At 36.7% G+C, this 59397-nt stretch overlaps 2 protein-coding genes across 2 annotated transcripts; one reads left to right on the top strand and one right to left on the bottom strand.

Moving 5' to 3' along the window:
- Window positions 1–14220: 14220 nt before the first annotated feature.
- On the bottom strand, window positions 14221–28878 carry LOC126971018 (NEDD4 family-interacting protein 1). The gene is made up of 6 exons (XM_050817188.1): window positions 28684–28878; window positions 28507–28603; window positions 26048–26178; window positions 21084–21213; window positions 16161–16346; window positions 14221–15460 (listed from the first exon to the last, which is right to left on the bottom strand). Exons 1-6 carry the CDS (start codon window positions 28684–28686, stop codon window positions 15357–15359), a joined length of 651 nt encoding a protein of 216 aa, XP_050673145.1. The 5' UTR covers window positions 28687–28878; the 3' UTR covers window positions 14221–15356.
- A 6923-nt stretch (window positions 28879–35801) lies between these two features.
- Window positions 35802–59182, top strand: LOC126970972 (DNA topoisomerase 3-beta-1). The gene is made up of 15 exons (XM_050817127.1): window positions 35802–36019; window positions 36090–36379; window positions 36871–37090; window positions 38300–38546; window positions 39840–39957; window positions 41374–41456; window positions 42069–42205; window positions 43504–43691; window positions 43878–43994; window positions 46424–46579; window positions 46734–46988; window positions 49323–49510; window positions 51449–51598; window positions 52225–52405; window positions 58504–59182. The coding sequence occupies exons 1-15, from the start codon at window positions 35929–35931 to the stop codon at window positions 58633–58635; spliced, it is 2553 nt and encodes an 850-aa protein (XP_050673084.1). The 5' UTR covers window positions 35802–35928; the 3' UTR covers window positions 58636–59182.
- Window positions 59183–59397: the final 215 nt, after the last annotated feature.

Genomic DNA, 59397 nt, shown 5'->3' with positions numbered 1-59397 from the left:
TTAAGTACCACATCGGCCCAATTTACTGGCGTGAAGCAGTAATGTGTGAGGATAAAATATGTTTCAGTCTGAAGGGCGCCGTAGCTATTGAAATTACTGGGCAAAGGAGACTTAACATCTTATGTCTCAAGCTGACGCGCGCAATTGTAGTGCTGCTCACAGTTTTTGGGTTATTCAAATACGCAGGGCGTATCAATTACCATCAGCTGAACGTCCTGCTCGTCTTTGGTTGTCATGAAAAAATTATGACAGAAATTGTACCAATTACTATTAGGAGAAACTTACACGTATTAAATTTGTTATGACGAATAGATAAATAAGTAATAATAATTATTATTATGGAGTAACGAGCTTTTTTATGGCATTAAGAGAAAAATATCTCTGACAATAAATCTGATATAAAGTAATCACCACTACTCCTCCAGAGGAATTACAGTAGTGTTACCGGCTATTAAGGTGAGTATCGATCCGGGAATACCGGATATTTATGAACCGTACACTCGTGAACAGGATGCTTATGGTGCCAGGTCGACCTGTTATGATGCACTTACTAATTATGACAGTAATCACGACCATCATAGTCACAAACAATGAATTCAAGCTCTAAAGGTTGATGCATCCAATATACGATAATTTATATTAATACAAATTTATTCTTTATTACTTTTTATGAAATATTTGATAGTATTGAAACATAATTCATATATTGGATACAGCATTTCATAAACTAATTTGTCATGTATATTAATATACAGCCACTACAAAGTACTCTATTTGATTGAAAAGAGTGGCAATGAGTTTTTTGTATGTTCTTCTCACGAGCCTTACTTTTTCCGAACATATAGTAGATTCAATAATTTAAATTACTTAAATTTTACTAATGACTAATCGAATACGCTTAGTTTAAGTCACGTTTAAGGCTTAAATTAAATTTTAAACTAAACTTAATTCTGAATTATGAATAAATGGTGGGCGTTTGACGAGCAGTAGACTCGTGGGCAGTAGGCAGTAACCAGGCAATAGTCGGATGTACCCAGACGGGCGTCTATGAAGTCATGGTATTTTCAGGATATACTGTCAGCAGAAGATTTAGTAAGGGGTATGGTTAATGGCTATCCACCTCTGAGGGAACGTGGGTGATTCAAACAATTGGAATAGACCTTACGTCACTGCGAAATTATGCAATGCCCTGCAGAGTTTGTGGTGCTCCACCTAAGCCATGATCTACCTACCTACTTTAAAGCCTGAATTGACCTAGAATACCGACATTCCACTCTAGTTATACCTAACCATTGTTCTATACATAACTTTTGTTTTATTCTCTAAATTAATATAGGAAGCAGTTTTATGAAAATATTATAGTGTATACAACGTGATTGATGAGTTTTTTATTTTTTTAAATCACACATTGATTGCAACTAAAAATTCATAAATTTATATTGAATATTTTAAATAGTATAAATCTAAACGTTAAGTTACTCCGAATAATATAATTCTTGTTTTCGAAAATCTAAAATAGAAAACTTCATCGGGTGGTAGTAAATTTTTATAAATCATCAATTATTATTAATTTATTTATTGTAAAAGGCTGGTCACCCGCCCTCGTATGAGCAAGGTCACTGGCATGTATTGACGATTTAAAATGCATCAGCACTGAAAATATGCAAAAAGAAGTACTCACATAATATTATATAACTACTAACTGGACAAAACCAGCCCAAAACGAGTTGCAGTGCCAAAATTTAGTTTATTCTTATGACATGTCTGCGACAATCGCGACAATGGTTAAAAATAGTTGTCTATGATCATTTATATCAATACTATGTTCATATCATTGTATATACTTGAACCTACAACAACATAATGTAATAAAATCGTAAGCTAAAGCTAAGAAAAAGCAACGAATACACCTTGTATCTACTTATTTATGTAAAGGAGGCCTATAGGTAGGCCTAGACCTAACTAATACAATAGGAGGGAGAGCTTGGAGAAAAATAATCTTGTGATTTTATATGAAAACTCAAGACTCAAGCACAATTTCTTTTTAAAATTAATTTCCTTTTAATTACAGTAAATATTGTGACATGATCCCACTATTTTGGTATTTTTGATCAATAAAACTCGACCAAAGATAAAACCATTATGGTGATAAAAGACCACACCATTTCTAATCAATAATAATAATAATAAGCCATTTATTCCATAACCCATAATATACAATCAAATGTTAGTAATTTAAAGTTCTTAAAATCTAGTGTTAATTTTATTTAAAGTGACCAGTTTAATTATTTATTCTATATTATTTTGGTTATGGACCCCATTTTGGGTATAGGCCTCCCCCAACTTTTTCCATTTTTCCCTATCCTTGGCCTGATCGATCCAGTTTCTCCCCACCGACTACACGATGTCATCTGCCCATCTCTGCTTTGGTCTACCAGTGCATCTTTTACCTGGTGGTCCTTTCCATTTGGTGCTCTCTATTGTCCACCTTCTGTCTGTGAAGCGTGCAATGTGGCCAGCCCATTGCCATTTCAATGTTTGCGCGTGTCTTAGTGCATCTGTAAGCTTGGTTTTCTTTCTAATGTCTTCACTGCGTACTTTTTGTAGTTTTCTGATCCGCAATATGCTTCTCTTCATTGCTTTTTGTGTCTTCTCTTCTCTTTTCTATTTTTTGTTCTATTTCTTTTGTGAAGGCCCAGGTTTGACAGCCATATAGTAGGCATGGCATAATACAACTGTCCATCACGATTTTTTTCATATGCAGGCTATAGTTGCCTTTTAATATTTCTTTAAGCGACCATAATTTTTTCCACGATAATGTTTTTCTCCTCTTTACTTCTTCTAATTTGCTGTTTGTATTGAATGAGACTTGTTTCCCCAAATAGATGTAACTGTCAACATATTCTATTGTGTGTCCGTTTACTTGTATTGGCCTTCTGTAATGGTTAGTCATTATTTTTGTCTTGTTTGTGTTAATTGCAAGACCAACTTTTTTACTTTCTTGGTCGAGTGTCGTTACCATTTCCTCTAAGTCTTTTGGTGATTCACCCAGTATCGCAATGTCATCTGCAAATCGCAGATGATTGAGGTATTGTGAGGTATTCTGAAAATGTCTTGAAGAACCGCTATAAAGAGCTTAGGTGACAATGGGTCACCTTGTCTTACACCTCGTTCAATTTTGAAAGGTTCTCCGTTGGTCTCCAGTCTAACTTTGCTTGTACTATTTTCATACACGTTTTTTATAAGGTTGATATATTTCTGGTCGATATTTAAAGAGTAAAGTTGAGATGTGACTGATACTATCGAAGGCTTTTCTAAAATCTATAAACGCCACATAGAGTGGTCTGTTAAATTCTTTGTGTTTTTCTATTACTTGTTCAATTGTTTGTATGTGATCAAGAGTGCTGAAACCTGAGCGGAAGCCTGCTTGCTCTGTAGGTTGTGCGTTGTCAATTTCCTGAGTAAGAAGTCTCGTTTCAGTATTATTGAAGCAAAGAGTTTTTATGTGCTTGATAGAAGACTAATTGGCCTATAGTTGTCTATATCTTGCGGATTGCCTTTTAAAAAAAATAATAGTTATGTCTGACGAACACCAACCCTTGGGAACAGTCTCTGTGTTCAGGATCATATTAAATAATAGTAGGACTGGTGCTCCCGTTTTTATAGCTTCATTGCTGATACCATCTGGGCCAGGGATCTTTTCATTTTTTAATTGTATTAGGTGTGCACTTCCTTTTCATCGAATAATTCCACAGTGTTAGATTTTATTTCACAGTAAGCTCGGTTTTCAGTGACATCGTTCACATTTTCATTTTTCATGTACAGATTTTTATAGAAGTTTGTTCAATCACGTTTTTCCTTGTTTTCGTTTCCTCTGATATATGGTTAAGGTTATGTACCCATTTTTTGTGAGTGGTTAATTCTTTTTGGTTATTGGTTTGTACATCTGAATTTTTCTAAATTTTTAGTTATTATGTTGTGTCTGTAGTTGGCGTTATCTTTTTTTATTGATTTATTTGTAGTTTTGTACAGGTTTTGTAATTCTGTTTTCATATCAGTGTTCTTGTTTTTGGTTTTTATTAGTTCTGTTCGTCTGTTGATTAGTGTTTCTGTTACCTTACTGAATATTTTATGTGTTTTGACTTTTGTTACTTTATGTGATTTTAGGCTTTTCAGTATGATGATTTCTAGCTGGTTGTAGTAAATCTGTACGTCGGTCGCTTTGCTTAGATTATTTGACGCTCTCAAAAATTCTGTAATATTATTCAAATACTTGTTGATTTCTTCGCTTGTTTTGGGTGTACTTGTAGTGTTTTCGAAGGTTTTCCTAGACATTTTCGGTAGTTTTGTAGTAAGAGTGTCTCTTACTAGCCTGTGGTCGGAGGAAAATTTCAAGTTGTTAATAAATTCAACATTCGTTACTATTTGTGGAATATTAGTCAATATAAAATCGATTTCATTTAAAGTTTTTCTACCCGGAGATATCCAAGTCCATTTTCTATTTATTTTCTTTTTAATAAAGTATTAAAGTGGCATATTCTATTAGCCGCTCGCCTCTTTTGTTTCTTTCACCGTGACTAATTCGACCTAAGATTTGGTTGTTATCAGATTTTTATTGTCGGCCAATTTTTGCGTTAAAGTCTCCGATTACCAGAACTTTGCCTTCTATTTGGGAGTGAGCTTGATATAGATCTTCGTAAAATTGACAAATCTCGTCGTCGTTTGCTCTCTCTGTTGGCGCATAAGCCTGTATGAGAGAGATTGGAAAGTTATCTAATTCCAGTTATAAGAGTGCTACTCTTTCAGAGATTCCCGTGAATTTAGTTATTTAGTTTTTGTGCTCCTTTTTAACGAGGAATCCTACTCCATGTGTACCTTTTGTTTTCCCTATATAACATAAGACATAGTCCTGGTATTCTTCTATGCTTAGGCCTGCTCGTCTAACTTCTGATAGACCTATTATGTCAAAGTTGATATTTTTGAGAGTTGATATTTACTCTTGGTAAATTCAAAAAATCTTTCGAACGATACTAAAGATTTTACTTTAAAAGTGCAAATTTTTAGTGTATTTTGATTTGTTCTTTTGTTGTTGTTGTATTTGGTTGGAGGGCGGTGGTCATCTTCCCCCACGGTGACCAGCCGGATTGGGGTCTATTCAATAGAATACAAAATATTTATTTACCATAGGGAGTAACAATCACATAACAACACTTGTTGGTAAACGTCATGAAGCTACATCCGTTCGTAAAGTGGCTCCGTTTGATATGGTGAGAAGAACTGATAAAAAACTCACAGACCATCTTTTACATCATAGAATAATAAACTTTCTTAGCCTTCTTAATTATTAATACTACATATTATTAAGGGTATTATTAGTCGATGGCTCGAACTCGTTGTTGGACGCGGCTACAAGGCATGCTACGAGTCTCTCTCTCATCTCATCCAACAGCATGTGTCAACGTGATATACGCTGTAAAGAGCAGTAAGAAATTGGTGCACTCACGTAGGTACATTCACTCCCAAAGTATATATTATCTACTCAAACTAGAGTAGTGAATGAATAAATAAAAACAGTTACAGTTTTGCTATTTTCAAAATCCATAGTACGTTGTTCATTTACCCCCAAAGATGCGTTAAAATTACTGTCGAAAAATGTAATATTCGACGTCTAATATATGACTTTCAACACATTTTTTTTAACTTTTTAGTTTGCATATATGGCTAGATAATACCTAATGAAAATGATAAATATTTCTTTTTAAAACGTTTAGGGTCAATCAGGGTAGTAATCGCCGTACTACGATTGTATGGAAGAATGACCGTACTTTATCTTCTATATTTTCTGCTATACTATTATACTAAGCCTTTTTCTTGAATGCTTTAATAAATGTCTTAATTTAAATAAAAATTAAATATTCTCGCTCAGTGAGTCCCAGTGTACTGTCTGGTATTTTATTGCAAAATTACACTTATTGAGAAGTCCTTAACCTGTTATACTTATTTCATTTCACGAGTATCTGTGACATAAACATTTCTGGATTCAAAACGCTTAAGACAACTTTGTGCTACTGAGACACTGTTTTAGGTCCTTAAACGTCACAATTAATTTTCCGCCTTGGGTTCATTTTTCTTCCTTCACTTTACAGAAGAGGAGAACAAAAGAGCGTACGGGTCACCTAATGTTAAATGATCACCACTCTCTCCTGTAACAACAGAGGAAAAACACGAACATTGCTGGCCTTTAAGGAAGGTGTACGCTCTATTAAAAAAGTACTAATATCGCATCGTCCTGGAAACAACGCATCAGGAAGTTCATTTCACAACTTTGTTGTACGTGTAAGAAAGTTTCTTGAAAACCGCACTGTGGAGGGACGCCCCACATCCAGTTGGTGGGGATGATATTTCAATTTGTGGCGTGTCGTGCGGAGGTGGAATTCGAAGGGCAGGAATCAGGTGAAACAGGTTTTCGGAACACAAAGCATTTTAAAATTTAAATGGAAAAACCTAACAGAGCTGTTCGAATTAAAATAAGCTCGGGTAGCCAGTCTTTGTGTGAAAGGATCGACTTGGTGTTACTTTAGGAGGAGGAGGACAAACGAACGTGCGGGTCACCGTCGTCCACATTCTTTTACAACACCAGTGGAAGGCACCCATGTAGTTGGTGGAGGAACGCCACACATCTAGATGATGAGATGATATCGTAATATGTAGCGTGTCGTTCCGGTGGCAGTAATCAGGTCAAACAGCTCTTCAGAAAACTCCCAATGATAGTTGCGGTAGAAGACACTCAATGAAGCGACGTCTCTACGCAAGGCCAGGTGATGTAGCCGTTCACAGAGCACCGCATTTCCGACAATTCAAGCTGCTCAGCGTTACACGCGGTCAAACGGATCGAGCTGATATGGGGACGCGCCAGACCAGAGATGACAGCAATTAAATACTTCATATGTGGCCGGACCTGCGCTTTGTAGAGCGGTAGAATGTGAGCCGGCTTGAAGTATTGCCGTGCTCTATGAATGACGCGCTGCTTCTTCAGAGTTTCTTGCGCCGCTTCTTCTCTCTCAGAGAGCCATTTGTTTCCGAAGTGGTAGTACATTCATTGCTATGCAGACGACAGCACTGGTGATGCCGTATACATGGGCCATGCAGGTCTCTCTCGGGAAATCGTCGACCAGTACCGGGAGAAACTTGTGTCTTCTATCGAGTGCTCTCTTGAGAAGGTCGCGGAATGGGGTAAATTGAACCTTGTCCAATTTAATCCCCAGAAGACTCAAGTTTGCGCGTTTACCACTAAAATAAACCCATTTGTCGTATCACCGCTCTTCGACAACACTTCCCTTAAAGCCTCGACTAGTATTGGCATAATGGGTTTCGAAATCTCGAGCGATTGTCAATTTCGTGGTCATCTGGAGGGCAAAGCCAAATTGGCATCAAAGAAACTGGGCGTCATTAATAGAGCACGACAATACTTCAAGCCGGCCCACATACTAGCGCTCTACAAAGCGCAGGTCCGGCCACACATGGAGTATATCTGTCATCTCTGGTCTGGCGCACCCCAGTATCAGCTCGATCCATTTGACCGCGTGCAACGCAGAGCAGCTCGAATTGTCGGGGACCCAGTGCTCTGTGAACGGCTGGATCACTTGGCGTTGCGTAGAGACGTCGCTTCATTGTGTGTCTTCTACCGCATTTATCACGGGGAGTGTTCCGAAGAGCTGTTTAACCTGATTCCTGTCGCCGAACTCCACCTTCGCACGATACGCCACAAGTTAGGTTATCATCCTCACCATCTGGATGAGTGGCGGTCCTCCACAGTGCAGTATTCAAGGAGCTTTCTTCCACGTACTACAAAGCTGTGGAATGAACTTCCTTGTGCGGTGTTTCCGGGAGGATACGACATTATACCTTCAAAAAAAGCGCGTACACCTTCCTTAAAGGCCGGCAACGCTCCTGTGATATCTCTGGTGTTGCAAGAGATTGTGGGCGGCGGTGATCACTTAACAACAGGTGACCCGTACGTTTGTTCTCCTATTCCATAAAAAAAATTGTATTTAGTATATTAGAAATGACATCAAAAAGAATTCTAAAGGAATCAATTTTGAGAAAAATAATAGCCTTTCTAAGACTCAATAAGACACAAGTTTCTTTCCGCACTGGTCGACGATTTCCTATATATATATACAGTTGCTCAAAAAGTGGCGTATTGCAGGGACGTATAGCGTTCGGGATGTGGGCTATTACATAATCGTGTTTATCGTAAAAACAAAATTAAAATTCTTAAATGTCTCTTACGATAATGATGGTGAAATGTGAATTGAATGTGAAAAAAAGTGTTTTAATCGAGTTTTACTCCTATGTTGAAATCAGCCCTTAAACTCTCTGATATCAGAAGTACCGGAATCATTGAACTCGTGTTCAACCACTTCAAGAGGTTCAAATTACATGACAATTTGCACAGTTAATATCAAATAACGATGACAATACAATAATATATTTACTTTGTCTTTTAAATACAATAATAAGATACGTATATTGTATTATGTGTATGTATGTATCTGGATCACTGAACACTGAACATGATTATCACCCACTTCAAGACGTCGGATTTACTTGAAAATGTTTACAAGTCCCAAGGACCGATGACTATCATAGCTAACCTGTCCGGATCAGAGCTCTCTTTCCATTAACCTACCTACGCTTATAGCCTGAGTACATCGTCGGATTTGGTACGGCCGGACCATCGGACGACTTAACGTGACTTAACTACCATGGAATATGGTCCGCTAACAGACCGCGTCCGATGGTGCGGCCGTACCAAATCCGATCATGTGTTTAGGTTATAAGGATCGATTTGAGCGCACGCATGGCGTTCACTACACGCATATTATTTTACATATAGCAACAGGATTTTAATTAGAATGATATGAGTTGATTTTCCTTCCTTACAATACAATACCTTCAAGAAAGCGCTCACCTATCACCACTTAAGAGGCCAGCAATTCCGCTGGTTGTAAGGCCATTATCAGTTGTGATAAAATAAGATTTGTTTATCCGTTCGCTAGTAAATTTCACATAATCATCACTGGGCTTATTAAAAAATTGCCTGAAAATGTCATCAAGATCGTTCAAACGTTTTGAAGTCGAAGAGGATCATGACCACATACCCTCAAACATACATCGATTTTTACATTTTGAAAGAGTTCACGACGAACGTACGCGAGAGATAAGGTGCGCCGGGGTTTGACCGCCATAAAAAAAATCGCAATTCATTCTCTAACAGATTTTAAGTACTAAAAAAATGCCAGAGTGTCATAAGAAGTTGTGATTTTCTTCATCACATCATTAGCCTTCTAACGAGCATAGAAAAAAAAATATACAAAACCAGCAAAAGATGTCGCGTGGGTAAGATCGCCAGGATCATATGACGATCTTCCCCTGATCACTTTGTCAGTTGGGCGGATAGCAAAACAAATAGGTGATATAATAAATATTAACTTATTGTTACTTTTAACATTATTAAATTATTAAGTACATAAATTTAAGTAACTTTGGTGTTGTTTGTGTTAGTCTTTTTAACTTATTAATAGGCTTTGGTACTAGGTGATATTCTTTATTTACAAGCCATTACTAAAATACTGTCGTAGTATATCGTCCACCTGAGGATAATAAAACAATTAAGGCTTTCTCTTTCTTCGCAAAAATTTGACCACTGGTTTTCCATCATTATCAATTTTTATTATTTGTCCAGCGAAATGTCTGACTGTCTTTTTAGTACAAAATTTGACTAATACCCAATTTCCTGTAGCTCTTATGGCTGCAGCATTTTCCACCGAAAGAAGTGGATCTTCATCAAAAATTATATTTTCATATTAGTTGTTCACGTTTTGAATTATTTCAGAATTTTCAATCGACAGAGACGAATCTTCACTCTCATTACAAATCATATTTTCGTCATTACTTAAAGCTTGAAATTCTTCAATATTAATATATTTCGATGCATCTGAATTATACAACGACATTGCCGTAGATTCATTGCTTGAGGAAGATGAAGAACGAGTCATGTTCTTCTTCTTAATTATTTTCTTATTTTCCTTTCCCCTTTTTACTTGATTTTTCTTGCCCACTTTTGATTTATTCTTTGGTTTCCTTTGTCTTTTCAAGTTTTTTTTGATCAATCTTTGACTGTCTCGTATCCGTTCTAGAACTTCTTCGTTTGTTATAACTTCTGCTCCGTGAGCAATCCTCTTTCTCTTAATGTTTTCAAGTTTACTTGAATTTGCACATTTCACTCGCGATAGTAGCAAATCTTTAAACGCCATATTATTTTCTTGCAAAGATATAGGAGTTAATACTTCAAATTACCCAAAGCAGGCGAATGGTTGACAATTTCTCTTCTATGTATATTTGTCATCGATATTGTAGACATTCTTGAAATTGATGACTAAGGTGTTGGCGCATATTGCAAAGGAGATTTAGAAAATATATCAACATCATCATAACTTATGCTCGGTATTCAAAGTGTGTTTGTTACTACACTACATTTTGAATTATTGGTGCAGAAATAGTTGATGTCATAGGAGTGGATGGGAAAGGCGATACAAAATCTGTCAATGTTGTAGGAATTGTTGTTGATGGCGAAGAAGTGCCTTCTTGCAACAATAGCAGAGCCAAATCCAAAGGAAAAATTACTTCACTATCTGGAATTGACAACGCTTTCGGCAATTGCGCTATATCAGAGGATAGTCTTAGGCTGGGTATTGGAGAAAGTACGAACATAGACGGGGTTTGTTGTGATAGCGATTTCGAAATCATGTATGGTAGGAATTATCGTTGGTGTAATTGAGATAGAATCCTTATCCCGCGTTACCATATTAATATCTTCATGTCGTTGAGGCTTATCAGTCAAATCTAGTTCATCAATTGTCGACTTCAGTAAAGCAAAATATTTTTTTATAATGAAAGGATCTTTCGCTATGTGCCTTGCCAACTCAACCGACTGGGACTTTTTCAAACAGAGATTATTCGGTCTTGAGAAAGCAGTAAACCTGTCTTCCCCTGGGTTTCCAGATTTAAAAGGCACCTTGATGTGGTTGGATTTTACATATTCACCCACTACTTCCAAACCTCCTTCCTACTTAAGCCAAAACCATGTTTTTCCATTATATGCAAATTATCTGCTAAATTTTTTTCGACAGAAGGAGATATAGCAGTATTTTTTTCCATACTTTGTGAATTATGACCGTGTCTGCCACTAACTTGATTCATCAACGTAGTTCTAGGTATATTGGGGTTCTAGGTATCGTACTGCTGCCTCGTACCCACTATAGACTCCTGATCTTACTTTATTTACTGCTTCCTCCACTTTTCTCTAGTGTACTTCTCCGACTTCCTGACGTAATGTCGTGGCATTTCACCCACAATCCTAAAAATATAGATGCCTTTGTATATAAACCTTTAAAACGGTTCCAGATAACGCTATCCTAATAAATATTAAATCAATAAAACAACTGTTAAAGTATCAAAACTATAAAATTTCTAAAAAACAATTTAGATTTTTTTGTCAAAATCTGATTTGGGCTTATACGGTATGACGTTAACTACACACGTTTCTTTCGACACGACTGGGGGAACATCGACATGCACTGTAAGTTCTTTAAATAACAGTATTAAAATAAATTTAATTAATCACAGTACCAATAATATACTATTCATAAGACTCGCCTGAAAACTCCGTAATTTTTACGTCAAATTTAATTTCCCGCCAATGTTTTGACTATCCCAGGTTGAAAATGTGCGTGAGAGACAAGTGACGCGACCTCTCTCTCTATTCTGTCGGTTTAACAACTGACGAAATTCAAACGGCGGCAACAAATTGTCCAAATGTATGTGTGTCTAAATACAGTGTGCTTGCGCATCTAACTGATGATATTTTAGTTGGAGACTTGGCGAGTTAGAATTCGGCGGCAGGAATCAGGTGAAACAGCTCTTCGGAACACTCCTCGTGATAAATGTGGTAGAAGTCACTCAATGAAGCGATGTCCCTACGCAACGCAAAAAGCGAAATTTTTGTTGTGTTATTAGTATTGTGCAATTAATATTTCTTTCATAAGTTTAAAAAAAATTATAGACATCAGATTATTCTGGAACGGTTACTCCCCACAATAGATTTACCAAAATTTCCTTATTATTAGTTAATATTACGAGGAAATTGTCAAGAACGAAACCCTGATTGATGACATTTTAACTAACGATGTTTAGTTGATTGCAGCTGACCATAACACTGTGATGGTTGTCACGCCCGTGTTACTCGTTAGCGCGACGGTTTGTTGTTTAACAATTATTAAATCTGAAAAAGGTAATTAATATATAGATTCCAACATACCAATAAGCAACTCAAAACTATTATAACATAATTTTTATAATATACTAGCTGACCCAGCAAACGTTGTATTGCTATCATAGTTAACAACTGAAGTTAATCTACCAACTATAGGTAGCTAAAATTAAGTTTGTTTTTACCTCCTGAGAAATTTAGATAGATACAAAGATTCTAATTAGTTATTAATTTTAAACTATTCTTTCAATTTTATTTCTGAATGACGGGGGACACATCAAAGGAAAAACAAAAGGTGTGCGTGTGTTTTTTTTAATTCATATTTACTTATTCACCTTTTAAACCTTCTCTGGACTTCCACAAATAATTCAAGATCAAAATTAGCGAAATCGGTCCAGCCGTTCTCGAGTTTTAGCGAGACTAACGAACAGCAATTCATTTTTATATATATAGATATTTAGAATTAAATGAGAAGGAATATGGAGATACTCTGTGTTGGACTGTTTTGTAGTTGTTGAAGCGATAACTTCTCATGGGAGAGTAAAACGCTTCGTAACGTAACGCGTTACGCTTTTGCCTTTTGGCGAAAGTCTGTCGGGCTTACAAATTATTACTTTTATGGAATTAAATTAATACAACCATTTTTTTTTTTTTTTGCGCCCAAGCAAGGGAATGGGCTACCCTCCGGGATAACGACGGGAGGGAGGTGGTGAATGCTCATGCATACCAACGCAGCCTAAGTCTGCGTTGGTTATGTGGGACTCACGTGAAACCTAGGTGCCTACCCACTAAACACCACCTGCAGTTGGCTTTGGGCAGGTGCCCTCTAAGCCTTCATCGAAGGCGACCTTCTCACGGGGAGAGAGAGGCGCAAGCGGCACTCCCTATGGAGTTTCCGCTGGGATATTGCACAGAGGGTGCTATCTAATTGGGACTAGTCACATCAGAAGGATGATCACAAAATAGAGGTGAGTGCGTCTGATTGTCCCCGGATGCCAAGAGGCGTTCCAGATCAGACGATAGTTTGTTAGGGGGATCGGAGAGGGCGTGTCTGGGCCTCCTGACTTGATGACGTGAAGGAGGGGAGGCGGTATAATCCGCTGCCTCCTTAATCAAGGGATTTGGGTGATTGTCTGAGGACTTAAAGAAAGTTTCAGACAAGCACTTAAGGTGTTGTTGGATGGTGGGGAGCTCTAAGTCCCGGTGAAGGTCTGCGTTTCTAACACACCAGTGGGCATTGACAGCCTTACGGCAGAAAATGGATTGAACTGTTTGTGGGCGTAAGTCAAAACCGGTCGAATGCAAACCAATTCAAGGTTTGCATACAACCATTTAAAAAATAATCGAAATAGGTTATATTACAATAATCTGTGATAGCGTGTTTCAGTGAATCCACAATAAAGTATGGTGCCATCTATGATCACATTTGTTGTAACTTGTATTTCGTATTTTTAAACCACGCCTTGATAAAGACATCACATTTTCCTTGTTGATGTACCATAAAACACTATGTATTACACGGGGTGTTAGGGTTTGTAATCGATTACAGTTTGATATTGTTCATAGATGTCGCCCTAAGCCATCAAGGACGCATTATCTAAGTTTATTATAGAACTGTGACCTTACTTATTATGTAACTGGTGAATATACGATTGGTACGCCCCTATTAAGTGTTTTAATACCTTAGTTAGTGGGATATTTTTGGGAATTGTACACGGGGGAAATGCCGCCATTAATATACAATCACATTTACAAGTATTATAATAATAAACTAGAAAAATAAAATAACTAAATATATGTAAAATAAAAAAAATATATAATAATATATAGTTTTCTAAATCATCAACACACTACCATATTTTTGCTCAAATTAATAACACATATAATATAGGATAATATTTAATTGATTTATTAAATATAAATCTACATTTAAACTAACATAAAAGTTAACACTAATCCCATTAATAATAATATACAGAATACAAATATAACCTAATAGCATTATTTACACAAAATTATACAAGTCTTACATTGATGTCTTTATCAAATTTGTTTAGCGTTTTTTAATTGTTTCATAATGTTCATCAAAAGTGCGCCCATCAAAAGGAGGTTAACATTATTATCACATAAAAAAAACTGGTCCAATTTTGTGGTAATAAGTTAGCTTGAGCGCTTGATTAAATGAATGGTCAGATGAGGGTACTTTATAATTTGTGCGATTCTTAGTTATGTTTTTTGTTTTATATAATGGACCAAAATATGCTTCTTAAATACGAGTTTGCAACATTAAATTATGTTTCACGTTTATTTTATATTTAAAATAATACCCCTTATTTCATCCGCAGTAAGATTAATATTTAATAATGATATTGAACCAAATTTATGGACGATGCAGGTTTCGAATCTGTCTGGAGATTACGAAACGCTCTTTAAAAAACCGGGAAATCAGTAAACTGCCCGATACCGACACCAAACATAAATGTCGGTATGTTTGTTGCACTCTCCAAATGGAATTATACAAGGGAGTGTAATCAATTAAAGATACAAATTGTATAATATAAAAATGTCATAATCTAAACAGTTTGTTATTTTTAAGTGATATTCTTCACATCTGGGATTAAACATAGAAATTGAATTCGTACCAAAATTTATAAACGATGCGGAAATCGAACCGGCACCTCTCGGGTTCCGTCTTAGAGCTCTTACCAACTGAGCCAACCGTCCGAGTGACGCATCGATAGTAAATCTTGGTATGTCGTGTTCAACTCTCAGGTCCATAAATTTTAGTACAAATTAAATTTATATGTCATAATCTCTTTTTAAAATACAATCACTCTCTGATAAGCACATCAATGTAACAAATTTAACAAATATATGCAATAAAAAAATGTCAAAATTGATGTTACTTACAGCTTCGTTCATAAATATGCCACAATTTACATACATATAGAATTAAAAGGCGACCGTCTCGCTCGCAATCTTAACTTTTAAATGAGTGAGTGAAAGAGACAGGTGACACAAGCTAATAGAAGAACAACAGTCGCTCTTGAGCCGTGCCGGAGAGAAGACGCCAGCCGCGTTTAATGTTCAGGTATTGAATGACCGCGCGGACGCAAATCAGGATACCTGGAATTTCATATAATTAGCATTAATTTAATACTACAATAATCCATTTAATCGTTTGTCTAGCTTTAAAAATACCAATAAAAAAAAATTAACACATTCTATCGCTTCGAAAGTAATATAGACCAGTGCCGAAGCCTTTGAAAATGATAAAAATGTGAATTCTTTATGAAATGCCTTTTGTTTGACTTTAATTTTCCGAACATCTACAATTGTAATTTATATTTTTTTTACACCAACACAAATTAGATATTTCAACGAACAAAAAGCCCCTAAACTTTTTGAAAAAAGCTGATATTTTGACCTTAGAATTTTCGATTGAAAATTAGGGTGCTTTTTTGATATTAAGTTAAAATAAGGCGAAAAAATAAATATTTTAAATCAAATAAATTACAGTGTATTTGGGACTTATTAAGTTTTCACCAAAATTCGTAGAAATTTTTTTTTTGAAAAAGATAAATAAAAAACCAAAAATTGGTTTTTTGAATTTTTCGGAATAGGTTGGTAGAGGGCAGCGCAAGACACTCATGGCGATCTTTGGGGGAGGCCTTTGTCCAGGAGTGGACGTCTTCCGGTTGAGATGATGATGGGACTCTTATAAAGTATTTCAAATCGAATATAGATAATAAGCTAACGGTTTGAGAACCCTTTATAGAGGATTTATCAAATGGGTTGATAAAGGATTGAAAAATATGTTACTCACCAAACGCCATGATAAGCCACCACAGCCAGGAATTCTCGTGCGAGGCAAACTCTGTTGAGTGTTTGACAATGAGAGTCCACTTAGCCAGGGACAGACCGAAGCCAGCGAGGGCTCCATAGCGACTGGCCACGGTGTGACAGAAGCACATGAGCAGCAAGAATCCGATCCAGTTGAAAAGAAATGCCACTGGAATATAACAAGTTCACTATTTGTATTTTGCAACAACAAATTTAATTTGTACCAAAATTTATGAACGATGCGGGACTCGAGCCCGTGCCTCTTGGGACGTATGAGCGCTCTTACCAACTGAGCCAACCGTTTGAGTGACTCATTGATCGTAAATCTTGGTATGTCTTGTTCAACTTTCAGGTTGTGGTTTGTATATTTAACTCATATTTACTTCTGGGAAGTGCGGGATATCACTTAAAAATAACAGTTTGTATAACTTGATATCCGCACTACAACAAAGATATATACTGTACAGGGGGCCTTACAGTACCTACGTGTGTGTAACTCCTTTATTAAGTTGTAATGGCTTTAACAAAAATCATTTAAATTAGACCTCTCTTGAAATTAGTATTACTTATGACTAATATGTACTATCTTGATTCATTTCATCTGCAGTCCCCTGAAAACGAGATCTGGAAAGGTCTTGAAACGCTAAAATAATAATAAAAATGTAACTTTTATGCAAAATCTAATGTCCTGTAAAAAAAACAGATCAAACTACGCTTTTTAATCCTTTGAAAACTGCACTTAAACGTTTATTTATGACTGTATTTCCCTTGACGTTTTTAGCGCCTTTACTAGCCATCTAGAAGGTAGGTTACTAGGTACAGAATATTTAATACAACGTATTGTAGAACTAAATGCAATTCGCCATTATCATTTTTATCAGTTTTGTAAGGAGGATAGACTATAGTCCGACAACTTCGTGCGCAACCGTTCTACAGGGTGACAGACGGTGCGGGGACGGGGTACTAAGATGTCAGCGGGTAGCGGGCGGTGTTACGGGGAAGGGCACCGCGTGAGACTGCCGTAACCCACTCCCCGCTGACTTCATCTGACGGTCGCGCACGAAGTTGTCGGACTATAGTAGCTATTGAGTAAAGATTTGGAATATTTTCTTTTTCTGGAAAATGTTAGAGAATGTCAACAAACTTTCAATTTAAGTCTCTAGACATGAAAAAACTGTTGATATATGGGGTATTTCTGTTAAAATAATAAGTTCAATAATTGATGTCATAGCACCATATCTTGCAATAGTATTTAATAATTGTATTAATCGTGGCGTGTTTCCTGACCTTCTGAAACATAGTAAAATAACTATCCTGTCCTGTGTCGGTTTTGCCGACCCTTAGTAAAATTTTTGAAAAAATAATTTTAAGCCAAATGCTTACTTACTTTAACTCTCATAAGTTACTTCATTTGAAACAATTTGGCTTTGCTAGGGGACGTCCAACAATGGATGCAGGTGTTGAGCAAATCAAGAATATTTTTGATGCCTGTGAGGAATCGCAGAATGCACTTGGCATCTTCTGTGATTTATCTAAGGCTTTTGATTGTGTTCAACATTCAACCCTGGTCAGGAAGCTATACCACTATGGCATAAAAGGAACAGCTTTCCATCTTCTATATATATCAAGCAATCATACATCGTGAACTTATTATGTCAAATAATGTCAAGAAAATTAACTTATATTGTTCTGTACCTATCCAATTTTGATTGACGGGTCGTTAATAGTCAGCCACGCTAGCCACGCAAGCGTAATTATAATACTGAGGAGCTAATTCTATGTAAATAGTATTTTCATTATATTTTCAATGTTGTTATGGGGCAGTGCGGCCGATATTAATACCATCTTTGTGCTGCAGAAAAGGCTATTCGCGCGATTTATAACCTAGGTCCTAAAGAATCATTAAGAGAAAAATTTAAAGAAATAAACATATTGACTGTTGCTTCTCAATACATTTTTGATAATGTTCTGTATGTTCATAAGCACATTGAGGAATTTTCTAGAAACTGTGACATTCATAATGTTAACACGAGGAACAAACATAAACTTGTTATGCCTACTACTCGGTTGGGTCGAGTAAATCTTTTGTTGGGCAATGTATATGCTTCTACAATATGATCCCAGAAATGTACAAAACAAATGTGTTACGAAATTTAAAAGAATTGTTAAAAAACGTTTGTGTGGGAAAGGTTATTATAGAATTATTTATTGTACGATATCACATTGTAATCCATATTTTGTATTTAAAAAAAGCCCGCTGAGTTTCTTGCGCCCATTCTTCTCAGGTCTGAGGCAGTCTCTTTTGAATGGGTGGTAGCTTTTGACGTTCAATAAGTGATTTTAAATCCTATTTTGAATAAAAACATTTGAATTTGAATTTGAATGAAAGCACTAGCTAATGCACACATTACGGGCCTGTCACGTCGTCTATTGGCTAGTTTATTCAGTCTATGATTTAGACCGTTTTATTTATAACTCTTCGTTTATTTCGTCGCTGCTACCCCATACATAATCAGTGTTGTTATTATTTTACCTTTGTCACTACAAAATTAAATGACTGGGAGAAATAATTTTAAACTTGGATTAATTTTACATTGCGTTTATTTATAAGACAGAATATGATTACAATACTCTACGCTTGCATGAAATATCACGTTTTTACTAATAACATATAATGTGAACTATTAACCTTAACATAACACGTACTTTATAGTTTACTACTTTTACTTCCTTATAATTATTACGTAATCGTTTACTGTACAGGGTAAACGTAAACATATGACCCTTTCATAATTCATACGTGTACATAGAGATACCATACTCTTGCCACTAGACAACCGATAAAAACAGGCTAGGTTTATAATTATTACTTTAGTGTGTATACTGTAGTGTTAGTGCATTGCTCAAAGTAATCAATCAACAGCTTTCACAGTCTATCTAGACGTATAAATTATTTAAGGTATCACCATGTACCGTACAGGGATTATTTATTTATTTAATTCAGAGAGATCTCCATATATAATAGTAAAAGTATTAGTAACAATATTTCTTATGAACTATGTTAGTATTATTTGTGAAAAAATATTTATAAACCTAGAGCGAACTGTATCCAGTGTTTCTGGAAGGAACAGTCAGCTCTGGCAGCAATCATCTTTAGGATGCTGTTACTGCTTACACATAGACGCTGCAACATGGAGACCGCTTTTTTGCGCATTATGGCATCGAAACCGTCCACAGATGCATCAGCAAACATTCCAGAAGCGCTACAACGCCACGGTAGCCCCAACAGCCTCCTTTTAGCTGGACGTATTCTGTTTGCTAGACTAGTAGATCTTAAAGGCCATGACGTAGTAAAAAGGATCAAGTGCCTGGGATAAAAGAGGGATAAATCGGATGGTTGGTAGTTGGCTAAGTATAAATGGGCTCTTTTCCTTCTTCTGTAATGCGATTTCTTCGCGAGGGTTTAAAAGGGCCTTGGTTCAAGCGCGGTGCCAAAACACTTCACACATAAGGTTTTGAATCTCTTCGCAGGGTTCCTCACGATATTTTCCAACACCGTAATAGCGTCAAATTAACGTACATATGAATTCGATAATCGAAATCGCGCGAGTTGAACACACTCGGGGTCAGGTAAAGAACGGGAGTATCTCCCCCCGCTGTCAGCACGCGTCGCCCCGCGTGTCTGTAGTGTAGTGATATGCAGTAGTCGTAGCCTACCTTTACATACTAAAGTTGCGATCCCGTGTTATATTTTTGATTTTAATAATGACTTATCTGAGTATCAGGTTCCTAATGAAACGAGTTTTTATTCATCGCCAAGTACGAGAAATGGCGAAAAATGTTTTAGACATGTGTGTTGAAGAAATGCAGAACAAAATTTGAGATTAAATTATTAAGTTTAAATGGTAAACTTGAAGCATTGTTTTAATTTATCGACACAATAATGATGATGGTCATCAATTATATTTAGATCATATCACTATCGTACCAAACGAGAACCAAACCGACGCCTACTGCGTGATAGACAACGGCCCTAACCCTCGCGCTACTGACGATCTAGATCAAAGATTGATGCTCGAATATAAGAAGCCAGGGATGGAAGTACTAGCGCATAGACTATACACAAACAACGTGAGCGAGAGCGAGGTTAAGAGAGAAGAAGCGGGTTACGGCAGTCTCACGCGTTGCCTCTCCCCGCAAAACCACCCTCTACCCGCTGACATCTTGGTACCATCCCCTCACCGTCTGTCACCCCGTGGCACGGTCGCGCACGAAGTTTTTGGACTATTATAGCTAGCGACTGCAGCTGTTGTTTTTAAATGAAATAAACAAATGGTCGTTAGGATATAAATAGTAATTTGTTTGTTTGTATGTATTCAATATAAACTATGCATATATTATAGCTGTTATGTAGCTATCATTACACATTATAATCAGAGACTCGATAGAGAAGAACATCTCTAACAGAGATACAGAGACTCTATTGTAACTATAACAGATTTTCATTGACAAGTCGTAAACAGTCAGCCTCGTTCGACATTTAACTCTTTAATATTTTAAATATTATACCACTAGCACACATTGGCAAATATAGTTGGATTGGACCTGAGAGTTGAACAAGTCATACCAAGATTTACGAACCATTCGTCACTCGAACGGTTGGCTCAGGTGGTAAGGGCGTTCGGTCGGAACCCGAGAGGTAACGGGTTCGAATCCCGCATCGTTTCATTACAAATTTAATTTAATTAATCCCAGAAGTGAGGGATATCACTTTAACAATTTTTTTAATATATTAAAGTTCTTGGAAGGACCGTAGGAATCATAATATGTGCCTACCTTGGATACCTTCTGGGACAGTCGTGATTTGTATTAAAATGGATGTAGTTGTGAAGAGAGAGTAACATACCAAAGAATGAGGTGAGGAACATGACATCAGTGCCCAGTAGATTGTTCTCTGGATCAAGTTGTTCTGCACTGCCATCTCTTGGTTCCACTGTCACAAACGCTGCAAGCCCTGGGTGGACAGGTGGTGCTAACTAGAAATTAAAATCATTTAACATGTTAATATTACAATGGTATTTTTATATCAGCTATCAAATTAGTAAACCGGAGCTCAGTTGATGGTAGCTGATGTAACATAATATCTGTACACATAATATTATAAATTATAACATATTTTGATTTAATTCCAATATTCAATTGATCGTTTCTATCGTCTACAGCCATCGCATTGTGTGATTGGCGACTACACCCTGCTCCCAGATACTGTTTGTAATACTCACGTCAACAAGATAGTAAAAAGTACTGCGGTACATAAAGGAGGCAGGGTTTGACAACCAGCTAGAAGTATAGAGGCGAACACAATAGTTAAATTCTGGGCGCGGAGTTACTAAGACTCGTAAGGACTAAGCGACCAGCCCCCCTCTCAAAATAAATAATCGCATTGATATTATAGAAGTTTTCTTCTGCGTTAGTTCCACGTCGACATTCAATTTTGAATGTATAATAATAATAAATTTCGTTTATTTCAAAGATTACATATACATTTTTTAGTGGTTGAGACTTCCTAGTAAGTTGTCTTAGGACACATGTATTGGGAATATCTCGCAACTTAGCAGATACATTTTATTTAGTAAACAATATAAAAATAAACAGAAATGATTAAAAACCAAATTTTACAATTCACAATTAATTTTGTGTGGAGTGAGTGAATGATTGGATCCATCTATACAATGCGTGTGTTTATCATGTCAGTCTGATCAGAAGATTTTCCACTTCATCATAAGCAAGACAAGTTAGCCAATTATTTAAAGCTTTTCTGCAATGCATCCCTATTTAATGTTTATCGTCTAAATATCTCATACACGACCTGACAGCGAAAACTGTGTGACCAGTTTTAGAATGTCTGCGTGATCGTTAGCTAGCGATTTAATATTCAGAAAACTAAGGAGCTAATACTGAGTGTTGCTGACTGTTTACGACTTGTCAATCAAAATTAGTTACAGTAACAATAGGTTCGCTTTTACTTTTCTATCTTGCTGTATCTCCGTTAGAGTATGTTCTTCTCTCTTGCACTATTTCTTCGACTATACGCTCGTATATTATGTAAATACTAGCTGACCCAGCAAACGTTGTATTGCCGATATTAAAATCGCGATACAAAAGTAACTGTTGATCGTAGATGGGTGATAATTTGAAGTTGTATGTATTTTTTAATGCTGACTCATAATCAAACAAATTTAAAAAGTTCGTGTGGACCACCCTTAACATTTAGGGGGATGAAAAATAGATGTTGTCCGATTCTCAGACCTACCCAATATGCACTCAAAATTTCATGAGAATCGGTCAAGCCGTTTCGGAGGAGTTTAAAGTTTAACACCATGACACGAGAATTTTATAAATTAGATTAGATATGATCTACCGTGTGAAAAACTTTTCACTCTAAAATCCCGCACCAAGTAGGCTTTATTTCAATCCAAAGTAAGCAAAAGGTTATGATTTTTTTATACGAAAGCCCTTATTATATATATTGTACTAGCCCGTGACTTCGCCCGCTTTTACCAGTGTAACCATATTAATTGGTGTTCCATTACACATATCTCTCATCGTTAAAGCAACGTTGGTAAGAATCGTTTTCGTTGGATCGTTTTTTCTGCGACTTACTTTCAAAATCCCATGACTGAGTCTTTAATTATTCGGGTTACAGCCTTTGACACTCACAATAATTAATAGGGCAATTCCTCCTAGAACCTCACAAACTCACAAAATAGGAAGGGCGGGAACAACTAACGACTGTTAACAAATAGATGTGACGTGAGTTGCAGACAAACTGATTACACTCGAAGAATCTCGATGTTATGTGCTCAAGTGATCACCATGCTCGTCTTTAAGGAGGAAACATTAACAGAGGTCGTTTTCGCTGTCGCGGTCGCTGATGCGGACCAGACAATTATCGGTGTAATAAGGATAGTCTGGACAATTTCCTCTTTAATCTTCAAATATTGTAGTTGGTCTTTGGTAGGTCTCTGTTTGCGAAATATACCTAAGATTAAGCCGTTTTAAGCGCTTTTTAAAGTGCTGTAACAATACTTACAAAAAAGCAACGCAGAGAGACACAGATAATAATGATATTTAACTTATTTGATAATAATTTTTAATCTAGGATTAAAAACAAAACAACGAGTGGCCACGAAGGGAAAATCTTTTAAATTTAGCATAACGCCTCACTCAGGAAGAATAAAACCGGATTTAGTTACTCTAATATCAGATACATTGCATAAATATTAAATGAGACACAATATAGATGGTTGTCCATTTTTGTTGGCGTCTTATGCAGTGTTTTAAAATTACAATGGACGAGATCCGAAACATATTATTGTTACGAAGCAACTGACCTCATCATACAACAATATTTAAATTCACACCGCCATTATTAAAGAATACTAATTATAATGAGCGAATTAAAGTGAATGAAAGACCAATGTATATGACCATATATTTAATAGAGATTAATATATGAGAGGATGTAATCACTACATAGTATAAAACAAAGTCGCTTTCTCTGTCCCTATAAAAAGGCATAAAACGCATTTATTTTCTCAAAATTGATTCTTTTAGAATTCTTTTTGATGTCATTTCTTATACTACTAGATACTACTACCGCTTCGGAAACAAATGGCGCTCTGAGAGAGAAGAAGCGGCGCAAGAAACTCTCCCAGCATTTTTTTGCGCTCTTTTCAATACAAAATATACAATATTGTACAGTCATTTCTATCGCTATAAAATAATCACAATCTAGTCCCAGGCTGTCCGATAGATATTCAGCAGTGGAGTAATAGGATTTAAGACAGAGCCATTTTTTTATAAAACATTTAAATTTATTTATAGATAATGCCTGAACAGTGGCTGGGACTTTATTGTAGAAGTGTATACATTTACCCTTAAAGCTAATATGTATCTTATGAAGCCTACTAGAATTAGTTACAAGCAATCCCTTATTTCTAGTGTTATAATATATATATATCCCTATGTATGCTTAAATCTTTAAAACTACGCAACGGATGATGCGGAGAATGATTGAAGAGGAAGGTTTGTATGTATAATAACATCCATTAAATATTGGAGAAATACTGTTATTTTTGAGGTTTCTTATGTGATGTCGTAAATAATTAAATCTTTTCCGCTTACATTGCAAACGCAGGCTGAACCCTACGAGATTTATCAAAATAATGTACTAAGTATGTGTACTGAAAACTGTCTACAGAAAACTCCGCTATGGTATATGTCTATCTCTTATAGACATCCCACAATAACATTTTTTTGTCATTTAATTTTTACGACAAATAGTGGCTAATTTTCGAAGCAATTTTAACGAAAAAAGCATTAACCCTTATCTAATTAAATACCTTAAATACATTTTTGATTTAATATGCATATCTATATTATAAAAGTTTAGGTACTGAGGCAGTACGAAGTCTGCCGGGTCAGCTAGTATTATTATAAGTGTAACTGGGTGATCGAGCTCGCCTGGTGAAGTTCACTTGAGGAAGCTGAAGAATTTCAGAATTTTCAGGGCGATATATTTGGCCTTCTAAATAAGCGCGTACACCTTAAGATATTGTCAAGAACTGAAAGCATGGAGAATGCGAACCGTAGCGTTGACGTTAAAAAAATTAGGCACAGCGAACCGAAAGCGAAACGTTGAGGGACGACACTCATATCAAAGTTTTGTAAAGTAAACACAACCGTCGCACTTCGCTCTTGCTTCGCGTCTCTCATTCGCTCTCTGTTTAACGTCGGTCATACAAAGCTAATACAACTATCTCGCTCACGCCTCGATTTGTCGTGGCGTGACACGCCTTTCGTTTCGCCACGTATTCGGTTTGCTTTCGCTTTTCTATGTGACTAGATTCAAACGATACTATAATACATAACATAAAAAACTACGTTTAAAAAAACCGACTTCAAAAAGTCAAAAGTATAAAATAACTTAATAGAGATTTAATTTAATACACCTCTTATTGACACATAATATTGACACACTTTTTACACAAATTATCTTGCCCCAAGTTAAACCTAAAGTTAATATATAGCCTGTGTTATGGGTTACAAGACAATGATATATTTAATACAATATACTTTAACATACATAAATTCATATAAACATACATAAATACATTTAAACATCCATGACTTGGAGACAAACATTCATATTCATCATATAAATGCTTGCACCTACCGGGATTCAAACCCGGAACCTCTAGCTTAGTAGGTAGGATCGCTAACCACTCGGCTATACAGGTTGTCTTATGCAAATCTTATACCTTTAATTTTAATAAAATACTATTATTCAAATGTGCTACCTATTGATAGGGTTTAAGTCTTCGTAATAAGACATAAATAAGACCATATCTCATATTTTTTCGAGAGATAAAGTTATATTCTAAAGTTTTTATTTCTCAATAATAAAGAAAGAAAACCTATATGAATAAAATATAGATTTCAGCACCTCTTTTCCCCCACCAGGAGGCTCCTTTGCACAGGATGCCGGCTAGATTATGTGTAACATAACGGCGCCTTTTTCTGCCATGAAGCAGTAATGTGTAAACATTATTGAGTGTCAGTCTGAAGGGCGCTGTAGCTAGTGAAATTACTGGGCAAATGAGACTTAACATCTTATGTCTCAAGGTGACGAGCGCAATTGCAGTGGCACTGCGGTACTGCATTGTAATGCGCAGGGCGTATCAATTACCATCAGCTGAACAAACTGCTCATGTCGTCTCTTATTTAAAAAAAAACCCTTGCACCGGTACCCTTCTTATTATCCAAAATTTTTGCATCACATATTAATATACAGATATTGAAACATACCTGTGGGACCTCCCCTTCCAACTGTTTCTCACGCTGAACCTCCTCATATGTGGGTAGCTTGGAATTAGCAGCTACATCATATGGCGGAGGAGCAGAGAAATCGGGCTGAGGTGGAGGTATGTCCATATTATCTGTAACAAATATTTAAGGTATTTAATAAAATATTTTCTATAAAAATTGAGATAGGAATCTTCTTAATGTATCCAATTTTCAAAATTGCTTCAAAAGCAATCTCTTTTTTTTTAAATAACAGCCAGCAACTGTTAAGGACTTTTTTCAGATATGTTACTTTCCTGTAGAAAAGTGTTTGGTTGATGTATTAATGGTTGAGAGCTTATAATTACAGGTTTGCTGAAGATATTGTCTGTTTAAAGTTTAAAAAAAACCTCAACGGTATTGTACACCAGCTAGAGCAGAAGAGCCATTATATAAGAATAAAGATGAATCTAGAAAAGAGAAAGTTGGTGACCAGCTCTGAACAGAAAAAAAAACAAGTGACATGTGACTTTAACTGAGTATATCAAGTGAAATTTTACCTTGGACAAATAATTTCTCCTGCTAATCAAATGACTAGTGAAACAGACAAAAAATAGGTTGTGAATAACAGCATCATACCATTATGGCTGCAAAACCTGGTTTATCTCCCAACAACACAGACAAAAACAATGTTGAAAATAACTTATGAACAGTTCCACTACTTAGTCATGTTGCAAAGAATAAGTTTTTGAGAAATACTATCCAAGAGTAGGCAAACTGCTCCGAAGATGGCCCTCAAAAAGGTGAGTGATGATTGCTTGAACAGAGGAACACATGCAGTGTATCATGTGACGTAGATTAGCTTCTTATATATTATTACATCTTTTATGGCCGTACCCAATAATCAGTCTATCTCTGGTTGTGGCTAACTCGAAATAAAAATCCTAACTATCATTGACTTTTCTGTCCCAATAAACTTATTGTCTATCTCACCTTATCTGTACACACTGTCTGTCAATGGGAGGATGTATAGCTTACCAGCAATAGAAATTTGTATGGAAATTGCAATTCATGTGTCCCAATATAAGGCGATAAGAATGACTTATTGGGTATATTGGGACAGCTTCAGATTATTGACAGCTAATTACCTTCTAGGTAGTAATTTATGACAGTACGATCCATTATTTTAATTTTCAAGCTTTAATTTCCCTTCCTCTCCTTCCTGGAGAGAAAGAAGTGCATAAAATGAGTCATTGAACAAACATATTTTAGATAGCAGGAAGAAATTGGATGACTATTGCTACTAATAAAAAAATGGAAAAACATGGAAATAATTAAATAAGGGATGAGACAAGCAGGATGTTTAAGTGATGGTAATTGATACAATCTATCCATTACAATTCAATGCCGCAGGATTCTTGAAAAACCCAAAAATTCTGAGCAGCACTACATTTGCTCTCGTTACCTTGAGACATAAGATGTTGTCTCAGGCACTATTCAGACCTTAACACAATTAATGCTTATACATTACTACTTTACGGCAGAAATAGGTTTGTTGTGGTACCTACAATCTAGCAGGCATCCTGTGCAAAGAAGCCTCCCACTGGTACTAAGAAAATTTTAACAAATTTGAATCCAGGTATGTTCCAAACCTTAAACCAATTATCTCAATCATTCTGGTTGAAAAGTGTAGTTTAATTTTCACATTATTGCTGATATTCTTAAGTTTTAACTCTTTGCACTTTCTCATTTAAGCTACCTACCTATAGGTATATTTAGTTAACATACTTTTGAGATGAATCTGGCTTTTGGCATCTTATCTAAATGTACCAACCGGCTGATAAACATGGATTTAAGAGTAGCTATGGTATTCATTCATCACTCTTTTTAAGTGACATTTATTAATATTTATTTATTTACTTTACAATATATATCAAATATTCTAACTCAATATATCCATTAAAATTGAAGATTAATGTGTTTTGTTGGTTAACTCATTAGGTACAGAAATGACATATAAGCACAAACCACACAGTAATAATATTAAAATATAAGTATTGAAATTTTCAACACAAGCTATTGAAACTAGGTATGTTAACATGAAACATGTGCAGTGCTAAGTAATAAAATGCAATCATTGAATTTAATGACAAAGAAAGGTCAATTTTTTTCCTTGAATTAAGATCAACACTTTATATAATATAGATCTATTGAATATAAATAGTTATAAAATATATTAGAATGTTAATTCTGGCGCAACTCGTAAATTATTTTTATAAAATACAAGAACTATTCTGAGATACATTATGTAGTAAAAAAAAATTTTTATTTATTGTATACTCAAATTGTCATTTAATTTATGCTTTCTGATTCGAACTCAACATTAGAATGAAGCCAACACATTAAGTTAATAAGATTAATATCATCCTAAAAAGATTATATCACAATATTATGAGTAAATTATCTTCTGAGGTTTAACTTACTGATATCTATGTAGGTAGGTGGCAATGTTTCCACAGCTGATGATAGAACAACCCTTAGATGGGCTGTAGGACACACGTTTTCTATGCGAGATTGACTCTGCAACATTATAATAATTACTTTCACAAATATGGTACACTGATGGAACAAACAAGGATCTATGTTAAATATACACATACCATCTTGAATACAATTGGACACAGGAATACACAAAAAAACTTATAAGCAGTTCATTGCTTAGATAAACAAACACTGTGACGCAATTAACAAGTTTTGAAATTGATAAACACTTTGTGTTTGAAATACAAATCTAAAATCGCAGACAAAATTTTTATGTAGGTAGGTAGTGGGTACTTTTATTGATTGAAAGATTTTCTTTTTAAATATATTTTATGGCACGGCGTACAAGTTGATAGGCCTGTTTTGTCAGATTTGATTATTGATACATATATACATATTTTATTATAAGAACGTGTACTCTATCTGCAGTTACGTGATCTCCTGACACAGGCTGTTTTTCCTGCTCAACTTCCTTTAAGAATTAATACGGGCCGTTGCCGTTTTATTGGAATGGATAATTTGAATTGACATAGAACCTTCATGGTTAGAGATTTTTGAGTGAAACATTTTTTTAGGTGATAGGTACCTACGTAGTTCTTCTTTTAAGAAATGTGCAACATGCGATTATCGACTTTCAGTTGTTTTTTTATTCAGCTTACGGCCGTTTTCAATAACGTATCTCTATACAAACAAAAAATACAGACAAAATAAGATATAATAATTTGAACAATTTGTGAACCCTATTGTCTAATTCTAATTATTTTGACATGTAATGATAATAAATTATCTAGTAAAATACAGATAATAGACATAAATAATATAATTAATTATAAAAAATGTAATATATTGACATCTGATAGGTTACACCTATCTAATTACTATAAAAGACAGATAGCAAAATCGCTATCATAATATTTATTTTATAACACGGCCAACTATTTGGCAATCCCGTCTCCTGCTTCTTTTGAGCAGGTTTGTTGTAAGTTAATAAGCACTGCTTCTATTGACCAGTGTGATAGCTTTTTGGACTCCGCTTCTATTGAGCGGAGTAATGTTTTGGTAACCACTGCTTCTATTGAGCAGAGTATTAATTTAATAACCACTGCTTCTATTGAGCTGTGTACTTATTTAAGTAAAGATTTGGAATATTTTCCAAAAAAATAAACACTAAGATAATAGGGGACTCCTCTAGCAGTGTAAAAACAAGTAATTTAACATGTACTAGAATAAGTAATTATTGTAAAATTTCAAACCTGATGCACCAAAACATGCAAGGATTATTTGATAAAGAACTTGAACTGGAGTTATTTATGGATCATAAAGATATCTTTATGATCCATAAATATTTTTTGTTAAACAGAACATATTTTATGTTTAACAGATCACCGGCTCAGAAAATATGAGCTCATCTTTAACTTCAGTGGTCATCAGGTGGCAAGTGCGTTTTGCAGAGAAAAGGCTACACGTGGCGGTTCTCTTATACTTGTAAGTAAATTATTCAAATTCAAAGAACGTGAAGATATCGTAGGCCTCTCTGTTGAACGTACCATTGAAATAGCCTGTGCAGAGCTCGATCGCGCCATTGTTGTTAGTATATACAGACCCCCAGATGCAGTATATGAATTGTTTGAAATTATATTGGAGGAGGTTTTATTAAAATTATGGAAGTTGAGGAAGTATATCATGATATGTGGTGATTTTAATATTTATTTATTAGAAAAATCCACCACCAGTATTAGATTCAGATCTTTGTTCAAATCATATGATTTAACCAATATTTTAATAAAAAATATGAAAAATGGGTGATGACTTAACTGATCCGCAGAATGCTTGTTGAAACTTGTGTTACCCTGTTGAATCGATACAGAAATGAAGGAATATTGGAACGAATTGTAACATGCGATGAAAAGTGGATTCTTCACGATAACCGTAAGCGAAAAATTCAATTGCTGACCCCAGGTCAAACGCCCCAACAGTGTCCTAAAGCAAAGCTTACCAATAAAAGAATACGTAGGTCACACTATAAGTTTTGCATAACATAAAAAATAACATGTTATAACCAAAATATTATGTTTATTGCTTTTCAAAATAGTCTTCTTTACATTTTAAATTTTTTTCATGCGATCGAAACATTTTTTAAAACAGGAGGACCACAGATCTGAAGGCATGTTTTCTACGTGCTGATTGAATGCTATCACAGCCTCTTCTCATCAAATCTTTAATTTTGGGAAAAAACAGAAATCACAGGCTGCTATGGCACGATGGGTGACGAGTTGTACTTTTCCGAAAGCTAAAAATGACCGTGTTTTGTTGGCCGTGTGTGAAGAAGCGTTTTCATGATGTAGGAGAATACGGCTTTTTGGTCGTCTTTCGCGGACTTTTTTTAACACCCTGGGTAAACAAATGGTAGAATACCACTCGGCATTAACACTCTTTTGATCTTCAAGTGGAATTGTGCAGATGGGACCCGTAGTTGAGAAAAAAAGCGATCATTTTATTAAAAATTATTTCAGTTAAATAATTTATAATTTCATCGATACGAGTTTTTCTTATATGATAATTTAAAATTAAATTTAAAAATATTGAAAATTTAATAATTATTGCAAATTTTTTGTTAATAGGATGTCATTAAGAGTCAAACAAACGATAATTTATAAGAAAATATTATTTTAAGGAATAAAAGTAGAATTATATGGTGGAGGGTGCCAAATTCATAATAAATAAACGATGAACAAACAATTTAAAGTTGGAACAATAAAGGACTAACGAACAACTAATAATTAAAATTAAAAAAGAAAAAAAAATCGAGTGGGGCTAATGAAACCAGAAACATACCCACGAAAATGATAATCAACAGAAATTGCTCGCGTTAGGAGCCGTTCTTCCAAAACGATTTTATGAATAGATATTTATTTTCTAGACTTTTATTTATAAACCATTCGGTAGGAAATTTAATCTAGATTAATTTTAATAATAGTAGATCAGATTATTTATAAAATCCTATACTATTTGAAGCAAAAAGTAGACTGGGGTAGAAAATTCACTATAAAATCCAAAGATTTTTATCCTGTACATTTTGTCATGATAATCTATGTTTTCTGTTCATACACTATATCTATCAAAATGGCAATGAAATGACCTTTTCAGCAATACATAAAACATGTACACCATAAAACAAAAACTATTGAAAAATGTTAAACGAAAGTAGCTTGCGTGGACACAAAACCGTTACACACACACACACGCGCTTACACAAATGCTTACGTGTATTTACACGGGTGCTCTAACTTCACGCTGCTTGAGAATTCTGAATTCCTTAGCATTTGCCTCTCTTGCGGTATATTGTGTAGCTTGTCTTACTCAGTGTATATTTATCGTAAAAAAATATCCACGCGCCTCCCACGAGCAGACAACATGTCTGCTTGCCACTCAACGGTAGTTTTTTATACAGACATAATATGTCTGCTTGCCACTCAACGGTAGTTTTGAATACAGACATAATATATCTGCTTGCCACCTCGGGAGCAAGCATACATAGCAATTAAAGATTATTAGGTATAACTCCACAAAGAACAATCTTCGTGCGCTGTCTTGTAAGTGAACCGCTCGCTGCGACGCCCGGGAAAAAGTGAACACAAAAATGCTTTGTCCGCAAAACTATGACGTCGAATGTTGGTGGCCTTGTATCGTAACGAATCGAAATCTGTATCGGATTTCAATCGTTCATAATTGCATAGGTAAATAGACCATCTTGTACACGTAATAAGCGCTAAAACTGGGTGAGGTAAAACAGTGCCATATGGCACCGATCTCTGCGTGTTTGTAAAATTAAGTGCCCATTGGTACCGTCCGATGTGGAAAGGATAAAACATCAACGATTCAAAACAAAATAGTGTGACTTATCATCAGTAAGGTTATTTTATTTCTATAAGATTGATATGCAAAAAGCGGAGGTAATTAAATAAAACGAATATTTTTTCATTAAATATGGTATAATATTATTTACAAGTCACTCGGCAAGACTCGCTTGTCAGAATGAGACAGATGAACTCGGTCAGAAATGAAAACAATAGAGTCACTCTTTTAAGCCGACTTCAAAAAAGAAAGAGGTTCTCAATTCGTCGGTGTATATTTTTATGTTTGTTACCTCATAACTTTAGACTGGGTGAACCGGTTTTGATAATTTTTATTTCATTTGAAAGCTGGTGCTTCCCATAATAATAATTTAGTTGATCCCTAGATCTGACAATTGCAACCATGAGAAAAACAAAAAAGCCTTAAATTTGCTATAAGTATGTGCGCAACAAATTTACGAATAACTCAATATCGCGCCATCCGATTTCAATAATTCCTTTTTTATTGGAAAGGGTATACTTCAAATGTTGTTTGGTGCTAGTTTGGTTAGGTTCTGCTTATGGGATCCATAATACATCCTTAAATTCTTAGGAGTAAATAAACGATTCTAGGCCGAATCTTTTTATGTGCTATCCGGATATTTGAGTCACTTACCATAACGTCGTTATGGCCAAGTAACTGTCGTAGTCAAATATGATGACGATCTATGGAACATTGAATTTGTTAGCATTATACATAGGTACTAAATGAATTATTAAATTATTTACGTCTCATATTATAATATCTTTAAATTTAAATTTTATAAGTATTAATGATAGCATTGTGAAATCCGACATGTTACGGTATAACAGTAGTGTTTAGACAATTTTGCAACATATTTTGCATGTCAAAAAAAATAAAATAAAAAAAATGAAGATGTACCCCAGGCTCGAACCTGGGACCTTCTGCACAACGAGCATATGTGATAACCGCTGTTCCACGGCAACTGTAAGAAGTGTGCCGAAATATACATCTACTAAGTAAGTGTTAGGTTATTTTCGTTACGGAATTTCTGGATTCGGTCCCCACGCTCAAGGCCCGCGATAGAAGCTATGCAATAGCTTAAAATAAAAACAAAGGTACTAAATAGTACACGTGCTTGGTTTAATGGTTTCTGTTATATACATAATGAAGAATTTGGGAATTGAGAATCTAAATTGAGAATTTAAATTATATGTGTGTGTGTGTATATATATATAAACTTTTAATATCGCTTATTTTAATATCAAAAATTTTGGTTATCTTTATTGCAGTATTATATATAAATTAACAAAACAAAAAATAATACTGAATTTGTGATATATTTAAAACACTTTGTGCACAAATTATTCGAGTACAGATATTCACTGTTGTACATAGATGATAAATACCTATACCCTTAATGGTCACAAGATTATAATTTTACTCCATCCAAAAAAACTAAAAAGCACGCTTTATATAAAATTCAACTAGAAAATAAATTTAAATTGAAAATAGTGTAAAAAAATATATTTTACTGTAAAAAATGCGTGGGGTGCTTTTTAAGATATTATTAAAATAATAATTCTTCTACACCCCACGCTTTTTTTTACAACAAAATATATTTTTTTACACTATTTTCAATTTCAATTTATTTTGAAATAGAAATAGAAATAGAAACACACTTTCTTTCAGAATATTCTATTTTTTAGTTGAATTTTATATAAAGCGTGCTTTTTAGTTTTTTTTAACTATTTTTTATTTTTCATGTTTTAGTTAAATTTTCTATAAAAGCGTATTTTTAAAACTATTAAGTACTTTAACATCAATTCTTGCCTTATCGACTATAGATGAAAATTATATAAATTAACAAAAATCATATTTTGCAAATTGAAGAATTGAATAATTTTATCAAATTAGTGTAATGTCATCGGTCCTCGATAAATCTACAAAGTTTGAACGAAATCTAGCCGTTTAAAGTGGGTCAAAATCGCGCCCAAAGAAGTCGGCCGTACGAGAAGGTTCCGTCCGAGACGTTCTGGGCCGCCCTTCGAGCCTCGACCCACGTTGGTTCCTGTAGTACCGTGCACCGGTGGATGCTGTGTGGCGAGGAGCAGTAATGGTAGGTGGTACATGCATTGTTCCTTTTTTCAAGGTTGCATTATTGCGCCTACCAAATAATCTACAGTCCATTCTTAATATCGAACACCAACATTACACGTCTTATGACTGTAAAAGTATGGACATTAGAAAATTGAGTTTTAAACAAACGTTGCAGAAAATAAATAAATTTACAAAAATGGACGGATTTTTTTATGGGCCATTAATCGTAAACAGTCATTTCTACAAAAAAAACTTATGGGAAATAAAAGGTGCGAAATTTTATTTTCTGCAATAATGGTTAAGTATATTTGTTTTGTCTTAAGTGCATAGTTTCCGAGATATCGGCAGCATTTTGTAATTTTATACTCAGTGTGTGACCCTCAGTCTTACAATAAATATAAAATAAAACAAAATAAATAAAAATATGTGTATGTGTACACACGGTAAAAATGAAACCTCTGCAAAGTTCCTGATTAAAAATACTCATTGAAAAATATTGAAAAAATAAACAATCGCTTCATGAAAACTATATATTTATTATAAATACAAAAAAGAATTAGGATTATTGAAAACAATTCAAATTCTAAATAAATATAATTTTCAATACTTTTCAATGTTTTTTTAACAGGGGTACGCTACGACAAATTGAGATGAAAAAAGAGTATCAGGAGTATGAGGATATTATATGTAAGGTTTACTATTTGTCACTAAGCCTTTTTTAGGCTATATAATTTTTATTATTTAATATTTTAAAGTTAACAATTATACTACATATAATATTACAATTTCTGCAGCATGCATCGTTCCATGCACCCCGGGAATCTCGGATAGGATATCCAAGTTGTTGAATACATTATTTGGCGCGGCGGCCAAAATAATAGTTTTATAAATAGTATCTGGCAACGGCGCCTCTATCGTCTTGTTTTTCGTTTCATGGAGTTTCAAATCGAAACGATTTTAAAAAAGTTTCACTTCAAAAATTGGACCGTAAATTTAGTGCGAGATTAAATTCTATTTTTACTGGCCCACCTGATTTACTTTGTTGTGATTGAACCGCTTTTGTAGGGTTTCTTTGCTAATTACTGTACTTCCTTCCTTTTTTCCTTCCGTCAATTAATGTTTTAACTCATACGATACGAGCCAGGTCCCGAGTTAAGTTGACGGACTAAATGTCAAAGAGTAAATATTATTATATTCTATTTACACTTGGACTTGTGTTTGACTATGTGAAAGAATAAACTACTCTACAACGAGAGTTCATTAATTGGATGTAGTGGTTATATTCTCTTTGCTAATTGCTTGTGTTTATAGATAAATAAATAATTAATAATTATATTTTTGAAATGAATAATTAATTAACTTAACTAAGTCGACTTGCTAAGATATTGTAGATATAATTTCTAAGCAAAATGAAAACTGCTTTGATGGTAGCTGAAAAGCCATCTCTAGCTCAGAGTTTGGCTAATATCCTTAGCAATGGAAAATGTTCTACTAACAAGGGTGGGTTATATTTTAAAAGCCATTAATATAACTAAGTAAATGTAATCTCATTGTCTAATTATTTTTGCAGGTTCTAATTCACCTTGCGCAGTTTATGAGTGGAATGGAAACTTTAAGAGCGAACCAGTCAAATTTAAGATGACATCCGTTTGTGGGCATATTATGAGCCTAGATTTTACCGGAAAGTACAATAATTGGGATAAAGTTGATCCAGTAGAACTATTTAGCTGCCCTACTGAAAAAAAAGAGGCTGTCCCGCGTTTAAAAATACCCTTCGTATTGGCTCAAGAAGCTAGGGGATGTGACTATCTTATTCTCTGGTTAGATTGTGACAAAGAAGGAGAAAATATTTGTTTTGAGGTATATTTAACTATTATAAAAAATTATTGTATATATATTTTTTTTACTTATATATTAACCTAGTTCATATTACATATGACACTATTTTGTCTAAGGAAATACCAATTTCAGTTAAAGTGCATTTCAAAATTGGGTATTTGTAACAATCAATTTTAATATTGATTGATTAGCGCCACAATAACATTTTCTTCAAAAACCATAAAGTAAAATATGATAAATAAATTATTTCCAACCTAAGTCAGTTATAAAATGGTTAAGCAGTGGTCTCCATTGGACCCTTGGAGGAATGTTTTAGAAGTACAATTCAAAAAACTTCATATAAAATGTTTTCTATTAACTGGTTTTTGGTGGTCCATATTATGTTTTAATTGAAAATTGTCATCTGAAAAATACTTGAATAAAATAAAAAATTGGTGAGGGTAAGACTTGAATCAGCCCAGGTCATCCATTTAAGTTATAACTTGAACTTTCAATAAGAAACCCACTTTCAGGTTATGTGTTGTGTTGCACCGTATATGAAGGGCGATGTATATTCACCTTCAGTTACACACCGAGCCAGATTCTCTGCCATTACAGACAAAGATATAAAGGCAGCCATGTTAAACTTGGTTAGGCCGAATGAAAATGAATCTCGCAGTGTTGATGCAAGACAGGAGCTAGATTTACGTATTGGATGTGCTTTTACAAGATTCCAGACTAAGTATTTTCAAGGTTTGTTAAACTTCTGTTCCATACTAATGATAATGTATTCATGGGCTACATTCCACTACTTAATATTCTGTGCCTCTTTTGCTTGATAAAGCACTTATCTAAGACCAGTGCTTATTTGTCAACTTCAACCACAACCTTTTAAATTGTTTTGCCCATGTGTGTAGGTTTTCTCATAATATTTTTTTTCACCATAACAGTAGTGAATATTATACATAATAATTAGGAAATTAAAAAATCATATTGTTACTTAGCAATAGCACTATGTTCCCTTTTGGCCACTATTAAATTCAAGTTTTCTTAATATTTTATCTCTCTGTTTGAAGTTTTAATGTTAGTGATAATATGGTTATTTATGGATAACATTATCAATTATAACTAAACTATCTTCCTTAATCCGTCACTGGCTAAGCTGCCACAAAGCGAGTGGCGCACATGCACGTCTTAAGCCGCCGCGCGTTACCGACGCTAATTTCAAAAGGCTTGTGTTACAATAAAACTTATTGCTTTTGAAGTGTTTCAGCTTGTTTATAAAAACGAACATCAATACTTTTGTTATTAAACATACACTAGGGCTTTGTTAGATTACATAAACAATAGATACTGCCTAATTTAAACAAATTTCGTTTAAAGTAGGGCTAAACTGCAGACCGCATTTTGACGCCTTGTCATATTAACACAAATAAAGTTTTAAAATTAAATATTCTTACTTTTATAGTCTTTTAAATTACCTTTCTTGTGGTATATCGTGTAGCTTGTTTTACTCTGTGTATATTTAACGAAAAAATATATACCTACCATTGTGTGCCAACCAGACATACAACGTCTGGTTTGGCACTCAACGGTAGTTTTGATAGCAGACGTCAGACGTCTGATTGGCACCTTGCGGGTTAAAAGCCTATGCTGTTGCAGTAGAACTTGGGTGGCTGCAATCACTTAACAAACACACAGATTATAATTTGTCATATTTCAAAAAGTGTTAGTAGGAGCCCCGAGTTATATATAATTAATCTATAATTAGTCTTTAATTATTTAGTAATTAACTTGTCAATTGCCATTTATTTGACATTCTGACACTTGTTTGATGTTGTTAAAAGAACACAAACAAGGATTGTTGAGGCTGCTACACCACACACAGTATTATGAAAACTTTATCTGTTTTCATAATACTGTGCTATATAAGTAGAACAATTCTCAAATTTCACATTTCAGGAAGATATGGTGATTTGGATTCTTCACTAATCTCATATGGCCCCTGCCAAACCCCAACATTAGGGTTTTGTGTTCAAAGACATGACGACATTCAGACTTTCAAACCAGAAACATACTGGGTGTTGCGAGTCACGGCATCTACTAGTGAGGGGCGAGAACTGCCATTGGAATGGAAGAGAGTCCGAGTGTTTGAGAAGGATATTGCGAACATGTTTCTGGCTAATATCAAAGAGATAAAGGAAGCTGTGTAAGTATTGCTCACATTTTATGTATAATTTTGATACTAATTAAATTTCTAATGAAACTTTATAAACAATGCGCGACTCGAATCTGCGACCTCCCCTTTGGCTCGAACTCGAATGGTTGGCTCAGTGTTAAGAGCACTTGAACGGAATCCAGAAGGTTCAAGCCCGCACCGTTCATAAATTTTGGTTACAAATTTAATTTGTATGTTTAATCCTAGAAGTAAAGGATATCACTTTAAAAAAATAACAAAATTGTAAATATAATTTTGACTTTTGATAATATATTGAAATCCCGCTAAGTTTCTTGCACCACCCACCCTTTCAATAGTTGATTTCCATATTTTTAATTATTTAGATTATATGTTTACAATATAAGTATATTAAAAAAATGTATTAAAACGAATTAAATTTGACTCATGTATGTATAAACAGTATACTTAGACATATTCATTTTATACATAAAACTTTTTGATAAGAATCCTCCTATGCAGGAGGAAAACAAAAAGCACTAGAAAATATTAACATCTTTCACATTTATTACACTCCTATTCACTACTACTAGTATTGGTATTGGTAAAGGGCTTCTGTTTCCGCAATTAGACCGCTTAATTAGGTCTATTTTGCGTGCAGTGTTGGCCAGTCATTCCAACCAGCCCAGCTCGTTCCAGAAGTTCAGAACACTCCTGGGGTGTTCGCAGACTTCCTGGAGCGACCTTGTATTTACTAAGGTTTGTGCCCGTTGGTTGGCCACCCCAGCACATTCCAGGATTACGTGAGTGACCGTTTCATCTTCGGTTAGACAGCCCCTGCACTTAGGACTGTCCGTAACGCCGATTGTATATAGGTGTTTGTTCAGTGATGTGTGACCCGTTAGGGTGCCGACCATAATTCGGATGTCATGTCTGTTTAGGCTAATATATCGACGTGTCAGTTTGGGCGATAGTGCAGGAATCGCCTCTTTCGACTGTCTGCAGCCTGAGACATTTGTCCATCGGGTTCTATGTAGGTTGTTGGTGAGAGAGCGTATCCATGACCGCATTTGGCTGAAGGGTAGCGGCAGGCCTGGCCCTGGGCCAGCCACTTGCGTTTCCGACCCCCGCCTTGCAAGTTCATCCGCTGCATTGTTCCCCAACGAACCGCTGTGTCCTTCACTACTACTTATTAAAAGCCTTCTATTTGAGCAAATACCTAAATTCAATTCAAAACTTGTCCAATAACCAATTATAATTTATGGTATACTATTGAACCAACTCATTCCAATTATAAAGTATTAATATTTTCATATACCATTACAGGGTTGTGAATATTCAGGCAAAAGAAAAAATAAAGCCTCGACCTGTGGCATTAAATACAGTGGAGCTGATGAGGGTTGCCAGTTCCGGGCTCGGTATTGGACCTCACACTGCAATGCAGGTATTATTTACTTCATATATAAAGCTTTATTGCTGCTTGTAACTAATAAATAAATTATAAAAAAAAATAATTAGACATGTAGGAATGTGTCACTTTTTCTTATTCCAAAAAGCCTTACTGTGTTCATTATATTACTATGACTACTTGAACCGTCTGCCTTGTTATGGACGATATACCATTACGATTTATATCCATGTTTTCAATCAATCTATTTTTTAAACACTGGTGACTAAATAAAGAAATAGTTATAGCAAATGAGATATTTGATAGTGTTCTTATGTAACAATTTTATTTCAATAATTATATTATCATTTGGTGAAGTTATGCTCAACTTTAGGCTAGTTACCCCCTTCTTATAATAGGATTGTCATGTTATTCTAAAATATATCAAAAGCGATAAAGTTTTTGAAAAAAATTAAATATGCCTGCAGCTAACTCGGACGTGGTTTTTCGATGGATCCGCTTCCACAATAGCCTTCAATACTTCATTATCAACTTGGGTCACAGGCCGTCCACGGGGCTTGTTCTGCAGGTCGAAATTTTCAGAACGAAAACGTTGGAACCAAAAACGAACTGTGTTTTCTTATGCAACATGACCGCCATACAACTCATTTACCCTTAGAGTCGTTTCCGCAGCACTAGTGCCACGGCGGAACTCGTACTCGTAAATAATGCGATACTTCAAGTAATCTATTTTGTAAAATGAGAGACGCAAACAGAAAAAAACAGAAGAAAAAAACAAATGAATGACGGTCATCGAAGCTGTACAAATTTGAATTTGGAATTCCTTACCTTAAAGAGGAGAACATCGTGATTAAAGTGGCCAGTACTAAATACGCCAATTTCATATGTAAGGACCTAATATATCTTATGGCATGTAATTAAATTCCTTACTAGATTTAAACTGGAGAGTTGAACAAGCATATCTACCAAAATTTCAATTCCATCTAGATAGACGATTGGCATAGCGATAAAACACTTTGGGTAAAGAGTGTTGGAGGAGTAATCTCTAACAACCAACCTCTCCAAATACAGCATCGATATTGTGAGCTGTTTCTGCTGCGTCAGTTTCACACCCGAACTCTTTCCGCTAATTTTCAATCTTTACTTTTAAAGCCGAATGAAAAAACAGTTTAAAAGAAACATAACAATTTTGTACACTTTCTTCTAAATCTATATTATATATCTCCATATGTTCGGAAAAACTAGAGCTCGTGAGACTCACTCAGGAACATACAATTCTAGCTGTCATGCGAAAAAAGATTCGCGAGGATTTCCTCGCGAATCGTGAGATTTCTCACACCAAAGAGATTATTATATTTCTTATATTATAATTCAGAGAGCTATATGCTAAAACGAAGTTTCATATTGAAACCCGTATAATATTAAGAATGTTGTATAAATAAATGATTGCAGCATGCAGAGCGGTTGTATACACAGGGCTACATCTCTTACCCTCGTACAGAGACCACCAGCTATCCAGAGAATTATGACCTTATGTGAGTACATTTAATATCGATTATCATTTGTGTCATTAATCATTAAGATTGGAAGTGATTTATCAAGAAGACCTTTCGCTGGCTTCTATTCCCATTTGTTCTTGATAGAAACGTTCTTCAAATTATTATTTATCTCCTTCCGCGTTTCGTGACGTCGGGTCAAGGTAGACATTTCATCATCATGAAGGCCTGTGATGACTTACGGTACATAGACGTGGTCGCTAGATATGGGTCTGATGAGAAAGCTCAAGGTCGCTCAGTGGGCAATGGAGACAGCTATGCTCCGACTTTCCCGGCGAGATCGAATCAGTAATGCATTGCCCAAATTATTGCAAAACTGAAGTGGCCGTTGACCCACATGTTCATCGAACAGATGGCCGTTGGTGCAGTAAAGTCCTCGTAAGGCGACCACGTACCGGAAGACGCAGGGTCGGTAGGCCCCCCACAAGATGGACCGACGATCTGGTCGAGATCGCCGGAATACGTTGGATGAAGGTAGTGCAGGACCGATTGTCGTGGAGATCTTTGGGGGAGGCCTTTGTCCAGCAGTGCAGCACACGTGGTTTTTATTAGAAATTTAATAAAACTTGCTAAACATAACTTCTTGTGCAGGGGTACTCTTCGTCAACAACAGCACTCAACTAAATGGGGTGCCGAAGTTAAAGCGCTGATCGCAAATGGTATCAACAAGCCGAAAAAGGGGAAGGATGTTGGTGACCATCCCCCTATCACACCAATGAAAGCTGCTAGTAAGTATTTGTTGTGTCAAGTAGTCACAGGAACATAATATGGTAATAGATCATAGATCTTATAACCCGGTTCACTCCTGGTATCTTTCCTATACAGGATGTAATTGATAAGTGTGACCAGGGTACTATTATAGTTATCAAAAAACTTATTAAATTGATATTAAAAGTATGTAACCTAATCAGTAAAATGAATTCAATAACTTTTTAAAAATCAAATGAGAAGTATCTAAATTTTTGATATAAAACTCTTCGATACATTTAGTATGAGATTAGTAGAAAGATCATTGTATCACACAACAAGGATTTCACTTCAAATACAAAAATTTGTACTTACTAAGAAATAATCTTATTGAATTGAATTCATTTTACTGATTAGGTTACATACTTTTAATATCAAAAAACTAATTAAATTGATATTAAAAGTATGTAACCTAATCAGTAAAATGAATTCAATAACTTTTTAAAAATCAAATGAGAAGTATCTAAATTTTTGATATAAAACTCTTCGATACATTTAGTATGAGATTAGTAGAAAGATCATTGTATCACACAACAAGGATTTCACTTCGTATACAAAAATTTGTACTTACTAAGAAATAATCTTATTAATCTCAATATTGATGAAAACCGAGTAGAGTCTTTTCAACACAAATTGTAATCATTATAATTTAATTCATTAATACCATCATCATGCCCATTCTTTGACTTGTGTGTCTCCAGTTTAATTATGCTTGTAATGTCTCGCCTTTGGTCACGGTTGAAACAAGTGTTCTTTAGTAAGAAGTAATACACCCGTGGAAGTCCGTCGTTGTGCAGTGCATTATTTATGTAGCAGTTAATGGCGCACGTATAATGTCACTGTCGATGTCAAGACACTATAATGCCAAATATGAAGGCGGGCACGATAAGGGGTCTGAGAGTGTGATGATCAATATAAAAATGTTCTTGTGTTATAGTGTCAGGTGTGATAAAGTTGGAAAGTTTAATAGAAAAGACATTTCGGATGTAGTAATGGTGTCAAAATCTGGCATTATGCTTAGTCAAAAGAAAAAATACATATTATGCAATAATCCACAACAATTTAATATTTTAAAGTGATATCCCTCACTTATGGGATTAATTTGATGGAGCTACAACCTGATAGTTGAACAAGACGTACCAAGAATTGCGACCCAGGCGTACTCGAACGGACGGCTCAGTTGGAAAGAGCGTTCGGTCCGTCCCGCATCATTCATAAATTTTGGTTACATATAAATAGGTTGAAAAATTTACAATGTATTTTAAAATTTTTGTAACAGCTGAGGCAGAACTAGGCGGCGACCTCTGGCGCATCTATGACTACGTTACGCGACACTTTATCGCGACATTGTCGCGCGACTGCAAGTACTGCTCCACGACCATCACGTTCCAAGTGGGCTCTGAGACATTCTCGTACACCGGCAATACGCTCGTGGATCCCGGCTACACTGAGATTATGCATTGGCAGGTAATTAATACATTAAAGTTTGTAACACAGGTTTTTGTGTCATGTGAAGTGAACGGTTTAAAATTGTACTTATTTTAAAAAGAAAGGTGTAGAAATAGAATGTACGCCTGTTATTCGTGTGGTGTTGCAGAAGAATTTGGGCGTTTTCCATTAAAAAATTAACAAGTATTTTTTGCGTTTTTTCAGGCGATGGGGAAAGACGAGTTTGTGCCTCAGCTGAATATAGAGGAGGAGCTTCGCGCGCACGATCACAGACTCGTCGAGTGTCAGACGTCACCGCCGGACTATCTGACCGAGTCCGAGGTGAAGACTTAGATCACTCCATTATCACATTAACCTGATTAGCACTATTACGATAATTGAAGATTATTGCCAAAAGAGTAATGGCAGACCCCCGAACAAATTTAAGTCAGTGACTTTTTGATGTCAAACTACCACTACTATAACTACCATACTATCTAACGACCTTACAAATAAACTTGGAATAAAGCTATAACTGAGAATAAACCAAGAATATGAAAAATGTTGACAATATCACTCAAAACAATGATAATTATGAAGTTTAACGTTTTCAAGCAGCCTTGCAAATTAACGCGGGAAACGTTATACGTGCGAATAAACCAATCATAAGCAAAATGAACTAATTGTAAACATATTGCATATTCTTGGCTTATTCTCAGTTATAACTTTATATATCTAGTTTATTTTATTTGTAAGGCCGTAAGTTTTATTAAAAAATTAGGCACTACTCTGGCTTAGGGTGTGATATTGATGGAAGTCAAGAATTAAAATTTCTAATTTCGCTTTTGGAGGTTATGAGATTTAGAAAAATCTTAAGATCGAATTATAAAAGAACTAAATACAATTAAAAATCTATAAGACATATAAAAGAATACCAAGGTATCCATAGGTGTGTAAGTGTTTGATATTGTATTTTTAATATAATTAAATTAAATTAAAATTAATAATATTGATAATATACGAGAGCGGGGTGATAAGTAACTAGCCTTTTAAAATAAATAATAGTTTAAAAAAAAACTAAAGAACACGCTTTATATAAAATTCAACTCAAAAATAGAAAATAAATTTAAATTGAAAATAGTGTAAAAAAATATTATATATTTCATTGTAAAAAAAGCGTGGGATGTAGAAGAATTATTATATAAAGCGTGTTCTTTAGTTTTTTTTAAACTATTCTTTATTTTATTAGGCTAGTTACTTATCACCCCGCTCTTATTTTTAATTTTTTAGTTAATTTTTTTAGATTGAATGAAGGGATTTTAATATTTGCGAATAAAAATATTTTAGTTATATTGAATGATCACTTAATTCAGCTAGCCCGAGATCCCCGAACTAGTTCTTATAATAATTAGCTCAGTTAAATCACGCATTCATAATTTATAATGGAAATAAAAATTCACCGCCATCTATTCGCTTCTAAACGAATTAGATACTTTAATTTTGTGGAACTGTCTTGACATATCGCGCGTTTCCTTTTTAGTTTACAATAAATTACTGGATGGCGCTTATAAGTGATTTATTTAATTAAAATTATATAAATTAACAAAAATCATATTTTGCAATTGAAAAATTGAATAATTTTATCAAATTAGTGTAATGTCATCGGTCCTCGATAAACCTACAAAGTTTGAACGAAATCTAGCCTTTTAAAGTGGGTCAAAATCGCGCCCAAAGAAGTCGGTTACAAACATACAAACGTACAAGTGAAGCTAATATAAAGCGTGTAAAAAAACACTTAACTTTCCGTGATAAAATTAATTTAATTTTTCGACTGTCTCCTTGAACGTCGTCTCCGTGAACCTTTATATTTATTTCATCCTCGTTCTAAAGCAGTAATGCCTTCCAAAAAATGATTTCTTCGAGGCCTGCAAAGTACTCCTCTACAGCGGCTGTGACTTCATCATTTGTGGCAAATTTCTGTCCGCCCAAAAAAATTATGAGCTTAGGGAATAAGGAGGAAGTCTGATAAATAAGGTGGTTTTGGGGCAGCAAATCATATTTCAATTCGTTGATTTTTGTCCTAGCTTTAACACATGTGTGAACCCTAGCATTGTCTTGGTGGAAGATTATTTTTTTCGCAAACCTCGTCGTTTTTGTTGAATACATTGATCTTTGAATTTATTGATGAAGCTTATCTAGAAGATGTATTCTCCATTAATTGTTTGACCTTTAGGAAGGTAATCTATCATCAAGATCCCATCTGCATCCCAAAAGACGAAAGCCATCACTTTTCTTTTTTGGAGCCAGGCATCCGTATTGAGTCCACTGTTTTGATTGAAATAATGATGTGTTCTGTAAAGTTGTAGTAAATTATTTTATACTATCATCAATACATTTCATAGCGAACGCGATGTGAAGAATAATTTAGGTAATTTAGTAACACCTTGGGTTACATTGTTGGTTAAAACTCCAAGTAAGGATCCCTAATATTCTGAAAATAAGCCTATGTCAATCGGAGATAGTGAAGTTTCCCAACAGTGAAAGAATTATTCAAATCGGTTCAGTAGTTTCGGAGCGAATTCAATGCAAACAAACAAAAAAACAAACGAACAAATAATCAAATATTTCCTCTTTATACTATTAGTATAGATGGACGTTACGAACGATGAAATGCGAGTCTCTTTGCGAAACGCACTTTACCGTATCTATTTAAATTTATTTATGTGGGTTAAGGTTGGAGGTTGGTTATGTGACCTGTGTGGTTTTTCCAGTTGATCACTCTGATGGAGAAGCACGGCATCGGCACTGACGCGTCCATTCCGGTTCACATCAACAACATCTGCCAGCGGAACTATGTCGGTGTGGGCAGCGGCCGCCGCCTCGTACCGACCTCGCTGGGAGTGGTGCTGGTGCATGGCTACCAAAAGGTGCGTACCTGGTACCTACTAACAATTATAATTAAGCCTATTATAGAATGAAAACCTTTGCCCTTTGGACAAAGCCTCCTCCAACTGTGACCATTACCTCTGTCGCTTGGTGATCTTGTTCATGTTGTACCTGTGGCCTTGTGGAACATTCCAGATCGATCCAGAACTAGTTCTGCCCACGATGCGTTCCGCCGTTGAAGAGCAGCTGAATCTGATAGCGGTGGGTCGCGCGGACTTCCAGGCGGTTCTCTCGCACACCACGGAAATCTTCCGCAGAAAGTTCCAGTACTTCGTGCGATCTATGGAGGCTATGGATCAGCTGTTTGAAGTCAGCTTCTCGTCGCTCAAAACAAGCGGGAAGGCGCTATCGCGATGTGGCAAATGTAGGCGATACATGAGATATATTATGGTAAGTATACCACTGGGAGGCTCCTTTGTACAGGATGCCGGCTAGATTATGAGTACCACAAGGGCGCCTTTTTCTGCTGTGAAGCAATAATGTGTAAGCAATATTGTGTTTCGATCTGAAGGGCGCCGGGCGCTAGTGAAATAACTGGGCAAATGAGACTAAACATCTTATGTCTCAAGGTGACAAGCGCAGTTATAGTGCTGCTCAGTATTTTTGGGTTTTTCAAGAATCCTGAGCAGCACTGCATTGTAACGGGCAGGTAGTATTAATTACCATGATCTGAACGTCCTGCTCGTCTCGTCCGTTATTGTCATAAAAAGTTAGATATCGCAGCGACGCCTTATTAAGAATCCCGAGTGTAAACTTAAGGGGCCTCTCCTATCGACAGAAAAATTGTTCATTTTCGTTTCTTACCAGAGCTGACCCGGCAACCGTTAAAAAAGGCATAAAAAGGCATTTATTTTCTCAAAATTGATTCCTTTAGAATTTTTTTTGATGTCATTTCTTATACTACTAGATACTACTACCGCTTCGGAAACAAATGGCGCTCTGAGAGAGAGGAAGCGGCGCAAGAAACTCTCCCAGCATTCTTTTTTTTGCGCTCTTTTCAATAAAAATATACAATATTGTACAGTCATTTCTATCGCTATAAAATAATCACAATCTAGTCCCAGGCTGTCCGATCATTTAGATATTCAGCAGTGGAGTAATAGGATTTACGACAAAGCCATTTTTTTTATAAAACATTTAAATTTATTTATAGATAATGCCTGAACAGTGGCTGAGACTTTATTGTAGAAGTGTATACATTTACCCTTAAAGCTATTAAAGTTGTTTTGTAATATAAATAAAGTACCCCGCGCCCGCTCATTGTATGAGTTTTTGTCATATGTAATGAAATGCCATTGACAGAATTATTTATATTACGAATATATTTTCTATATCGACAAAACATTGGCTAGGAATAAGTAATCCCGATTGATTACATACTAAAACCTTCTCCGAATTACTCTGCATCCTACGGTATAAGTGTTATTCTGATCGGTTCAGTAGTTTTTACAGTATAACCGAAGGAAACGACTCACCATTTATGAGTATAGATTATGTAGTGTAATGGCAGGTTTGGGTTATTGATAAATAATTTTATACAATATTATTGAAAATATCACAGGAGCGAATCAAGACCAAAATCAATTTTATTTAAAGACTTGCAATTTACATACTATTTAATTTGGTGCATCTATACTGTATTTTACTAAAACTTAAAAATATATCCACTTAATTCAGTACATTGTTACAAAATTAAAAATGTTATTTGGCGCATAACATATAAATTGCTTTTGGATAATTTGGCGCACATGCCTATTTTGTTTGTAACGGTTTTCTATAACAAACTCCCATCAAAAGTGACAGAGCTATCAATTCGCCATTTCAAATCTTATATTAAAAAACAATTAATTAAGGAAGCCTATTATAGAATACATGATTTTATAAATGCCAAGCTGGCCAGATGTCGCTCCATCTCGCATGACAGCTTGACAATATCTTAGGTTCTTGTAAACCGATGTAGAGCTATGACTATTTTTTGTATAATATAGTGCAATAGTATAATTATGGATACAACTTTGTATTTTTGTATATTAGAATAATTTATTTTGTGACTATTCAATCTGATCCTAGAGATTTTATTGAATAAAGATATTCTGATTCTGATTACCACGCCGCTAAGCTTCATTCACACGGTTTCAATGTATTTTATATGTAACCCTCAAGGGGGTACACATGTACGAAAGTGATACACGCGGTAAAGAGCGGTTTCTTACTGCTCTTTACCGCTAGTGCTCTCAGGCGCACACACCCGGGTATAATGACACCCGGTTTATGATTGAAGAAGAAAGAGTGAAGGTCATCGGGCATATGGAAATTTTGAAAAATTTACTGAATGTACCTGGTCAAAATAAAATTATTTTTTAATTCTAAAGTAACTAATCTGTTCATATCCGGTAACAGTTTTGACATTTTCAAAAGTTGTTCATTTAACCCCAAAGATACGTTAAAATTGCTGTTAAATATTATAGTTTTGACGTCTGTAACTTTCAACACAATATTTCTTTAGGGTTCCGTAGCCAAATGGCAAAAATAGAACCCTTTTAGATTCGTCATGTCTGTCTGTCTGTTTGTCCGTCCGAATGTCACAGCCACTTCTTTCCGAAACAAAGACATATACTGTTATAACTTGGTAAGTAGAGTAAGACTCGCACTTGGCCGCTTTTTTACTTTTTGTTTTCACATGTATCAATGAGTGTAGTACGAGTCAACTCTCTCAATATTCAGGCCAAGCCGGTGCGCCTGCACTGCTCGCACTGCGACGACACGTACACGTTGCCGCAGAACGGGACGGTGCGCATCTACCGCGAGCTCAAGTGTCCACTCGACGACTTCGAGCTGCTGTCATGGTCCAGCGGGAACAAGGGGAAGAGCTTCCCGCTGTGTCCCTACTGCTACAACCACCCGCCCTTCAGGTAACTCGGCTAACAGGCTCACGTCTTACGACCAGAACTTGGGTACGGATTAAATATTAATAAAAATTTGGAAGACTAATAATTATTTTGAAAATTTTGAATACAATTTACTTTTAAATTTTGTTTAAGAATCAGATAAATATCTATATTAGAAGCATGACATTTGTGGTGTCCGCGAGATAACCCGGGCAGCAAGCCGTTTCGACCCAGATTGGTCCTGGTATTCAATACTTAAAAGGCCCTATAATTACTCAATCTATATAATATAACCGAGGATATCTGTGCAAGCAAGCAAGGGCAATCCATGAAGGATGTGACTATAAACGTCGTAATAAGTAAAATGAGAAAATATTCCTTCACATTGCTGTTTTCAAGGAACTTTCTTCCACGTAGTACAAAGCTGTGGAATGAGCTTCCTTGTACGGTGTTTCCGGGGCGATACGACATGGGTAGGCTTCAAAAAAAGCGCGCATACCTTCCTTAAAGACCGACAGTGTGTGAAAGAGCAATAGTAAATATATAACTCTTTTTAACCGACTTCAAAAAAGAAGGAGGTTCTCAATTCGGGGTATGTTTGTTACCTCAGAACAGTCGACTGGATGAATTGGTTTTGATAATTTTGTGGTCCTATTGCAATTCCAGATTTGAGAATGGCATCCACGAGAAAACTATAAGTATGTGCGCGACAAATAGACGAATAACTCAATATCGCGCCAACCGATTTTGATGATTCTTTTTTATTGGAAAGGATATACCTCGAAGGTAGTTTGGTGAGAAGTAGAACTTGATTAAGTTCTGATTCTGAGATCCATGACAAAGTAACTCAACTTTACAATTCTTAGAAGCAAAATTAACGATATTCGGCCAAATCTCGTCGTCGTAATGGTCAACTAATAATTTTTCATATTTGATATGATGATTAATGGAACTCCTTAATGACCCACAGTAAGGGTGCGATCTGTGGTAGAATTTGTAACTGTCTGTAATCAAATTGCAATGCGCTTACATTCAAAAAATTAAAAAGTAAAAAAATAATTGCGTAATAAATAAGTGTTTGTGAGTGTAATTATATCTTATTTTGAAATAGGTTTTAATGAAATGTTTTTGTTAAATTTTTTTGAGCCATTAACTTGCTATTATATTAGTAATTTTTTATTAGGGAAGCTTATAGCCACAAACACAACACAGTTAAAACATGTGAATAAACATAAGGCAAATTAAAAGATACCACATATGAAAAATAAAAGAAAAATATTTATAACTGTATAAAATTACTAGTGGACCCAACAGACGTTGTCCTGTACACACGTGTTAAATTTGAAAAATCGGTCCTGCCGTAAGGAGGAGTTCACTAACGTACACATGAACAGGATAATTATATTATATGGACGGAATTGAGAATCTAAATCAATCTCAAATTCACTGGAACACACAAAAATTCATCAAAATCCGTCCAGCCGTTTAGGAGGTAGTTCAATTGTGAATCTAAACCATTCTCGAATCCACCTGAAGACGCACAGAAAGTTTCATAAAAATCGGTCCAGCCGTTTAGGAGGAGTTCAGTGACATACACACGCACACAAGAATATGTATATATATATATAAAGATATATATATATAAAGATATCTAAACTAAAGAGTTTAAAAGTTTTACAGTTAAGATTATAAAAATAAGTTTAATCTAGCGCCAACATATAATATTTACTAAGTGCATATCTAGTTAAAGATAAGATTGAAGTCTAGATAACAATATATTAATAAAATTTCGATCTATGCCAACTTAAAGAAAAAACACAAATCACACGTCACGCGAAAGCAGTACTTTGGGAGTGCTCGATTGTGCGGAGCGTTGCTGTGGTTAAAACATTCAACGTTGAGTATTGTACCGCATAATGCGCTTAATTGTAAACTATCATTATGAACCTTCTGTATCGACAGGGACATGAAGAAAGGCTTCGGTTGCAATTCGTGCACGCACCCCACGTGTCCGTATGGCGTCAATTCCACGGGCGTGTCCGGGTGTCTGGATTGTGACGGAGTTCTGGTGTTGGACCCCTCGGCTCCCAAGTGGAAACTTGCTTGCAATCGGTATTTTATTTTGTAACTTTAACTTATACATATAACACTAAAACATTCATTCAAATTAACACCTTATTTTGTTGCAGTAAAGTTCAAAATATATTGTATACGCTTATAAAAAGCTCATTGCTTATGGTGCGTCTCTTTCGCACATTTCATCGACGATGTATTTTGTTTTAGCAATTGCAATGCAATTATTTAGCAAAATGATTATAAACATCAATTTACACACATAATTTTGTTAATTTAAAGAGGCACTTACCTTAAATATGACACTCCATCCTTTTTATTTTCGTTATACTGTTATTTGGGCAGTTTGTCACTGAACACTGACATTGCGTGGCGTTGCATTCAAAGCGCGGTCGAAACACAACTGAATGAAAACTTGTATAATAGACGCGCAGGCAGAGTTTTGCTTCAGATAATTTTTGTGCTCCGTGGCGATCAGATCACTCACAGCAGCGACCGTGTGCTCACATTAATTATATCAGCTCATATATAGCCTTAATTTAGTCATAGTTAAAATTAGCACAGTTATTCTCTATCTAGTAGCAACCTAATACAGTCAAATTCAATTCAAATTTCAAAGTCTTAGTATGCTCTACAGATGTTAGCCTAAGACTGATGCATTTCAGATGTGACGTGATCGTGAACATATTCGAGGACGCGTCCCGCGTGACCGTGAGCGAGCAGTCGTGCGGCGACTGCGGCGCGCAGCTCGTGACCGTGGAGTACAAGGCGGAGCGCACGCGGCTGCCGGCCGCGCTCACGGAGATGACCGCCTGTCTGTACTGCGAGCCGGCCTTCACCGCGCTCGTGAGTATACTAATAATAATAAATATCACTCAACACGTGACCGTGAGCGTCAGTCGTGCGGCGACTGCGGCGCGCAGCTCGTGACCGTGGAGTACAAGGCGGAGCGCACGCGGCTGCCGGCCGCGCTCACGGAGATGACCGCCTGTCTGTACTGCGAGCCGGCCTTCACCGCGCTCGTGAGTATACTAATAATAATAAATATCACTCAACACGTGACCGTGAGCGTCAGTCGTGCGGCGACTGCGGCGCGCAGCTCGTGACCGTGGAGTACAAGGCGGAGCGCACGCGGCTGCCGGCCGCGCTCACGGAGATGACCGCCTGTCTGTACTGCGAGCCGGCCTTCACCGCGCTCGTGAGTATACTAATAATAATAAATATCACTCAACACGTGACCGTGAGCGTCAGTCGTGCGGCGACTGCGGCGCGCAGCTGGTGACCGTGGAGTACAAGGCGGAGCGCACGCGGCTGCCGGCCGCGCTCACGGAGATGACCGCCTGTCTGTACTGCGAGCCGGCCTTCACCGCGCTCGTGAGTATACTAATAATAATAAATATCACTCAACACGTGACCGTGAGCGTCAGTCGTGCGGCGACTGCGGCGCGCAGCTGGTGACCGTGGAGTACAAGGCGGAGCGCACGCGGCTGCCGGCCGCGCTCACGGAGATGACCGCCTGTCTGTACTGCGAGCCGGCCTTCACCGCGCTCGTGAGTATACTAATAATAATAAATATCACTCAACACGTGACCGTGAGCGTCAGTCGTGCGGCGACTGCGGCGCGCAGCTGGTGACCGTGGAGTACAAGCCGGAGCGCACGCGGCTGCCGGCCGCGCTCACGGAGATGACCGCCTGTCTGTACTGCGAGCCGGCCTTCACCGCGCTCGTGAGTATACTAATAATAATAATATCACTCAACACATGACCGTGAGCGTCAGTCGTGCGGCGACTGCGGCGCGCAGCTCGTGACCGTGGAGTACAAGGCGGAGCGCACGCGGCTGCCGGCCGCGCTCACGGAGATGACCGCCTGTCTGTACTGCGAGCCGGCCTTCACCGCGCTCGTGAGTATACTAATAATAATAAATATCACTCAACACGTGACCGTGAGCGTCAGTCGTGCGGCGACTGCGGCGCGCAGCTGGTGACCGTGGAGTACAAGGCGGAGCGCACGCGGCTGCCGGCCGCGCTCACGGAGATGACCGCCTGTCTGTACTGCGAGCCGGCCTTCACCGCGCTCGTGAGTATACTAATAATAATAAATATCACTCAACACGTGACCGTGAGCGTCAGTCGTGCGGCGACTGCGGCGCGCAGCTGGTGACCGTGGAGTACAAGCCGGAGCGCACGCGGCTGCCGGCCGCGCTCACGGAGATGACCGCCTGTCTGTACTGCGAGCCGGCCTTCACCGCGCTCGTGAGTATACTAATAATAATAATATCACTCAACACATGACCGTGAGCGTCAGTCGTGCGGCGACTGCGGCGCGCAGCTCGTGACCGTGGAGTACAAGGCGGAGCGCACGCGGCTGCCGGCCGCGCTCACGGAGATGACCGCCTGTCTGTACTGCGAGCCGGCCTTCACCGCGCTCGTGAGTATACTAATAATAATAAATATCACTCAACACGTGACCGTGAGCGTCAGTCGTGCGGCGACTGCGGCGTGCAGCTCGTGACCGTGGAGTACAAGGCGGAGCGCACGCGGCTGCCGGCCGCGCTCACGGAGATGACCGCCTGTCTGTACTGCGAGCCGGCCTTCACCGCGCTCGTGAGTATACTAATAATAATAATATCACTCAACACATGACCGTGAGCGTCAGTCGTGCGGCGACTGCGGCGCGCAGCTCGTGACCGTGGAGTACAAGGCGGAGCGCACCGTGCACGCGGCTGCCGACCGCGCTCACGGAGATGACCGCCTGTCTGTACTGCGAGCCGGCCTTCACCGCGCTCGTGAGTATACTAATAATAATAAATATCACTCAACACGTGACCGTGAGCGTCAGTCGTGCGGCGACTGCGGCGCGCAGCTCGTGACCGTGGAGTACAAGGCGGAGCGCACGCGGCTGCCGGCCGCGCTCACGGAGATGACCGCCTGTCTGTACTGCGAGCCGGCCTTCACCGCGCTCGTGAGTATACTAATAATAATAAATATCACTCAACACGTGACCGTGAGCGTCAGTCGTGCGGCGACTGCGGCGCGCAGCTCGTGACCGTGGAGTACAAGGCGGAGCGCACGCGGCTGCCGGCCGCGCTCACGGAGATGACCGCCTGTCTGTACTGCGAGCCGGCCTTCACCGCGCTCGTGAGTATACTAATAATAATAAATATCACTCAACACGTGACCGTGAGCGTCAGTCGTGCGGCGACTGCGGCGCGCAGCTCGTGACCGTGGAGTACAAGGCGGAGCGCACGCGGCTGCCGGCCGCGCTCACGGAGATGACCGCCTGTCTGTACTGCGAGCCGGCCTTCACCGCGCTCGTCAGTATACTAATAATAATAAATATCACTCAACACGTGACCGTGAGCGTCAGTCGTGCGGCGACTGCGGCGCGCAGCTCGTGACCGTGGAGTACAAGGCGGAGCGCACGCGGCTGCCGGCCGCGCTCACGGAGATGACCGCCTGTCTGTACTGCGAGCCGGCCTTCACCGCGCTCGTGAGTATACTAATAATAATAAATATCACTCAACACGTGACCGTGAGCGTCAGTCGTGCGGCGACTGCGGCGCGCAGCTCGTGACCGTGGAGTACAAGGCGGAGCGCACGCGGCTGCCGGCCGCGCTCACGGAGATGACCGCCTGTCTGTACTGCGAGCCGGCCTTCACCGCGCTCGTGAGTATACTAATAATAATAAATATCACTCAACACGTGACCGTGAGCGTCAGTCGTGCGGCGACTGCGGCGCGCAGCTGGTGACCGTGGAGTACAAGGCGGAGCGCACGCGGCTGCCGGCCGCGCTCACGGAGATGACCGCCTGTCTGTACTGCGAGCCGGCCTTCACCGCGCTCGTGAGTATACTAATAATAATAAATATCACTCAACACGTGACCGTGAGCGTCAGTCGTGCGGCGACTGCGGCGCGCAGCTCGTGACCGTGGAGTACAAGGCGGAGCGCACGCGGCTGCCGGCCGCGCTCCCGGAGATGACCGCCTGTCTGTACTGCGAGCCGGCCTTCACCGCGCTCGTGAGTATACTAATAATAATAAATATCACTCAACACGTGACCGTGAGCGTCAGTCGTGCGGCGACTGCGGCGCGCAGCTCGTGACCGTGGAGTACAAGGCGGAGCGCACGCGGCTGCCGGCCGCGCTCACGGAGATGACCGCCTGTCTGTACTGCGAGCCGGCCTTCACCGCGCTCGTGAGTATACTAATAATAATAAATATCACTCAACACGTGACCGTGAGCGTCAGTCGTGCGGCGACTGCGGCGCGCAGCTCGTGACCGTGGAGTACAAGGCGGAGCGCACGCGGCTGCCGGCCGCGCTCACGGAGATGACCGCCTGTCTGTACTGCGAGCCGGCCTTCACCGCGCTCGTGAGTATACTAATAATAAAGTATCCTTATCCATACTTTTCAATTTATCTTTAAGACAAGGCGTTATGCCAGATTACTGGAAAATGTGTTCCGTTACTCCAGTTCTTAAAAGCGGTGATAGACACGATATATAAAATACCTACCTATATCAAAACTCTACTATTCCTAAATTGTTTGAGAAAATAGTCCATGATACTATTTACCCAGCTGTAAGAAATATTTTATCAATTAATCAACACGGTTTTCTTAACAAAAGATCCACTGACCAATCTTTGTGAATTAGTGAATATAGTAATTAAGGCTATGGACGAAGGACATCAGGTTGATGCCATTTATACCGATTACTCAAAAGCTTTTGATATTATATCTCATTTTATATTAATTAAGAAATTAGCTGGCATCGATATTATGGCCTTCTAAGATGGCTAGAAAGTTACCTTACACAAACAACCCAAGCAGTTACGATTAAAGGCTATACTTCCAACTTTGTCCCCATTACTTCTGGCGCTCCCCAAGGATCTCATCTTGGCCCTTTATTATTTAATATTTTCATCAACAATATAGACAATATATTTCGGAATACAAGCTCTCTTCTCACGCTGATGATAATAAAATATTTACAAAAATTAAGAATTCAGATGATAGCACCCTTCTCCAGACTGACTTGAATAACCTTGGTAATTACTGCGTCAAAAAAGGTCTCACTATAAATATTGAAAAATGTTGTGCCATAAGTGTTTCAAAAAAATCTAATTCAATACTGTATAATTATCAGATATATGACACAAAATTAAAAAGAGTTCAAGAAGTTAGAGATTTGGGGGTAATCCTGGATAGTGAACTCACATTTAGAACCCACTTTCTTATCATTAATATATCATATAAAATGCTTGGTTTCATTTTAAGGCAGGAAAGTGAGTTTAAAAAATCGCATACATATTATTTAATCTTATACAATGCTTTTGTCTGGTCACATCTTGAATATGCGTCATTGGTTTGGAACCCCTGCTTAATAAAAATTAACTTCGACTGAACTCAATATCATTGTGTAGCTAATGACATTATATTATAAATTAAAATGAATAAGCCTATGAAATATTAACTATTGTATGATTGATGTTAATCTAAGTTTGCATGCCTTGTGGGTTAGGATAAGAGCACTTGTTAATTATAAGCCAACAACACATTATTACCTTATCTTGCAAATAAAGATGATTTGATTTGATTTGAATTATTATTCATTTAAACTGCTTGGAACATATTCAAAATAAATTCATTAAGTATTTAGAATTCCGACAACATTAAGATCCCACGTTCAATTTTCACTCCAACGATTTAAGTTCTTTGAAAGACCGTCGCACCCATAGAGACAATATTTTTATATAAATTATTACATAATATAGCTGATTCGCCATATCTATTAAGTAAAATAGGATTACGCTGCAGAAGGCTTACATCCCGATCTAAAGATGTATTAGATGTAAGTGATAGTAATGTCGAGGATAAAATGGTTTTGTGGACGAGTTATAAACTCTGATTTTCATTTCGATTGCGAGGAAATAAAACAGTAGTATAACATGGACAGAATACGGAAAGAACAGGTTTATAATTCGGACATGTTATAATAGAGCATACAGTCATATTGACATATTTCATGAAAAGTTAAATGTTTTCAGATCACTGGTTTGTGATAATTAAAATAATTACTGATTGTTTTTTTTAACCCCATTCTTATATTTTTTGTATTATGTGTATTATTTTGTGTATTAAGTATTGTATAATAGGCGTGTATAGTATTGTGTAACTTATATAGCTTGTAGTTAAGTTGTTAATTTGTATTACCTTTTAACTAAAAGTGTCGTATACTTAATTGTTGGAAACTTCACTGGTGAAAGTGTGAGTTTTAAGATTTGTTAAAATTTATCGTAATACTGTTTGTTTCCTATACATGAATAAATAAACGGGTTTGAACCCTTTGCATATCCGAATAACGGATGAAGAATACAAAAAAAATAAGGAATTTCGCAAACGTCAGAAAATGTTAGGAACCAACTTCACCCTGTCACTTTTGTGTTACAGTGATGCGCATTTTAAAATTTCACTCTCATAATTTTTTCATAATGTGCCTAACTTCAAATATATTTTAATCTCTTGATCTTGACTAGTGTGGTGATTCATTGACAATCAGAATGTAGTCATAAGTCTCGGGATGCACGTAATATGAGACGTTTCAACAAAGTAATTATTTTGTCGATTCCTTATCCATCAAGGATAAATAACGCCTTCTTTATCTCTGGAATGGGTACTTATTTTTGATAGGTTACCATGACACCTGTCTGTCCAATCATAATCTTAAAACACAAAATGGCGTGGCAAAAGTGAAAATGACGCCTCTATTTAAAAATTTCTATAATATATATCTCATAGACATAACTACATAACTATTCGTGAAATATCTTTTTTATGTATTGTTGCGATATTGTATTGTACTTGTATTTTTTGTTTTATTTTGAAAAGTTGTACATGACCTAGACGATTCTGGAATTTCTTGTTTAACGTTTTGGCACGTTACAGGTGGAGAAGCATCGTGCGGTGACGTCACGAGGGGGCGGGGCCCGGGGGCGGGGCGCCAGGCAGCGGGCCAACAAAGCAAGAAACAAACAACCTAAAGATAAGATGGCGCAGCTTGCTGCATATTTTGTATGAATTAAGGCAAATATGTGTCGTAAACAAACAATCACTTAATTTATGGTTTCTTTGTATTGTACGTAAATTACTGTCGAGACGTTTTTGCGTTTGTGTGTGTACGTGTACGGTCAGCATATTATAAAAATTATAAACAGTAGTTAACAGTATTTAAATATTTTATAAGGCAATAATTAAACTTTATTACCTTAAAAAAATGTAAATTTTTATTGCCTACGTCATATGGAACCTAATAATATTAATCGATATTAAAATAGTGAATATTAACATTTACATAATACACAACATAATTTTTAATTTATGTGAGTTTTATTTACTACACGGCCATATTTTCTCTGGACCTCACTGGAACGTGAATTCCTGTTGTGTCAATACGGTTTGCAGTTTCATTAGCGTTACATGTCGTGATATTTTCGTCTATCACTGCTTTGCTTTTGAAGTCATCGTTACGTTTTGACTTTTTTTGTTAATACTTCTGTATTTTCTATCGTCGCTATAATAGTTCTAATAATATATATATTAGAAAAATAAATATTTTTGTAGCTTACCCAAATTCTTTCATTGATTTTTCATCATTATAATAATAATAATAATCACCATCACAACATCTTCCATCCATCTATAATACAGAAAAAATTAATCGTAGTTTATTTATTGATACTTACATCCTAGTTATATTTGTTTTGCACACCGTAACAAAGCGACGATGTTAAGTCATTGATGTCATGTCCAGAGATAATGTAACCGGGGAATAGGTAATTA

Source organism: Leptidea sinapis, chromosome 22 (genome assembly GCF_905404315.1).
Source record: "Leptidea sinapis chromosome 22, ilLepSina1.1, whole genome shotgun sequence".
Lineage (NCBI taxonomy): Eukaryota > Metazoa > Arthropoda > Insecta > Lepidoptera > Pieridae > Leptidea > Leptidea sinapis.
The sequence above is the reverse complement of the archived record's forward strand: the minus strand, read 5'-3'. Positions and strand labels throughout refer to the sequence as shown.

What these genes read in the sequence shown, in the direction of transcription:
- LOC126971018 (XM_050817188.1), bottom strand. An exon ending in ACCTACCTACATAGATATCA is followed by an intron (nt 26,179 to 28,506) that starts GTAAGTTAAACC and finishes TATTTGTTACAG; the next exon opens with ATAATATGGACATACCTCCA. An exon ending in GTTCCTCACCTCATTCTTTG is followed by an intron (nt 16,347 to 21,083) that starts GTATGTTACTCT and finishes GTTATATTCCAG; the next exon opens with TGGCATTTCTTTTCAACTGG.
- LOC126970972 (XM_050817127.1), top strand. Translation starts at nt 35,929, where the DNA reads ATGAAAACTGCTTTGATGGTAGCTGAAAAGCCATCTCTAGCTCAGAGT. An exon ending in TGGAAACTTGCTTGCAATCG is followed by an intron (nt 51,599 to 52,224) that starts GTATTTTATTTT and finishes GATGCATTTCAG; the next exon opens with ATGTGACGTGATCGTGAACA. An exon ending in AGCCGGCCTTCACCGCGCTC is followed by an intron (nt 52,406 to 58,503) that starts GTGAGTATACTA and finishes GGCACGTTACAG; the next exon opens with GTGGAGAAGCATCGTGCGGT.